Source organism: Oncorhynchus gorbuscha, unplaced genomic scaffold (assembly GCF_021184085.1).
Source record: "Oncorhynchus gorbuscha isolate QuinsamMale2020 ecotype Even-year unplaced genomic scaffold, OgorEven_v1.0 Un_scaffold_2108, whole genome shotgun sequence".
Lineage (NCBI taxonomy): Eukaryota > Metazoa > Chordata > Actinopteri > Salmoniformes > Salmonidae > Oncorhynchus > Oncorhynchus gorbuscha.
In genome coordinates, this window is record NW_025746700.1 from 15748 (window position 1) to 87836 (window position 72089).

Genomic DNA, 72089 nt, shown 5'->3' on the forward strand with positions numbered 1-72089 from the left:
ACAATGCAGTTAACCCACTCTTCCTATGACGTCATTGAAAATAAGAATTTGTTCTTAACTGACTTGCGTAGTTAAATAAAAATAAATAAATATCGATTTGATGCAAGTTAGCAATGCTAAAGTTTAAACATGTAGCTAAAGTTGAAGCTAACTAATGGCTGCAAGCATCAGGGTTAGTTATAACAAGCCTAATGAGGTCTGGGTGCAGTGCTGGGAATACAAATGATGGGCCCACCAAGCCTGTACTCCGGGACTAACATACCACTGTCTAAACTGATGGGCCCACCAAGCCTGTACCCCGGGACTACCGTACCACTGTCTAAACTGATGGGCCCACCAAGTCTGTACCCCGGGACTACCGTACCACTGTCTAAACTGATGGGCCCACCAAGCCTGTAACCCCGGGACTACCGTACCACTGTCTAAACTGATGGGCCCACAAAGCCTGTACCCCGGGACTACCGTACCACTGTCTAAACTGATGGGCCCACCAAGCCTGTACCCCGGGACTACCGTACCACTGTCTAAACTGATGGGCCCACCAAGCCTGTACCCCGGGACTAGGTAGGGGAATTGTAACAACTGACCCGGGAGGTAGGGGAATTGTTACAACTGACCCGGGAGGTAGGGGAATTGTTACAACTGACCCGGGAGGTAGGGGAATTGTTACAACTGACCCGGGAGGTAGGGGAATTGTTACAACTGACCCGGGAGGTATGGGAATTGTTACAACTGACCCGGGAGGTAGGGGAATTGTTACAACTGACCCGGGAGGTAGGGGAATTGTTACAACTGACCCGGGAGGTGGGGGAATTTGGAACATCTCACCCCAATGCCTGTTACAACTGACCCGGGAGGTATGGGAATTGTTACAACTGACCCGGGAGGTAGGGGAATTGTTACAACTGACCCGGGAGGTATGGGAATTGTTACAACTGACCCGGGAGGTAGGGGAATTGTTACAACTGACCCGGGAGGTAGGGGAATTGTTACAACTGACCCGGGAGGTAGGGGAATTGTTACAACTGACCCGGGAGGTAGGGGAATTGTTACAACTGACCCGGGAGGTAGGGGAATTGTTACAACTGACCCGGGAGGTAGGGGAATTGTTACAACTGACCCGGGAGGTGGGGGAATTTGGAACATCTCACCCCAATGCCTGTTACAACTGACCCGGGAGGTAGGGGAATTGTTACAACTGACCCGGGAGGTAGGGGAATTGTTACAACTGACCCGGGAGGTAGGGGAATTGTTACAACTGACCCGGGAGGTAGGGGAATTGTTACAACTGACCCGGGAGGTAGGGGAATTGTTACAACTGACCCGGGAGGTAGGGGAATTGTTACAACTGACCCGGGAGGTAGGGGAATTGTTACAACTGACCCGGGAGGTAGGGGAATTTGGAACATGTCACTCCTTGTGTTTGAGACAGTCACACCTTGTCTGTTTGATTTAGAGAGATAAAACCAATACTACTTTGTAACAGACAGATGTTCCTATTCACATTTTGAATGTACTAGCTCAAAATGATCTGAGATGTAGACAAAAAATGCAACCATCCCCTATATCCTCTACACTAAATCACTCATTTTTATGTAAATCCATTTTTTTATAGAAGGGTCCAGACAGTATGTTTGTGATTTCACATACTTTTGAGAACCTTACCACAACCAGCAAATCGTGCCCTCATCCTTGTTTAGCAGTATGGGCGCGGGGAATAAAACAAGTCTCCAAAACCCCGAAATACGTCCTTTTAGAAACGGCAAAGCTCCCATGATAGTGATGCGGGTCTTTAGATGTTGTACACATGACATTGTGTCGTTCCGAACAACGTTTTAATCAATGTTGTTTTATGACTGGTCGGGGTTTGGGAGAGGAAATCCAATAATTCCTTTAACGTATCTACGCTGACTGACCGCCATTTTGTGAGGAACACTCAGGTCTCTTCTCTTTGTCATCAAACACCACGTGACTGGGGGACTACCGTAAACTACATAATAATGTGACAGAGGCAAATAAGAACGCTGTTCTTTATCTCCTAACGTATTGCACAAGTTAACTGCATGCATTTACTTAAAAAGTATCTACAAATATTTGACTTCGAAGAAAATAGTTTCAACGGTATTGAAAAACCATCCTATGGCTTTCCCCCAAGTATTCTGGTATCTACGGAATTACGCCCAAGCCTAGTAACTACACAGACTCATTTCATAGAATTTCTTCACTGGCAATTTGTCTACTTCACTTCTTTAGTCTACTCTCTGATCACTCCAGATACCCCAGTTGGTTATGGAAAATATATTTCACAGTGGTTTAGATGGTACAATGATTCTCTACACAATGATTGCTTGTTTTGCCACAAACGGAACATTTTGCAACCAGGAAATTGAGGATATGTTTCCATAGTGCATCTTTAAGCAAACCAGACGGCATGATTTTCCAGTTTTTTATTTAATGTATTTTTATTTACGGTTTTCAGGGGCACCTTCCAACACTCAGGCATAATTTACAAATGTAGTATTTGTGTTTAGTGAGCCCGCCAGTTCAGAGGGTTAGTAGAAATTGCAACGTGTTAATTGGGCCACTCTTATTTAGAAACTTCAGCGTTCCTATGCATCCCTATTGAGCAGTGAATGGGATATCAACCAGATTCCTTTTTCTATGGCTTCCCTAAATGTGTCTAGTGTCACAAGACATAGTTTCAGGCTTTTTATTTGGAAAAATGACCCTGAACGACAACATTGCGTCAGCGACAAAGGCGGCCCTTGTGCCTCTTGCTCCTACTGGGAAGCCAACTGCCCGTGTTGATATATTATCGAATAGATATTTGAAAAACACCTTGAGGATTGATTATAAAAAACATTTGCCATGTTTCTGTCGATATTATGGATCTAATTTGGAATATTTTTCGGCTTTGTCCGTGACCGCAGTTTCCGGTGGATTTCTCAACCAAACGTGAAGAACAAAATGACGTATTTCGGCTATAAAAAAACATATTTTATGGGACAAAATGAACATTTGCTGTCTAACTGGGAGTCTTGTGAGTGAAAACATCCGAAGTTCATCAAAGGTAAATTATTTATTTGATTGCTTTTCTGATTTTCGTGACCCAAGTTGCCTGCTGCTAGCTGGACATGCTATGCTAGGCTATCGATAAACTTACACAAATGCTTGTCTAGCTTTGGCTGTAAAGCATAATTTCAAAATCTGAGATGACAGGGTGATTTAACAAAAGGCTAAGATATGTTTCAATATGTCACTTGTGATTTTCTGAATATTTTCTAGTAATATTTTTTTTGTCCGTTGCGTTATGCTAATTAGTGTCAGTTGCTGACAATTCTCCCGGATCTGGGAGGGGTAGTTCTAAGTTAAAGGAGAAGTTTCCTGTTTTACAACAACTCAGTCACACCTTGCCTGTTTGATTTAGAGATCTAATACCAATACTAATTTGTCGCAGACAGTTGTTCCTATCACATTTTGAATGTAGTAGCTCAAACAATCTCTGGTTGGCAGCAGGGTAGCCTAGTGGTTAGAGAGTTGGACTAGTAACCGGAAGGTTGCGAGTTCAAACCCCCGAGCTGATAAGGTACAAATCTGTCGTTCTGCCCCTGAACAGGCAGTTAACCCACTGTTCCTAGGCCGTCATTGAAAATAAGAATTTGTTCTTAACTGACTTGCCTAGTTAAATAAAGGTTAAATAAAAAATATAAATAAAAAAGACATGTAAAACCATGCCCAGTCTGCCTCCCATTAAAGGAGAAATGTCCTATTTCACTATTTTTGATGTAAATGTAATTTTATAAAAGGGTTCAAACACTTTTTGTGATTTTACATGTTTTTGAGAACCTTACCCCAACCAGCGAATCACTTCCTCGTCCTTGCTTAGCAGTATGGGCCCCCCCAAAAGCATGTGAAGTTCCAGACACTTGTTGAATCTCTGCCAAAGCGCATTGAAGCTGTTCTGGTGGCTCGTGGTGGCCCAACACACTATTAGAATAGAATAACACTTTATTGTCCAATTTTTGTTTCACATCACCTTAATAAATAATCGCATACATCATATTTAAACAGTCCATCATGTTGCATACACTATCAATTTAGAGGACATACATTCACTCACGACGACTACTGTTCCAACTGCACTAGATAAATAAGTACATTTATTTTTTATTTATCCAATTTGTAAGTCGCTCTGGATAAGAGCGTCTGCTAAATGACTTAAATGTAAATGTATTTCACCTTTATTTAACCAGGTAGGCAAGTTGAGAACAAGTTCTCATTTACAATATATCGATACAATTTACTTTGCATTTAGCAGTCAGCACAAGTGTAACAGTATTGCTTCTGTCCCTCTCCTTGTCCCTACCTGGGCTCGAACCAGGGATCCTCTGCACACATCTACAACTGCCTCCCACGAAGCATTGCTCCACAAAAGCCGTGGCCCTTGCAGAGCAAGGGAAACAACTACTTCAAGGTCTCAGAGTGAGTGACGTCACCAATTGAAACGCTATTAGCGCGCACCCCGCTGACTAGCTAACCATTTCACATCGGTTACACAAGGAACGAATGAATGTTTGAACACGTTCTTCTTGGTGATGGGTGTTCTTAAGCGTCAAACAGAAGGGAAACCTCTGGAACTGCGGGTGTAGACGGTGGGAGGGGTCGCCAATGACAGCCTGTGCCGCCTTTTTGGTTGCATTGTGGAACAGACTGCTCAAATGTGCCTGTGGTCGACCAATTGCTTTGCTGGCTGTGTTTACTATTCTGGTCAGTTTGCTTTTGCGCCTCACACTCAGATTACCATACCGTACTGTCATATTGAATTTGAGGATGCTCTCTACCAGCTCAGATTACCATACTGTCATATTGAATTTGAGGATGCTCTCTACCAGCTCAGATTACATTTACATTACATTTAAGTCATTTAGCAGACGCTCTTATCTGTCATAAAGAACGTGAGGATGCTCTCTACCAGCTCAGATTACCATACCAGACTGTCATATTGAACGTGAGGATGCTCTCTACCATCTCAGATTACCATACCAGACTGTCATAATGAACGTGAGGATGCTCTCTACCATCTCAAATTACCATACCAGACTGTCATAATGAACGTGAGGATGCTCTCTACCAGCTCAGATTACCATACCAGACTGTCATATTGAACGTGAGGATGCTCTCTACTAGCTCAGATTACCATACCACAATGTCATATTGAACGTGAGGATGCTGTTTTGAAAGCAATGATTATTTACATTTCTCAACGTTAAAACACAGCGTCGGAATTGTAGTTTACACAGAGCCAAATATGGGCAAATGTAACAGCTGAAAACCCTACTTACGGAGACCGGGGTAAAGCCAGTTTCAGGTTGGATATTCAAGCTTTCAAACCACTTGCCACAGACTCCAAATAAGTGTCATGAAGTTGGAATAATTGCGCACAACATTGCACAGGTTTTATTTTCACAATTATTTTCAAAGCTAATAAACGTGGAAATGTGACCCGCATTTTGTATTCCTATAGTTGAATTAGTTAGTCAGCGTAAACAAAGTACAGAATTTTTTTTCATTTGAATTTCAATAGCTCCATGGTCATGTGACCTACTGACTTCAAACAAGTTTCAGAATGTCCACTCAGTGGGCCTACACATTACACATCCTTTTGTTTGTCCATTTTCATCTCACACGATGTTACATTCATTTGCCTGCTCTGCCCCCCTGAAGGACAGTGTCACTCACACACCAATTCACTTGGGCCTTCTCCTTGGGGCCTTCCTGACCTCCAGACAGGCCCACATTGACCTGGTGACCTCTGACTCCTGGCCTCTAGGCCTACACTCCCTGCCTGCCTATCCTCTCCCTGGGCCTAAGAGTGTATAGCTTATTCCTTGGAACTACAGACCTCCAGGCCTCCACACCTACTCTCCTTACCTGGTCAACAACCCTCTCCTTTGGCCTTAGAATATAGCTTACTCCCTGGAAAGACCTCCATCTCTATAGTCCCGCTGTCAGGAACCACGTGCACCTCGTAACCCGAAACAGGCTCTGTGCTCCTGGTGACCCACCTGCTTTTACCTGCTCAGTCCTCACTCCAACTTCCATGGCCTGAGTGCTGCCCCTAGCCCCAGAGTCCGGCCGCCCCTACTTGGACTCGAAGTGCCCCACACCTTGATGGAGGTCTCCGTATGCACCTGGTAACCTGAAACAAGCTCTGTGCACTTGGTGACCCGCCCGCTTTTATCAGCTCAGAGACCAAATCTCCAACCCAACCTCCACGGACTGAGTGCTGCCCCCAGCACCTGAGTCCGGCCACCCCTGCTCGGGCTCTGAGTGCCCCCTGCCTTGGGGAGGCCTCCTCGTGCACCTGGTGACCTTTTGACTTCCACAGTGAGTCCCAACCTGGCTCACAGTCCCACCAGATTGGCGACCACCACCTAGCCCCCTACCTATCCAGAGCCCAGTGTCTTATGCCTTCTGCCCGCCTGCCTGGGCACTCTCACGCTCTGTATCTGGCCCCTGGCCATAAGAGTAGTGGTATTTCAACGGCGGCCGAGGCCTCCCACTTATTCTACACCTCTCATGTCTCTTCACAGTGCGAACCCATTTCATCTCACACAATGTTACATTCATTTGCCTGCTCTGCCCCCCTGAAGGACAGTGTCACTCACACATCAATTCACTTGGGCCTTCTCCTTGGGGCCTTCCTGACCTCCAGACAGGCCCCCATTGACCTGGTGACCTCTGACACCTAGCCTCTAGGCCTTCACAAAGAAAAGAGAACTCTCCCCGGGGCTCCAGCCAGCTTCTCCGGGATCAGTCGCGTTAACGCACTGGATGCCTTCGCGGTGCCTGTCTCGGCCAGTCAGTGGACATTCTGAAAGTAGTTTGAGGCCAGTAGGTCACATTACCAAGGAGCTATTGAAATGATAAACATTGAAAAATTTATGTAAAATCATGTGAGATGAAAATGGAATAACTTAAGGGTTTACTATATAGAAGGGTAGTCAGCGGACATTCTGAACCTTGTTTGAGTTCAGGTCAACAGACGCCTCACATCCTCAACTGGCAGCTTCATTAAATAGTACCCGCAAAACATGAGTCTAAACAGTGAAGAGGCGACTCCGGGATGCTGCCCTTCTAGGCAGAGTTCCTCTGTCCAGTGTCTGTTTTCTTTTGCCCATCTTAATCTTTTATTGGCCAGTCTGAGATATGGCTTTTTCTTTGCAACTCTGCCTAGAAAGCCAGCATACCAGAGTCGCCTCTTCACTGTTGACGTTGAAACTGGTGTTTTGCGGGTACTATTTAATGAAGCTGTCAGTTGAGGACTTGTGAGGCGTCTGTTTCTCAAACTAGACACTAATGTACGTGTCCACTTGCTCAGTTGTGCACCGGGGCCTCCCACTAGTCTTTATTTTCTGGTTAGAGCCAGTGCAACACTGTTCTGTGAAGGGAGTAGTACGAGATCGTTGTATGAGATCTTCAGTTTCTTGGCAATTTCTCACATGGAATAGCCTTCATTTCTCAGAACAAGAATAGAGTGACATGTTTCAGAAGAAAGTTCTTTGTTTCTAGCGATTTTGAGCCTATAATCTAACCCACAAATGCTGATGCTCCAGATACTCAACTGGTCCGAAGGACAATTTTATTGCTTCTTTAATAAGAACAACAGTTTTCAGCTGTGTTAACATAATTGCAAAATGGTTTTCTAATGATCAATTAGCCTTTTAAAATTATAAACCTGGAGTAGCTAACACAACGTGCCGCTGGAACACAGGAGTGATGTTTGCTGATAATGGGCATCTGTAGGCCTATGAAGACATTCTATAAAAAATCTGTCATTTCACTTGATTGACTGTAACGTTGTCAAATGAGCACCAATCGGGCTTGATAGCCAATGAGCTGGGCTTTACACTAGTATGAGGAAACCCTGTATCTGTCGCACAATTTCTGACGCGTTGCGCAGATCTGTGAGTTATGAAATTATGAAAACTGTGTGTTTTGCAAATGTTGAACTTACAATATGGCTACTAATACTGGAAAAGCTCAAAGTCCAAGTATAGAGATTTTGGCCGATATTCTTGCAGAACAATGTAATAGACAACAGCTAAAGGAGAGGATGCTGACGTTACATTAGACTGGTAAGTGAAATACAAGAATTTCTATTTCTATTATTTTATATTGTAAATAAGAAAGCCACAACATAAAGTCAACATACAAAACACGTTGGGCACCCGACTGGCACAGGTCGTCTAACACACTGCAGTACCTGGTTCGATTCCAGGCTGCATCACATCCGGCCGTGATTGGGAGTCCCATAGGGCGGCGCACAATTGTCCCAGCGTCGACCGGGTTTGGCCGGGGTAGGCATCATTGTAAATAATTATTTGTACTGACTTGCCTAATTTAAATAAAAGTTCATTTTAAAAGTAAATAAATTTTATAGGTACACAATGTTCACCACAGTGTTCTCCACTTTGATGTTTTGCTATATAATATATGTTTATAGATGTGCTGTTGTATATTTGATGTTTTGCTAAAATAAAGGTTCAATATAATAAGTAATGAACTCGATTTCTTACAGATTTTGCTTTTAGTGAAAAGACTGACTACAAAGAGACCACATTCAAGTCCTCCATCCCCCACTTAGAGTGACTGCTGCTCTCTCTGGCTCCGCAACAAACCCCCATCCGGCCATCAAGAGGTGTGAATACCCAGCCAGCCTACAAGTAGATAGAAGGGCTTTACAGCAGAAAGAGACTTGGGACCAGCAGCACAATGTTGTGTTTAGGGCGTGTTGTAAGTACAGTCATTGTAAATAATGTGTACATTTTGTTATTTAAATTTTTTAAAAGTCAACTTTGTTTGTGTGTTACCTTATGAAATTAGACCAGTGTTGGCTGCTAACTTGGCCATTAACTTAAATATTTCACCTATGTGTTTGGAGAGGGGCTGGGGGTGAGGAACGAGACTGTCTGTAATGGTACTCTTATCTTTATATTGTGGAATATGGTGCCATTTTGGATTCAACCAAAGTTAATTCTGGTAATATTTATGAGGTGTTCCCATCTCTCTTTGCAGCCATTCGATGAAATGGGCCGTAGAACCAGTGCTATGAAGAGCACCAATCGGGATGCGTCTGTTCTCCACTCTGGAAAATGGGACAGGGTCCGCTCCTGCTGAGGACGTCCTGGATGAAGGAGGGCTTGGAGAACAGCCCCGAGATACTACAGGTGATAACATTTTACCTCTCATTCTGGAAGGAGGGAGAAAAGGAGGTAGTTAGAGAGGTAGGGAGGGAGGTAGAGAGAGAGGGAATGAGGTAGTTAGAGAGGGAATGAGGTAGTTAGAGAGGGAATGAGGTAGTTAGAGAGGGAATGAGGTAGTTAGAGAGGGAATGAGGTAGTTAGAGAGGGAATGAGGTAGTTAGAGAGGGAATGAGGTAGTTAGAGAGGGAATGAGGTAGTTAGAGAGGGAAGGAGGTAGTTAGAGGGAAGGAGGTAGTTAGAGGGAAGGAGGTAGTTAGAGGGAAGGAGGTAGTTAGAGGGAAGGAGGTAGCGAGAGAGAGGGAGGTAGCGAGAGAGAGAGGGAGGTAGCGAGAGAGAGGGAGGTAGCGAGAGAGAGGGAGGTAGAGAGAGGGAGGTAGAGAGAGGGAGGTAGAGAGAGGGAGGTAGAGAGAGAGAGGTAGAGAGAGAGAGGTAGAGAGAGAGGTAGAGAGAGAGGTAGAGAGAGAGAGGTAGAGAGAGAGAGGTAGAGAGAGAGAGGTAGAGAGAGAGAGGTAGAGAGAGAGAGGTACGTAGAGAGAGAGGTAGGTAGAGAGAGAGGTACGTAGAGAGAGAGGTACGTAGAGAGAGAGGTACGTAGAGAGAGAGGTACGTAGAGAGAGAGGTAGAGGGAGAGGTAGAGGGAGAGGTAGAGGGAGAGGTAGAGGGAGAGGTAGAGGGAGAGGTAGAGTGGGAGGTAGAGGGAGGTAGAGAGGGAGGTAGAGGGAGGTAGAGAGAGAGTAGAGGGAGGTAGAGAGAGGTAGAGGGAGGTAGAGAGAGGTAGAGAGAGGGGAGGGAGGTAGAGAGAGGGGGAGGGAGGTAGAGAGAGGGGGGGAGGTAGAGAGAGAGAGGGGAGGTAGGTAGAGAGAGAGAGAGGGAGGTAGGTAGAGAGAGAGAGGGGGAGGTAGGTAGAGAGAGAGAGAGGGAGGTAGGTAGAGAGAGAGAGAGGGAGGTAGGTAGAGAGAGAGGGAGGTAGGTAGAGAGAGAGAGAGGGAGGTAGAGAGAGGGAGGGAGGTAGAGAGAGTGAGGGAGGTAGAGAGAGGGAGGGAGGGAGGTAGAGGTAGAGGGAGAGGGAGGGAGGTGCGAGGTAGAGGGAGAGGGAGTGCGAGAGAGGTAGAGCGAGGTAGAGAGCGAGGTAGAGAGCGAGGTAGAGAGCGAGGGAGAGAGGGAGGTAGAGAGAGGGGAGGTAGAGAGGGAGGTAGAGAGGGAGGGTAGAGAGGGAGGTAGAGAGAGAGGGTAGAGTAGAGAGGTAGAGTGAGGGAGGAGGTAGAGAGTGAGAGAGGGAGGTAGAGAGAGGGGAGGTAGAGAGAGGGGGAGGTAGAGAGAGGGAGGTAGAGAGAGGAGGTAGAGGTAGAGGTAGAGGTAGAGGGGGGTAGAGGTAGAGGGAGGTAGAGGTAGAGGGAGGTAGAGGTAGAGGGAGGTAGAGGTAGAGGGGAGGGAGGTAGAGGAGCGAGGTAGAGGGAGGGAGGTAGAGAGAGAGGTAGAGAGAGGGAGGTAGAGAGAGGGGGAGGGGGAGGGAGGTAGAGAGAGGGAGGGGAGGGAGGGAGGTAGAGAGGGGGAGGGAGGTAGGGGAGGTAGAGAGAGAGGGGAGGTAGAGAGAGAGGGGGAGGTAGAGAGAGAGAGGGAGGTAGAGAGAGAGAGGGAGGTAGAGAGAGGAGGGAGGGAGAGAGAGAGAGGGAGGTAGAGAGAGAGAGGGAGGTAGAGAGAGAGAGAGGGAGGTAGAGAGAGAGAGGGAGGTAGAGAGGGAGGTAGAGAGGGAGGTAGAGAGGGAGGTAGAGGTAGAGAGGGAGGTAGAGGTAGAGAGGGAGGTAGAGAGGGAGGTAGAGGTAGAGGGAGGTAGAGAGGGAGGTAGAGGTAGAGGGAGGTAGAGAGGGAGGTAGAGAGGGAGGTAGAGGTAGAGGGAGGTAGAGAGGTAGGTAGAGGTAGAGGGAGGTAGAGAGGGAGGTAGAGAGGGAGGTAGAGGTAGAGAGGGAGGTAGAGGGAGGTAGAGAGGGAGGTAGAGAGGGAGGTAGAGAGGGAGGGAGGGAGGTAGAGAGAGGGAGGGAGGGAGGTAGAGAGAGAGAGAGGGAGGTAGAGGTAGAGGGGAGGTAGAGGGAGGTAGAGGGGAGGGAGGTAGAGGTAGAGGTAGAGGTAGAGAGTAGAGGTAGAGGTAGAGCGAGGTAGAGGGAGGTAGAGGGAGAGGTAGAGGAGAGGGAGGTAGAGGGAGAGGTAGGAGGGAGAGGTAGAGAGGGAGGTAGAGGGGGAGAAAGGGAGGGGAGGTAGAGAGTAGAGGGAGGTAGAGAGAGAGGTAGAGAGAGGGGGAGGGAGGTAGAGAGAGGGGTAGAGGGAGGGAGGTAGAGAGGGGGGAGGGAGGTAGAGAGAGGGGGAGGGAGGTAGAGAGAGAGGGAGGGAGGTAGGTAGAGAGGGGGAGGTAGAGGGAGGTAGAGAGGGAGGTAGAGAGGGAGGTAGGGAGGTAGAGAGGTAGAGGGGAGGTAGAGCGGGAGGTAGGGAGGTAGAGAGGTAGAGGGAGGTAGAGAGGGAGGGAGTAGAGTGGGAGGGAGGTAGAGAGGGAAGTAGAGTGGGGGGGAGGTAGAGAGAGAGAGAGAGAGAGAGAGGGGAGGTAGAGAGAGGTAGAGAGAGGGGAGGTAGAGAGAGAGAGAGGGAGGTAGAGAGAGAGAGAGGGAGGTAGAGAGAGAGAGAGGGAGGTAGAGAGAGAGAGAGAGAGGGAGGTAGGTAGAGAGAGAGAGAGAGAGGGAGGTAGAGAGAGAGAGAGAGGGAGGTAGAGAGAGAGAGAGAGAGAGAGAGAGGTAGAGAGAGAGAGGTAGAGAGAGAGGTAGAGAGGGAGAGGGAGGTAGAGAGAGAGAGGGAGGTAGAGAGAGAGAGGGAGGTAGAGAGAGAGAGGGAGGTAGAGAGAGAGAGGGAGGTAGAGAGAGAGAGGGAGGTAGAGAGAGAGAGGGAGGTAGAGAGAGAGAGGGAGGTAGAGAGAGAGAGAGGGAGGTAGAGAGAGAGAGGGAGGTAGAGAGGGAGGTAGAGCGGGAGGTAGAGCGGGAGGTAGAGCGGGAGGTAGAGCGAGAGGTAGAGCGAGAGGTAGAGCGAGAGGTAGAGCGAGAGGTAGAGCGAGAGGTAGAGCGAGAGGTAGAGCGAGAGGTAGAGCGAGGTAGAGCGAGGTAGAGGGAGGTAGAGGGAGGTAGAGAGAGGTAGATAGAGAGAGAGGGAGGTAGAGAGAGAGGGAGAGAGAGGGAGGTAGAGAGAGAGAGAGAGGGAGGGAGGTAGAGAGAGAGAGAGGGAGGGGAGGTAGAGAGAGAGGAGGGAGGGAGGTAGAGAGAGAGAGGGGAGGTAGAGAGAGAGGGAGGGGAGGTAGAGAGAGAGAGGGAGGTAGAGAGAGGGAGGGAGGTAGGGAGGGGAGAGAGAGAGAGAGGGAGGTAGAGAGAGAGGGGAGGTAGAGCGAGGGAGAGTAGAGCGAGAGGGAGGTAGAGAGGGGAGGTAGAGGTAGAGAGAGAGAGAGGGAGGTAGAGAGAGAGAGAGAGAGAGGGAGGTAGAGAGAGAGAGAGGGAGAGGGAGGTAGGTAGTTAGAGGTAGAGAACACCTCTGTTTCAAATCAAAATCAAATCACATTTTATTTGTCACATACACATGGTCAGCAGATGTTAGTGCGAGTGTAGCAAAATGCTTGTGCTTCTAGTTCTGACAATGCAGTAATAACCAACAAGTAATCTAGCTAGCAATTCCAAAACTACTACCTTATAGACACAAGTGTAAGGGGATAAAGAATATGTACATAAGATATATGAATGAGTGATGGTACAGAGCGGCATAGGCAAGATACAGTAGATGGAATTGAGTACAGTATATACATATGAGTATGTAAACAAAGTGGCATAGTTAAAGTGGCTAGTGATACATGTATTACATAAGGATGCAGTAGATGATATAGAGTACAGTATATACGTATACATATGAGATGAATAATGTAGGGTAAGTAACATTATATTAGGTAGCATTGTTTAAAGTGGCTAGTGATATATTTTACATTTCCCATCAATTCCTATTATTAAAGTGGCTGGAGTTGAGTCAGTGTGTTGGCAGCAGCCACTCAATGTTAGTGGTGGCTGTTTAACAGTCTGATGGCCTTGAGATAGAAGCTGTTTTTCAGTCTCTCGGTCCCAGCTTTGATGCACCTGTACTGACCTCGCCTTCTGGATGATAGCGGGGTGAACAGGCAGTGGCTCAGGTGGTTGTTGTCCTTGATGATCTTTATGGCCTTCCTGTGACATCTGGTGGTGTGGGTGTCCTGGAGGGCAGGTAGTTTACCCCCGGTGATGTGTTGTGCAGACCTCACTACCAGTTGCCGTACCAGGCGGTGATACAGTTGCCGTACCAGGCGGTGATACAGCCCGACAGGATGCTCTCGATTGTGCATCTGTAGAAGTTTGTGAGTGCTTTTGGTGACAAGCCAAATTTCTTCAGCCTCCTGAGGTTGAAGAGGCGCTGCTGCGCCTTCTTCACGATGCTGTCTGTGTGGGTGGACCAATTCAGTTTGTCTGTGATGTGTACGCCGAGGAACTTAAAACTTACTACCCTCTCCACTACTGTTCCATCGATGTGGATAGGGGGGTGTTCCCTCTGCTGTTTCCTGAAGTCCACAATCATCTCCTTAGTTTTGTTGACGTTGAGGTTATTTTCCTGACACCACACTCCGAGGGCCCTCACCTCCTCCCTGTAGGCCGTCTCGTTGTTGTTGGTAATCAAGCCTACCACTGTTGTGTCGTCCGCAAACTTGATGATTGAGTTGGAGGTGTGCGTGGCCACGCAGTCGTGGGTGAACAGGGAGTACAGGAGAGGGCTCAGAATGCACCCTTGTGGGGCCCCAGTGTTGAGGATCAGCGGGGTGGAGATGTTGTTGCCTACCCTCACCACCTGGGGGCGGCCCGTCAGGAAGTCCAGTACCCAGTTGCACAGGGCGGGGTCGAGACCCAGGGTCTCGAGCTTGATGACGAGCTTTGAGGGCACTATGGGGTTAAATGCCGAGCTGTAGTCAATGAACAGCATTCTCACATAGGTATTCCTCTTGTCCAGATGGGTTAGGGCAGTGTGGTTGAGATTGCATCGTCTGTGGACCTATTTGGGCGGTAAGCAAATTGGAGTGCGTCTAGGGTGTCAGGTAGGGTGGAGGTGATATGGTCCTTGACTAGTCTCTCAAAGCACTTCATGATGACAGAAGTGAGTGCTACGGGGCGATAGTCGTTTAGCTCAGTTCCCTTAGCTTTCTTGGGAACAGGAACAATGGTGGCCCTCTTGAAGCATGTGGGAACAACAGACTGGGATAGGATTGATTGAATATGTCCGTAAACACATCAGCCAGCTGGTCTGCGCATGCTCTGAGGGCGCGGCTGGGGATGCCTTCTGGGCCTGCAGCCTTGCGAGGGTTGACACGTTTAAATGTTTTCCTCACGTCGGCTGCAGTGAAGGAGAGTCCGCATGTTTTAGTTGCGGTCCGTGTCAGTGGCACTGTATTGTCCTCAAAGCGGGAAAAAAAGTTATTTAGTCTGCCTGGGAGCAAGACATCCTGGTCCGTGCCAATATAAGAAATAACACGTAAAAAAAAAAAAAAAAGGGAGAGAGGGAGGTAGAGAGCATAGTTTCCTAGGAGCGCGAGCGAGGCGGCCATCTTTGTCGGCGCTGGAAGACATTTGGAGACATTGGATCAGCATTCTTGTCTGGTCTCCTGTTAGCACATTTTATGTAGGGAAGCAAATGATCCAACATGTTTTGACATTCCTGGGAGTGTGTAAACTTGTATTTTTTTACGGGCATAGCATTTTTGAATGTTTTCAATTAGTTTTATATTCTTGAAAATGTATCAATTTACCAATTCGACCACTTGGAGGCCACTTGGGTACATTTGGGCAAATTGTGAAGGACACCTGGGTGACTTCATAGTAAATTTCATGCAACTTGCTTATTAGTCTTCCAGTTATCAGTCTGAAACTTTGCACATACACTGCTGCCCTCTTGTGGACACCATCTAAATTACAACCAGAGTCGTGACTAGATTTGAGACCTTTCTGTTGCATTTCAAAGATGGTGGTAAAAAAACAATACAAACAGTTGTTTTTTTTCTTTTCTGCTACCAGATCTGTTACATTCTCCTACATTACATTCACATTTCCACAAACTTCAAAGTGTTTCCTTTCAAATGGTATCAAGAATATGGATATCCTTGCTTCAGGGCCTGAGCAACAGGCAGATAGATTTTGGTATGTCATTTTAGGTGAAAATTGGAAAAACGGGGCTATCCCCTTAATGGACTAAATTTGCTTTTTCTTTCAAAAACAATTTCTAAATGACCCCAAACTTTATGTATGTATTGTAATGTATTGTAATGTAGTGTAATGTTATGTATGTATGTATGTATGTATGTATGTATGTATGTATGTATGTATGTATGTATGTATGTATGTATGTATGTATGTATGTATGTATGTATGTATGTATGTATGTATGTATGTATGTATGTATGTATGTATGTATGTATGTATGTATGTATGTATGTCTAACTAAACCGCTGGCAACAAAAGTGAGTACACCCCTAAGTGAAATATCCAAAATAACCAGTGATCCGGGTCAACAGCATCAATGTAACCCACATATGTCAGAGTCAAGGCCCGCGGGCCACATCCGGCCCGCGAGAAGGTTTTTTACGGCCCCTGGGATGATCTTGATTTGTTATTAGAACCGGCCCGCAGACCGCAGCAAGCCGGCAGCCCGCAGATCTTTTACACGCACCAATACTACATTTCCCACAATGCAACGGTGACGCACCGAGCAGTAGGCTGCTTCATTTCAATATTTATTGGCACAGCAGTTGTCAGCATCACAGTAAAATTAACTTTCAGATACCCATCAAAAATGGCAAAACGGAAGGTGGACACTGAGAACCGGGGTTTCAAACAAGGTGGGAGTCGGAGTATTTGTTCACGGAGGTAGCTGGAAAACCTGTGTGTCTTCTGTGTGGAGAAAGTGTGGCGGTACTGAAAGAGTATAATCTGAGACGACATTATGAAACGAAACACGCGGACAAAAACAAGAATAGAGAGAGAGCGAGAGATAGAGAGAGAGCGAGAGATTATGGACATGGAACAAAGGCTACAAAAGGCAGAGGAATTAAAACGAGGCCTCAAATCTCGACAGGCTCTGTTCAAAAAAGCCAAATCACAAGGCCAGGCTGCTGTCAAGGCCAGTTTCATTTTGGCAGAAGAGATCGCTAAATCAGCCCGGCCATTTACGGAGGGGATTTCATCAAAAACTGCATGATTAAAGTTTGTGAACAAAGTTTGCCCAGAAAAAGGCAACTCTTTTTAAATGTGAGTCTGAGCAGAAACACCATTGCCGAGAGAGTAGACCAGTTGTCCATCAATCTAAAAGAGCAGCTTGTGAAAAAGGGAAAGATTTCATTGCATATTCCTTGGCTGTGGATGAGAGCACCGACATTTCTGACATTGCCCAGTTGTCAATTTTCATCAGTCGGAGTGGACTCCAGCCTAAGCGTGACAGAGGAGTTTTTGGCTTTACGTCCTATGCATGGCACAACTACGGGCATGATTTGTATGAAGAGGTGTCAAGATGTGTCCTTGATAAATGAGATGGAGCTGCCTTGGGAAAAACTCGTGGGTTTGACAACCGGCGGAGCACCTGCGATGTGGGACACAGGAGCGGACTGGTGGTGCAGATACGGGAAAAGATGCAAGAGGAAAACGCGACAGGTGAGCTGACAGCTTATCATTGTATCATACACCAGGAAGCGTTGTGCGGTAAAGCCTTGAAAATGGAGCATGTAATGATGAGCATCATCACGCCTCTCCACAGTTAACTTTATCAGAGCCAAAGGTTTGAATCACCGCCAGTTCAAGGCATTTCTGACGGAGTTAGAAACGGAGCATGGTGATTTGCCTTATCACACAGAGGTGCGATGGCTAAGCCAGGAAAAGGTGCTTCAAAGATGTTTCGAGCTTCGTGAGGAGATTTGTCTGTTCTTGGACAGCAAAGGGAAAGACACAACACAACTCCGAGACGAAATGTTTCTGTGTGAAATGGCTTTTCTGTGTGACATTACGAGTCATCTGAATGCAATGAACTTGCAGCTGCAGGGTCGGGATCGTGTCATCTCTGATATGTACAGTACAGTGAAGGCATTTAAAACCAAACTGACTCTGTGGGAGACGCAGATGCGGAAAGAAAATTTGAGCCACTTTCCCAGCTGCCAGACCATGAAAGAGAAGCTCTCTACCAGTGCGTTCCCGTAGCGCACAGTTGGCTGATAAAATAGGTATGCTTGCCGCTGACTTTCGACGACCGATTTGCTGACTTTGAAGCACAAAAAAGCAGGTTGGAACTGCTCAGTAACCCATTTGCTGTTGACGTGGAAAGCTCACCACCAAACCTCCAAATGGAGTTGATTGACCTCCAATGCAATGATGCACTGAGGGCAAAATATGCGGCAGTGGGTGCTGCGGAGTTCGCCCGTTTCCTCCCCGACACAATGCCCCAGCTGCGCATCCAGGCTGCTCAAACGTTGTCTATGTTTGGCAGCACATACCTGTGTGAACAACTGTTTTCTTTGATGAACTTGAACAAAACATCACACAGAAGTCGACTTACTGCTGAACACCTCCACTCAATTCTGAGGATTTCCTCAGCTCAGAGCCTTACCCCGAACATTGATGAACTTGTGGAAAAATGATGGGACACCACCAAGTATCACCCTCAACCTCAAACAAGTGAACATTACTGTGCAATCACATATTTAGAGTTTTTACTCAGTTCAAGTTTAAAAGTTAAAGTTTAATATTTGTTTTCACTGCATGTTACTTCTCCTTAAACAAAGTGTTGTTTTTGATTAATAGATTTTTGCACTTTATTTTATTGTATTTCAATCCAATTATATTTAAAAAATATTTCAGTTGAGTGGATGATAGAAAATTGCTATTATTGTTTTTTTCTTTGAAGTAAATTTAGCCCACTTTTGCTAAAATAGAAAATATAGGCTACTGATGGTGCCTTGAATACCGGTTTCTTTCATTTAATGTTCATGTTATGGGGATTTTTATATAAAGGAAATTTGTCTTTTGTGTCTGTTGAAAATGTAAGATTACTGACAGAGCCATAAGGAAATATTGCTTTATTTATCTGATCATATTGGAATATATTTGTTAGGTTTTCAGTAGGTTCAATTAGGTTCACTAGACTATATGCGTCATTTAAAAATTTTTCAATGAACATTCGAACAGTCCGGCCCTCGGCTTGTAGCTAAAATTTTTATTTGGCCCTCCGTCCATTTGACTTTGACACCCCTGATGTAACCGTATAACTTTGATCCGTACCCTCGCCCCTACCCAGGCGTGAACCAGGGACCCTCTGCACACATCAAAAACAGTCACCCACGAAGCATCGTTACCCATCGCTCCACAAAAGCAGAGCAAGGGGAACTACTACTTCAAGGTCTCAGAGCAAGTGACGTCACTGATTGAAACGCGAACACCGGTAACTAGCTAGCCGTTTCACATCCGTTACACTCGGGGGTCTGAAAGGACAACGACTGTAATACCTGTGCATTCCATGGCATTGAAGGAGAGACCGTTCTGGTCAAACACAGAGCCAGGAGACAGCAGTCACACACAGCATCAAGTAATGTTACAGAATAAGCAGCCCATTCATTCCAGTAGGCCCCATGAAGTCCTTCTGTAGCTCAGTTGGTAGAGCATGGCGCTTGTAACGCCAGGGTAGTGGGTTCGATTCCCGGGACCACCCATACGTAGAATGTATGCACACATGACTGTAAGTCGCTTTGGATAAAAGCGTCTGCTAAATGGCATATATTAAGTCAGAACAATACAAAAAGCACAACCATTTCATTTCCAAAATGGAATTTTACGACCATGATATGGCATTTTTTGTAGTGACTGAGTACGCCTAAATGTAAAAGTAAGCCTCAAAACTGCCACCTTTATTATGAGGATTATTAGGTAGCCAGGACCATAGGCCAGGACCGCTCTGGCCTAGCTCTCACTGCAGTCCAGTGCCATGGATCTTTGAAGTTTGTCCTCTAGTAATTTAGGAGGGCAACTTTATGAAGGCCTCCTCACAATGACCTTAACATACAACGCTCAACAGAAAAAAAATACATAGGCTATTTTTATTGTTCACATTTCTTGCGTTGATGATGTATTGAAGTCATGCAGTTTTATGTACCACAAAAGCAACGGTCGGTGGAACTCTGGCGCCATCAAGTGGACAATTGCTTCAGTTCCGTTGTGGCAGAAACGCTACCAGAGATATTTGATACAAGATCTAATTTTGTGTCTATATTATCTCCAAATTGTTTCCCTTCACCCCCACCCGTGATATATTATTATTCAAATTTAGCTGATAATATGGTTTTAATTTAACAACGCATTCTCTCATTTCTGATTGGAGGGCGGATGACCACATGACTTTAGGACCTTCAACTGTGTTACTTTGTAACAGTCAAACCTGGTGATTCCTGACGTTGATCAACTCGCAATCCATGCCGCCATTTTTTAAAAGCATAATCTTTTTTTTATGGGGGAAAATAGTATACAGAGCTCATTTTGGTGTAACCATCGTCAAATTTGACGTGTCGGAGAACGGCTACTTCCTCCCGAAACCATTGTGGGTATCGCTTCTCGGCCTTTTGGCTAAGATCAAGCTTGATAAAGACTCACCCCGCTCCTGTACAAGGGACTGAAGACAGCTTTTTAACGAAGTGGCTTTTTAACATGTTTTTCATGCCTTAAAAATGTTTTACCTTTGTTAGATCATCAGCACACATTTTAAATGGCTTTTACAGATTTGATGTTTTTTTACAAAGAAAGTACTTTTATTCATGGTTGTTTTCATTGATTTTAACAACACGTACTTTTTAACAAATTTAAATGTAACTTTCAATTGCTGTGTTTTATGCTTTGTTGCCGTTTTTATGTGTGTAAATGATGTAAAAAATGTATGAGCTGTTTTTAAAGGAATTGTGTCAATAAAACATTGTAAAAAAAAGTATGTTCTTATCAGTTTAATAGCTGATACGTCCCTATCTGGGGACCATATATTAAATTGATTTTTGGAATAGGGAGATGGAATAGGGGCTTGCTCCGTCCACTCCACGCATCGACCTGGTATTGCAGTACCTCCAGGAACGGTGCACCCCCTGTCGTTGTAAATATAAATCAAGCATGGTTTCGTTTTAGTCTATATTGTATTGTCACATTGTCACACACACAGTTCATCTTAGTGTCAGTGGTGGCAAGACAGTGCTGGTCAAGTCGGTCACCGTTATATTGAGCTGATGTGAATGGTGCGTTAATCTTTAAAAAACGTTTTCGTCACGTAGACAGGGTGTAAACGGTACAGTGAAATGCTTACTTGCAAGCTCTCCTCAACAGCGCAATACACACGATCAAACATATACACAAAGTAGTCAAAAACACTTATGATTTGGATATATATATTGGATATATTGGATATATATATACACAAGAAGACTATACAGTATAAACTATGAAATGTGTTAAAGTCATGTTCTGGTAACATGGACTGCCTCACAAACCGGTAACGTTATCTGATGTATTTGTCTGAAGTTAATATTTGATAGGCCTGCTATTTTCACAAGACTCAAATATGTCGTTGTGGTCCTTCTGTAGCTCAGTTGGTAGAGCATGGCGCTTGTAACGCCAGGGTAGTGGGTTCGATCCCCGGGACCACCCATACGTAGAATGTATGCACACATGACTGTAAGTCGCTTTGGATAAAAGCGTCTGCTAAATGGCATATATTAAATGTATACAAGGTTTGTAACTCATCTGCCTTTGTTAAAGTAACTATGTCTGTTTATCCCATTATTTATATTTCTATGATCTCACACTGCACTTTTTCAAGTGACAAAAACTTGATATAGTGTAGCAAGAGTTATTCCTTCGCTTACGGCATTATTACAGATCATATCTGTAATCATATATACACAATACAGTCCCTTGGCTTACGACCATATCAGTCTCAATACGCCTGGTCTCGGAAGCTAAGCAGGGTCGGGCCTGGTTAGTTCTTGTATGGTACGCTGCCTGGGAATACCAGGTGCAGTAAGCTCGTTTGTCCAGCAGGGTGTACTATTTAATCAGGGAGCAATCGTCTTTATGTATTACAGTTTCTCATAATCGCCTACAATTATTTTTTGGAACACAAAACATAACTTTTGCAAAACAGTAAATGCTTTTTGAAAATGTACTTGTCTTTTTAAAAAACAAACATTCATAAAAAATATAATACCATCAAAATTGCAAATCCGTTCATCAAAAGAGCACGACTGCCAGCAAAAAGATTGACACAACTATACTTATTTATTGAATGCAAGCCGACAAAACAGAAAGTTAGTCTGTCTTTTAAAAATCCCAGTAGATCATAAATGTTCTTTTCAGTTGTAGTATCTGGGATCTACATCTGTTTATATTAGTTACTATGCAGTTACTAAGCAGTAATGTATTACGGCAGTGTTACTACTCTACTACTTTTGACTAAACGAAAACTAATTGTGCTCCCGTCTCCTGCCTGGTCATTTCTCCACAACACAAATATTACAGCAGTCCCTAAATCACGATGATCAAAACTGGAAGTACAAGGATACAAAGGTGCAGAATTATGGGTAATTACTCTCCTTTTATGCATATTTCACCAAACAACTTCATACACATCACATTTAATTACTGATAAATGAAACATACTAATATTTGCACATTGTGTGTAAGATTCAATCATCGGTATCATCACAATCCAATTCCATGTATTCAATACATAGGCTGGTTTGCTCATAGTTTTATAGACTTTCCATTGGCCGTACAGAAACACAATCCACAATAGAAATAAGGAAAACTGAATTACAACAGGGGAACACAACTGATATGAATGTATAGGCCTCAATCCACACCAAAGCAAAGCTCTAGAATAGGTCACATGTTGGAGATGATGACAGGAGTCAGCCAAAGTTACTTAGAAGTAACCCCACTTCATGCTCTGCATCTCTGAATATCTGCAATATAGTAAAACATGTTACAAATTAGACAGTCCCTGTTAAGTAAGATCTTTAAACAGGTCAACATTAACAAGGCTGCAGGGCCAGACAGATTACCTGGATGTGTACTCACAGCATGTCCTGACCAACTGGCAGGTGTCTTCACTGACATTTTCAACCTGTCCCCGACTGAGTCTGTAATACCTACATGTTTTTTAAATTTATTTTTATTTCACCTTTATTTAACCAGGTAGGCAAGTTGAGAACAAGTTCTCATTTACAAATGCGACCTGGCCAAGATAAAGCAAAGCAGTTCGACACACAACGACACAGAGTTACACATGGAGTAAAACAAACATACAGTCAATAATACAGTATAAACAAGTCTATATACGATGTGAGCAAATGAGGTGAGATAAGGGAGGTAAAGGCAAAAAAAGGCCATGGTGGCAAAGTAAATACAATATAGCAAGTAAAACACTGGAATGGTAGATTTGCAATGGAAGAATGTGCAAAGTAGAAAGGGTGGGAAGAGACGCCTGCACACCCAGCAGACCTCCAGGAGCAGGATTGGCCTGCTACAGTTGTAATACCCCCAAGCCATAAGACTCATGAACAGGTAACCAAATGGTTACCCGGACTATTTGCATTGTGTGCCCCCCCAACCCCTCTTTTACACTGCTGCTACTCTCTGTTTATCTTATATGCATAGTCACTTTAACTATACATTCATGTGCATACTCCCTCAATTGGCCCGACCAAGCAGTGCTCCCACACATTGGCTAACAGGGATATCTGTATTGTGTCCCACCATCCGCCAACCCCTCTTTTTACGCTACTGCTACACTCTGTTCATCATATATACATAGTCACTTTAACCACCCCTACATGTACATACTACCTCAATAAGCCTGACTAACAGGTGTCTGTATATAGCCTTGCTACTCTTATTTTCAAATGTCTTTTTACTGTTGTTTTATTTCTTTACTTACCTACACACACACACACACGTCCTTTTTTCCGCACTATTGGTTAGAGCCTGTAAGTAAGCATTTCACTGTAAGGTCCTGTTGTATTCGGCGCACGTGACAAATAAACTTTTGATTTGATTTAATACGTTTGTAGCCTACATTGTGTGTGAATTTGTACTGTATTGTTGAGTACAACATGTGCTAACATAAGTACACACAAATCCTATGGCATACAAGAATGTGGCTGCAGTCTCTTGGGACCTTCACTGGGACCTCTCCATCTGCAGACAGTCTCTTGGGACCTCTTCATCTTCACCGGGACCTCTTCATCTGTAGACAGGCTTTCACAGCTCTCCATATCTGAGGACAGACATCGCAAAGAAACAAGCTTCATTATATTCCAATTAGACAGCCCTGACTTCTCTGTCTGTCTTCATAGTTGTCCTTTTCTGACAGCTGGAGCAGAAAATCCTTTCACCCTCTTCCATTGCTGATATCTACAAACACATCTGGGTAATGAGTTTTTAATTTACAATGATAAATAGGTGAACATTAAGATAACAAGCTAATATGGCGTTAGCCAGCTGATATTTAACTTAACTCTAGTATGTAAAATTGCTAGCTAGCAGCTCATCAGCCAACACACAGTGGCCTGACTTACTTGAATAGGTTCTGCTTCTGGTCAAAACCTACTGTGAGTCGAACCAAAAGTCCACACCGCACACCTCTTCTCAGTCTGCGGCGCCCTGGAGCAGCACCTGGGAGCGGCACCTGGGAGCGGCACCTGGGAGCGGCACCTGGGAGCAGCACCTGGGAGCGGCACCCGGGAGCGGAGCCCGGGATCAGCACCTGGGAGCGGCACCTGGGAGCGGCGCCCGGGATCAGCACCTGGGAGCGGCGCCCGGGATCAGCACCTGGGAGCGGCGCCCGGGATCAGCACCTGGGAGCGGCGCCCGGGATCAGCACCTGGGAGTGGCGCCCGGGATCAGCACCTGGGAGCGGCGCCCGGGATCAGCACCAGGGAGCAGTTGAATTGCCTCATGGGGTACAAACCAAGGATCCAATTCAGGAAAGTTGTATTTCAGGTAGGAATGCTGGTGAGTGACTGCCGATCCAATAACCAAAAGTTACTTTCAGCTGTAGGTAATGGTCACGTTCTGACCTTAGTTCCTCTGTTATGTCTTTGTTTTAGTATGGTCAAGGGTGTGAGTTGGGTGGGTTGTCTATGTTAGTTTTTCTATGATTTTCTATTTCTGTATTTGTTCTGGTATGGTTCTCAATCAGAGGCAGCTGTCATTCATTGTCCCTGATTGAGAACCATATATAGGAAGCCGGTTTTCTATTGTGTTGCGTGGGTGATTGTTTTGTGTCTACACCAGACAGGACTGTTTCGTTCATTCTCCTTTGTTATTTTGTTTAGTGTTCTCATGATAATAAATTATCAATATGGACACTTGCCACGCTGCACCTTGGTCCTCTTCTTCCACCACCAATGGCCGTTACAGAATCACCCACCACCAAAGGACCAAGCAGTGTGGTAACAGGCAGCAGCAGCAGCAGCAGCAGCGGCGGAAATCGCAAGACTCCTGGACATGGGAGGAGATTTTGGACGGCAAGGGACCCTGGTCACAGGCTGGGGAATATTGCCGTCTCAAGGCAGAGCTGGAGGCAGCTAAAGCTGAGTGGCGGTGGTATGAGGAGGCAGCGCGGTTGGAAGCCCGAGAGGCAGCCCAAAAAATGTATTGTGGCGAAGTCCGGTAGGAGACCTGCGCCAACTCCCTGTGCTTACCGTGGAGAGAGAAGGACCGGGCAGGCACCGTGTTATGCCGTGAGGTGCACGGTGTCCCCGGTGCACAGGCATAGCCCGGTGCGATACATAGCAGCGCCTCGTATCGGCCGGGCTAGAGTGGGCATCGAGCCAGGTGCTATGAAGCCGGCTCAGCGCATCCGGTCTCCAGGGCGTCACCTCGGGCCGGGGTGCATGGCACCAGCCTTACGCATGGTGTCCCCGGTTCGCCAGCACAGCCCAGTGCGGGCTATTCCACCTCGCCGCACTGGCCTGGCTATGGGGAGCATTCAACCAGGTAAGGTTGGGCAGGCTTGGTGCTCGAGAGCTCCAGTGTGCCTTCACGGTCCGGTCTATCCGGTGCCGCCTCCACGCACCAGCCCTCCGGTGGCAGCCCCCCGCACCAGGCTGTCTCTCCGTCTCCTCCCTACAGGTGCTTCCGCCTGTCCAACGCTGCCAGAGTCTCCCTCCCGTCCGCCCTCAGCTGCCGGAGTCTCCCTCCCGTCCGCCCTCAGCTGCCGGAGTCTCCCTCCCGTCCGTCCACAGCTGCCGGAGTCTCCCTCCCGTCCGTCCTCAGCTGCCGGAGTCTCCCTCCCGTCCGTCCTCAGCTGCCGGAGTCTCCCTCCCGTCCGCCCTCAGCTGCCGGAGTCTCCCTCCCGTCCGCCCTCAGCTGCCGGAGTCTCCCTCCCGTCCGCCCTCAGCTGCCGGAGTCTCCCTCCCGTCCGCCCTCAGCTGCCGGAGTCTCCCTCCCGTCCGCCCTCAGCTGCCGGAGTCTCCCTCCCGTCCGCCCACAGCTGCCGGAGTCTCCCTCCCGTCCGTCCTCAGCTGCCGGAGTCTCCCTCCCGTCCTTCCTCAGCTGCCAGAGTCTCCCTCCCGTCCGTCCTCAGCTGCCGGAGTCTCCCTCCCGTCCGCCCTCAGCTGCCGGAGTCTCCCGTTCATTCGGGACCCGGGGTTAGGGTCCCCAGTCAGAGGTCAGCGGCGAGGGTCACCGTTCTTAAGAGGCCACGGAGGCGGATAAAGAGGCGGAGAAAAACTACGGTAGAGCGGGGTCCACCGCGGACGCCCACCTAGACCCTCCCCTATAGGTTCAGGTTTGGCGGCCGTAGTCCGCACCTTTGGGGGGGTACTGTCACGTTCTAACCTTAGTTCCTTTGTTTTGTTTTAGTTTGGTCAGGGCATGAGTTGGGTGGGTTGTCTATGCTAGTTTTTCTATGATTTGCTATTTCTGTGTTTGGCCTGGTATGGCTCTCAATCAGAGGCAGTTGTCAATCGTTGTCCCTGATTGAGAACCATATTTAGGGAGACGTTTTTTTATTGTGTTGCATGGGTGATTGTTTTATGTCTACACCAGACAGGACCAATTCATTCATTCTCCTTTGTTATTTTGTTTCGTGTTCTCGTGATTTTTAACAGCAGCATAATGCCCCATGCCACAAGGCTGGGATTGTCCAGGAATGGTTACATGAACATTAGTGAATTCAGCAACTACCAGCCAAATTGACACAAGTGTGGGAAGCATTGGAGTCAATAAGGACCAGCATCCCTGTAGAACACTTTGGACACCTTGTAGAGTACATGCCCCGATAAATTGAGGCTGTTCTGAGGGTAAAGGGGGTCCAACTCAGTATTGAGGTGTTTCTAATGTTTTGTACACTCAGTGTCTATTGAGACACATTACAGAAAGTAGCCTACAAGTAGCAAAACAGAACTCACTTGATTCCATAGGCCACTGTTTACACACAATATTGCCAAAAGTATGTGGACACACCTTCAAATGAGTGGATTCGGCTATTTTCTCACGCGCTCTCGAAATTTCTCACGCGCTCTCGTTCAGGACCTGCTCATTCAATGTGATGGATTCCTGACATTGGAAGATGAGACTGACTGATTGAAGTAAATGGATAGTCCAGGATCTGCTGTTTGTATGTGGCTGCTTTGAAAGTGAAATATGTTTGTGTGCGATCAGGGGTGTATTTATTCCACCGATTCTGTTGAAAAACTTTCCTTAAATGGAACCAAACGAAAGAAAGATAAACATACCGGAATTTGTCCAATAGAAACTCTTGTTTGCAACTGTTGGACTAATGATTACACCCCAGATCAGATAGATACAGGCAAGAGTGTGCAAGACGGTGCTGGTGAATGGCATATGAATGATAGTTATCCAATATGCTGTTATAGAAATAAGGCCATGCTCATTCAAAAAGAACTATCCTCCTTTATCTTAAACGGCACAGACCGTCACGGGCATTTACTAATTGGCTCCTGAAACCGGAACTAGCAAGATGTCAGCCTCCTTGAATAGGCTTATCTGACCGTGAGTAGATTATGTTCAAAACAACGGTCGGCCATCTTGGAGGCTGTCTCTCGTTCTTATTATAACTCACTGCATTGCTGGCTTCCACCATTTTAATGTAGTCAACTGGGTGGTACTTCCAACTTCATTGGCTGATCCCTCCTGACTCTGTTGGAGTCATCTCCAGCTGGCTCGTCAGTAGGGATTATGCTGAGCCAAGGGGCACAGGTCTATGGCCCGTGATGTAAACGGTGAACAGGCAAATGTGGCAAGGGATTAGTGCCCTTCTCAAATAGCAACAGTAATCTGCGGCTTTCGGTCATTTTGTCAACAAGGCAGCATGGTGCATCATCCAGAAAGATCTATTTTCCATAAAATATTTGTTCTAATTTTTAAAACCAGGTTAAATTGGGAAGGCAGATAAAGCTTTTTATCAAAATCAATAACTTTTTCATGTGAAAACACAGAATCCTACTCATTACTCCAAGTTCTTAATTACATCACTTTTGTTTGGAGCCTGACTTCCCTGTGGGCTTTGAATGTGGCACCTGTCCAAAACCAAAACGAATCCGTGCAAAACACGCCTATCCGGGGGCCCAGGCCAGATTAATCGAATCCCCTCAGCGCCGCTGCGCATTTTATCACAGACGCTAAAACGACACAGATACAAAGATGAGTCCTCTATCTATCTCTATGGCCGCACACCATTTTTCAGAATCTGTGCTGTGAAGACGGTGCTTTTTGTCTCCGTCTCTAGTTATTACTACAGGTAGGTAATAGTTTAAACGTGCTATCTAAAATCGAAAGAACATGTCATAACATGATAGGTTACAAATCCGTCAAGGGATTGCCAGGTTTCTTATGTTAAAAAACGATTTTACAAGTCATATAGTTTGAGATTTTGGGTTTGTCTGACTTAATGTACACCATTTCGTCAAGGTAATTTAAAAAAAATGCAATTTATTTGATTTCTGAGTTCGTTTAATATATTATTGGTTTTGTGTGTCAAACAAAAATCTCACGAGCTGGTAAAATGGCGGCGCCCGCTGTCTGCGTTTTACTGTCCAAATAGAAGACAATGGACCCGATCATATATTTATGTTGTTGGTGCAGTATATTAACTAATATACATGGGTTCTATCTTGAACCATTATTAATTCGTTTACAATTGTACAGGTTATACTCTCCGCATATATAAACCACTAACACAAAATCGTAATTTTGATGACACATGGGGAGCTTACTGTACATAGAAAATTGGTGAGAACCAAATTGTAGTTCACATTTTGGTGTGGAAAACGGCTGATAGGATTTTTCTTCAATATTCATTTACATTTACGTCATTTAGCAGACGCTCTTATCCAGAGCGACTTACAAATTGGTGCATTCACCTTATGACAGCCAGTGGAACAGCCACTTTACAATAGTGCATCTAAATCTTTTAAGGGGGGGGTGAGAAGGATTACTTATCCTATCCTAGGTATTCCTTAAAGAGGTGGGGTTTCAGGTGTCTCCGGAAGGTGGTGATTGACTCCGCTGTCCTGAGTGAGGGAGTTTGTTCCACCATTGGGGGGCCAGAGCAGCGAACAGTTTTGACTGGGCTGAGTGGGAACTGTACTTCCTCAGTGGTAGGGAGGCGAGCAGGCCAGAGGTGGATGAACGCAGTGCCCTTGTTTGGGTGTAGGGCCTGATCAGAGCCTGGAGGTACTGAGGTGCCGTTCCCCTCACAGCTCCGTAGGCAAGCACCATGGTCTTGTAGCGGATGCGAGCTTCAACTGGAAGCCAGTGGAGAGAACGGAGGAGCGGGGTGACGTGAGAGAACTTGGGAAGGTTGAACACCAGACGGGCTGCGGCGTTCTGGATGAGTTGTAGGGGTTTAATGGCACAGGCAGGGAGCCCAGCCAACAGCGAGTTGCAGTAATCCAGACGGGAGATGACAAGTGCCTGGATTAGGACCTGCGCCGCTTCCTGTGTGAGGCAGGGTCGTACTCTGCGGATGTTGTAGAGCATGAACCTACAGGAATATTCATCAAAAATTAACACAATTACAATCTTTAGAGAATACAAATCTTATTTAATCAATTACATGTGAAAAAACGTTAAGCCAGCAGCAGATGAAACAGAACCTGAATGATCTCCCCCTGGTTTTAGCTTGCTGCCATCACGGTCGAGGTTTAGGATATTTAGCAGTGACAGCATACCAGTGACAAACAAACGATGTTATCGACGTAGGACCAAACAAAGTCTAGCTCACTTATTTTGCCAGCGAGAAAGAAACGGACACAAATTTATTCAGAATCGGAGCAAGTTGCCCACCCAGCAAACAGTCTTTAAAAAGATGTTGAAAAGACGACTATGCTTGTTAGGTTTTGGTTGAAAGTTGAAAATAAGTATTTTTCAGGTTGTTGTTTTAAGGACTCAGAGCAAGTGACGTCACCGATTGAAACGCTATTTAGCGCGAACACCGCTGACTAAACTATCCGTTTCACATCCGTTACACACAAGAGGATCCTGACAGACAAGTTGATTGCAAATAAAAGTGACATTTTACTTGGAATAATACATATTGTTCAACATTCTAATGGATCGACGTTCAACTTTAATTAACACAAGTTTAAATTTTGTAGTACATTTTGAGTCATTCCCCAAAATAGGTGCCTTTTTTGAATTAGTGCATAATCTATACATAAAATATCAGAGGGAATAAAAATACACACATTTTGTGGAACAATCCACTTCCTGGCATAATTCATGGGAAACGGCTCTGGTCTTGATCAGTTGTGGATGTATTATTATAATCTTCACTCTTTTTCATTTTCTGAAAAAAGTTTATGAAGGTAAATAGTAAACAAACTGTAGTAATGAATACACTGAGAGCAAGTTTGAACTACATTTTGACAGGCTTCTTAGCTAGTTAATTTTGGTCACTGCATTTTACACTCATTCTCCTCTTATTTGTAACATATTAATGCCCTCTCTCTCCTGTGAGCTAACGTTATTAGCTAGCTAGATAGCTCACCCATACTACAGTTAGTTAGCAAACCAACCAGCTTCACAGTAGGTACCCAGAGAGTAAAGTTGATTTTGGACTCTAGCTAGTTAATAAAAATAAAGTTCTGTCAAAAAACAATTACTCCACACCCGTTACCAGAAAACATAGCTAACCGTAGTTAGCTAGACCGATACAGTAAACTAGCTGACAGTACAACTATCAAATATGTTGGCCCTGCTTTCCCGCCTTACTATCTAATTAGCTAGCAACTGAGTTAGTGTTAACTAGCATGCAAGTATCTAAGCAGACTTGCTAACTTTAGCCTAGAGAAAATAATAGTTTGGGACAGAAACTGCTAATTAATATAACTTTATCAAATTCCAAATGTTTTCAGAAATGTTGTTGCTTGATATTATCCGTGTGTCGTTGTGTTACCGTCCTGAGGAACACATGTCGGGTGAATGACATGCTCTTTCTGCTTCTCCCAGTTTGGAGACATGACGGTTATAAATTGTAATAAATTCCGTTGTGATATTGTAAATATTGTAAACTAATGATTTTAAATTACAGGTCATTTTCAGTCATTCTGTCTATCAGAACATCTAACAAGCTATTCAATTAGATTTTTAAAAATTTAAATCAATATATTTCATGATATTGTGTATATCAAAAAATAATCAAACTTATACTATATGCAATATTGTATACTTGTATTCGTGTATATAATGCATTTCAATGACTAGAGGCTGACCTTCGGCTATAATTGGATCAAAACAGACATTTTTGGGCAAAATTAAGTCCATGATGGATAGACCTGATAGAGCCGAAAATTCGCTGTCCGTGGACGTCGCCACTGATGCCATGGCAAAGCCACTGTGAAATTCCCCTTTAATCTGTAATTGTTGGCTTTTTGCAATGCAGGATTCAACAGGAGTTAGTCCGTAGCGGGGTGTGTCTGGTTTTGTGGAGGGATATAAGGCGAAGCGGATGTGCTGTTCGAGTCTGTTGGCTCCAAGTTGAGTAAAGTTGGTCAGAATGAATGGAAGACGGAGACAACGAAAAATGGAGCAAACAGACAAAGTTGTAAACGAACACCAAAACAAATAGATTTATAAAGCCCTTCTTACATCAGCTGATATCTCAAAGTGCTGTACAGAACCCCAGCCTAAAAATCCAAACAGCAAGAAATGCAGGTGTAGAGGCACGGTGGCTAGGAAAAACTCCATAGAAAGGCCAGAACCTAGGAAGAAACCGAGAGAGGAACCAGGCTATGTTCATGTTTTCATAAATTACCAGCATGGTCGAATAATAATAAGGCAGAACAGTTGAAACTAGAGCAGCAGCAGTCAGGTGGACTGGGGACAGCAAGGAGTCATCATGGAACCAGGTTATGAGGGGTGACCAGTCCTCTTCTGGCTGTGCCGGGTGGAGATTATAACTGAACATGGCCAAGATGTTCAAAGTTCATAGATGACCAGCAGGGTCAAATAATAATAATCACAGTGGTTGTCGAGGGTGCAACATGTCAGCACCTCAGGAGTAAATGTCAGTTGGCTTTTTATAGCCGATCATTCAGAGTATCTGTACCGCTCATACTGTCTCTAGAGAGTTGAAAACAGCAGGTCTGGGACAGGTAGCACGTCCGGTGAACAGGTCAGGATTCTATAGCAGAACAGTTGAAACTGGAGCAGCAGCATGGCCAGTTGGACTGGGGACAGCAAGGAGTCATAAGGCCAGGTAGTCCTGAGGCATCGGTTTCTTTTGGAGTGCGATTCATCAACAATTAAGTATTTTTGGGAGATCATTTGAGGTCAGGGAGATGGTAAAGGAGGCATTAGGAAAGGTAGAGCCAGTCAGTGACCAGTAATGGTTTTGTTTTGATTTCTTGCGTCTCAGAACAGCAGAAGGAGAGAGCATTGTTTTTCGTAGCAGGGCAACAATTAACGGGTGTTATCTCTGGCAGTGGCGTGCCTGGGGGCTGGGCCTTCAGTGAGGTCCTACACAGTCCCACCCGAATTAATCCACCTCTTATTACCATCATTATGATGCCATGGCTCTGGACACTATACATTTAGACAAACGCAGTATAAAACCAGGCGTTAAGTCACATTGAAATGGACATTTTTATTCATAGAATTGCAAGGGAAGAGTACAATACCTTTTCATTGTGCAGCTCCCGTTGCCCTGCGCGCGCTTGTTCGTTGAGCTGTAGATCCACTCGGGTGTCCCCAAAAGTTTTCAAAAGCACCATTGCTTGTAAGTGCCCAGCCATGTCTCATTGCTGCCTTGGTTAGACAACTCAAGCTTGCAAAGCCAGTGTGGCTCCAAACACCAAATCTATCACTTGCAAATAATAGGCATTCCCAGCAGTACAGTTTGCAGTGCTTCTCGGAGCCTGTGAGCAATTGATAGCGCTCGTAGTTGGAACTTTGAAAGTGGCGAACGAACCCCTTTCCCGCCTGTGACAGGCTTTGTAGCGTCGGCGTCGGGCGACCTCTCCTGACAATGTCTAACTTTTCTTGAAAAGTTTGTCTTGAGAATGGCGTTATAATTATATCCTCGACCAAATCGATATCTTTTCCTCCTTCCGCCATTGTGGGCTAAAAAAACAGCTTAGTAGTACGCAAATTAATTAGTTTATCAAATTCACTTTCCTAGTTCTGAGGTTTGAATAGACCTGCCCACATAGGACCTGCCTCTCGATATTGGTAATCCAATCAAAAGACGTGCACGTGTAACAGTATAATTTTAAACCGTCCCCTCGCCCATACCCGGGCGCGAACCAGGGACCTTCTGCACACAACGACAACAGTCACCCTCGAAGCATCGTTACTCATCGCTCCACAAAAGCCACGGCCCTTGCAGAGCAAGGGGAACTACTACTTCAAGGTCTCAGAACAAGTGACGTAACCGATTGAAACGCTATTTAGCGCACACAGCTAACTAAGCTAGCCGTTTCACATCCGTTACACACGCACTACGTCTGCTAGCTGGCTCCTGTGTAACACTGGAGCCAGCCAGCAAGGCGTACAATAGCCAACTCTAAAGCTGATTGGTTGACACTACATTTTCATTTCCATTCACTTTAAGCTACAAGCGCCCGCACTGTTGATTCTGAAGGCCCGAGGGCAGATTTTAGACCCCTGGCAACACATGATGGCTGAATATGATTGGATAAAAGATCTAACATAAAGACCAGCCCTCCAAATCTCAACCTGGGGCTGGAAGCAGTGCAACCAAGAGGAAAGCTATGAAATGAAGAGTATAACTCTTACTCTGGGGAATAATTTAATACATATTTGTGGGAAAATATATTTAATAAAAATGTATGTATTGCGATGATGTTTAGGCCAGCAGAGAAGGCCTTGCTGGCCCTGACGGCCCACCACTGATCTCTGGAGTTTCGTTGGAAGAGTGACTACCTACTCATGTGATTCTGCAATATGTAAGACACGCAGTGAGAGCTATTGCAGTTATGAAATGTCCCGACGGAATCTTTTGTGTATTTATTAGGATCCCCATTAGCCGCTGCAAAAGTATCAGAATTGTTCACTTCTCTCATTGACTTGTCAAACCCCGGCTTGGACTGCTTCGCAAGCGTTCTCTGAAGTCTCGCGTTGTTACGTCTCTGGGTTTAGAAACTGGTCGTGGGGGAACAGGAAGTCCCGCGCAGGCGCGCATCATTCTTCAGAATAAAGGATACGCCAGAATAGTGCAGTCGAGACCACTTCGGTGTCCGTTTCAAATGTATTACTACTGGTATGTAATAGCACGTTATAATATCGAAATAACATGTCATAACATGCTAGGTAACAAATACGTCAAGCTATTATCACGTTTGTTAAAGGGTTTATCTGCTATTTTTGTGTCAAACCGGGTGATTGAATGTGATCACATTTTTTTTTTACATATCACATAGAGACGTTGGGTTAGTCTGAGTGGATGTATGTCATTTCGTCAAGGTAATTTCATAAAGGATACATTTATCTGAGATTTCTGGGTTCGTTTTACATGTCATTTTTGGTTTTGTGTAAAATTCGGGAGATGGTAAAATGGCGGATCCCCCTCGGTCTGCATCAACGCACTTCAGTGCAGGTAGTGAGAGTGCAGCAGAGAGACAATTTTACGGTTGCACTACTGTTTTGGAGCTAATTTTTTAATGATTATCAGTTTTCTACATGTGTACTAATATTCAGAGACATTCAGTTGTTTCTGTCTATAAATGTTACTCTGGTGTGAACGGAAAAACGATTGTTTTTTTGATTGGAATAATACAGTGAAGAAAAGGTTATTCAGGAAAATAGTACATAGTGCTGCCTGAAACATACTGCAACCTTGTACTAACTGGTTTTTGAGTCATTTAAGCGAATTCAGGAAATCTACTATAGATTAAGTGCATTTAAGTTGTGTAATTAAAAAAATTAATGAATTAATTAATGTTTTGTCAGTGCTTAGCTACCAGATCTATTGAAATGAGATCGGTTCTTGACTTGGACAGGAGCTCACTGGAGCTGAGTACCAGCACCTCAAATTTCTACTGTTTGAGCTCATGTTCCTCTTATAGAATATTAGCTCAACAGTATTGTGGAGCTCCTGCACCTAAATATAATCAATATTTTTTTAGAGAATTAATAAAGTCTTGACAGTTCTGGCACTAACTTTTGTGTCTGCTTCTCTTTTATTACTACAGATTAAGTCTGAGGCCGGTAACATCAACAGTGAGGACAAACCCAGCCTGCCTCTCTCCTTCCACACTGAGTCCAAACCTACAGTCACTGGGTCCTGATTGTGTCAGTAGAGCCCAGTTTTTACAGCAGGATCCAGAGATGGCATCAGTGAAGCTGGAAGACTGCAGTCAAACACTGGAGCTGAATGTCAACATTAAAGAGGAAGAAGAGGAGGAGAAGATTGGGAGGTCTGTTTCTCATGGTAAGAGCAGGTTCTATCTAACTAAGTTTGTGTTTAATTCCAACTTCCCACTGTGCATGAAGAGTTGCTGTAGAACTGTTTTATTTATTTTATTTCACCTTTATTTAACCAGGTGGGCCAGTTGAGAATAAGTTCTTATTTACAACTTCGACCTGGCCAAGATAAAGCAAAGCAGTGCGACAAAAACAACAACTCAGTTACCCATGGGTTAAACAAATGTAAAGTCAATAACACAATAGAAAAATCTATATGCAGTGTGTGCAAATGTAGTAAGATTAGGGAGGTAAGACAATAAATAGGCCATAGTGGTGAAATAATTACCATTTAGCTTTAACACTGGAGTGGTAGATGTGCAAGTAGAGATACTGGGGTGCAAAAGAGCAAAAATAAATAACAATATGGGGATGAGGTAGTTGGGTCGGCTATTTACAGATGGGCTGTGTACAGATGCAGTGATCGGTAAGCTGCTCTGACAGCTGATGCTTAATGTTAGTGAGGAGATATGTCTCCAGGTTCATTGATTTTTGCAATTCGGTCCAGTCATTGGCAGCAGAGAACTGGAAGGACAGGTGGCCAAAGGAGGAGTTGGCTTTGGGGATGACCAGGGACATTTCCCATTTGGAGCGTGTGCTACGGGTGGGTGTTGCTATGGTGACCAGTGAGCTGAGATAAATTGGGCTTTACCTAGCAAAGACCTATAGATGACCTGGAGCCAGTGGGTTTGACGACGAATATGAAGTGAGGGCCAGCCTGACTGGACCATTTTTTAAATCTGACACGTTGGCTGGATTCACAACAAGTGTTGCTTTAATTTGGTATATTGAATGTGTGATTTCATCAAAGTTATATTTTTGTAGTAATTTATTTGAATTTGGTGCTCTGCATTTTCACTGGATGTTTGCCAGTTGGGACGCTACCGTCCCACATATTCCAGATAGGTTAATGTGACCTTGGAAGGAGAGTTTACAGTCTAAACAGACACCTAGGTATTTGTAGTTGTCCACATATTCTAAATCAGAACCGTCCAGAGTAGCGATGCTAGTCGGGCGGGCGGGTGCGGGCAGCGATTGGTTGAAGAGCATGCATTTAGTTTTACTAGCATTTAAGAGGAGTTGGAGGCCACGGAAGGAGTGTTTTATGGCATTTAAGCTCATCTGGAAGTTTGTTAACACACTGTCCAAAGAAGGGCCAGATGTATACAAAATGGTGTCGTCTGCGTAGAGGTGGATCAGAGAATCAAGAGCAACATCATTGATATATATATACAGAAAACAGAGTTGGCCTGAGAATTGAGCCCTTTGGCACCCCCATAGACTGCCAGAGGTCTGGACAACAGGCCCTCTGATTTGACACACAGAACTCTGAGAAGTAGTTGGTGAACCAGGCGTGGCAGTCATTTGAGAAACCAAGGCTGTTGAGTCTGCCTATAAGAATGCAGTGATTGACAGAGTCGAATGCCTTGGCCATGTCGATGAAGACTGCTGCACAGTACTGTCTTTTATTGATGGCGGTTATATCGTTTAGGATCTTCAGCGTGGCTGAGATGCACCCATGACCAGTTCGGAAACCAGATTGCATAGTGGAGAAGGTACGGTGGGATTCGAAATGATCGGTTATCTGTTTGTTCACCTTGCTTTTGAAGACTTTAGAAAGGTAGGGCAGGATTTCATGATGAACTGTTTCAATGAGAAGGTAGATGTTATTTCATGCTACTGACACTTGCATGGTTTGACACCAGTATTGTCAGCATTTGTTTTATTCACTGGGCTGTCTGGAGTGTTCAGAGTGTAGACTAAAGAAGTGAAGTCGACAAACTCCCAGTGTTTTAAAGTTCTATGAAGTGAGTATGTGTAGTTTCTAACGCTTGTGATTAGAGGTCGACCGATTATGATTTTTCACTACCGATTATTGGAGGACCAAAAAAGCCGATACCGATTAATCGGCTGGTTTGAAAAAATATTTAAAAAATGTCATTTGTAATACTGGCAATTACAACAATACTGAATGAACACTTATTTTAACTTAATATAATACATCAATAAAATCAATTTCGGCTCAAATAAATAAACATGTTTCATCATGTTCAATTTGGTTTAAATATTGCATAAACAAAGTATTGGAGAAGAAAGTAAAAGTGCAATATGGGCCATATAAAAAAGCTAACGTTTAAGTTCCTTGCTCAGAACATGAGAACATATGAAAGCTGGTGGTTCCTTTTAACATGAGTCTTCAATATTCCCAGGTAAGAAGTTTTAGGTTGTAGTTATTATCGGAATTATAGGACTATTTCTCTCTATACCATTTGTATTTCATTAAGCTTTGACTATTGTATGTTCTTATAGGAACTTTAGTATTTCCAGTGTAACAGTATAGCTTCCGTCCCTCTCCTCGCTCCTGCCTGGGTTCGAACCAGGAACACATCGACAACAGCCACCCTCGAAGCAGCGGTACCCATGCAGAGCCAGGGGAATAACTACTCCAAGTCTCAGAGCGGGTGATGTTTGAAACGCTATTAGCGCACACCCCGCTAACTAGCTAGCCATTTCACGTCAGTTACACCAAGCCTATCAACACCGGAGATTAGGCTGAAGTCATAAACAGCGCAACGTTTGGAGCACAACGAAGAGCTGCTGGCAAAACGCACTAAAGTGCTGTTTGAATGAATGCTTGCGAGCCTGCTGCTGCCTACTACTGCTCAGTCAGACTGCTCTATCTAATCGTGGACTTAGTTATAACATAATAACACACAGAAATACGAGCCTTAGTTCATTAACCTCTTGCTCCTACCTGACACGCAGGCGTCCCATCTAGACATCTGGAAATGCAAATGCACTACGCTAAATGCTAATAGTACTAGTTAAAACTCAAACGTTCATTAAAATACACATGCAGGGTATTGAATTAAAGCTACACTCGTTGTGAATCCAGGCAACAAGTCAGATTTTTTAAATGCTTTTCGGCGAAAGCATGAGAAGCTATTATCTGATAGCATGTAACACCCCAAAAGACCCGCAGGGGACGTAAACTAAATAATTAGCATAGTCGGCGCTACACAAACCGCACAAATAAAATATAAAACATTCATTACCTTTGACCATCTTCTTTGTTGGCTCTCCTAGATGTCCCATAATCACTATTGGGTCTTTTTTTCGATTAAATCGGTCCATATATAGCCTCGATATCGATCTAAGAAGACTGTGTGATAAACGAAAAAAATAGCGTCTTATAATGTAACGTCATTTTTTTTAAATTAAAAAAGTAGACGATAAACTTTCACAAAACACTTCAAAATACTTTTGTAATGCAACTTTAGGTATTAGTAAACGTTAATAAGCGATCTAATTGATCACGAGGCGATGTGTATTCTATAGGGGTACGTACGTCTGGAAATAATGTCCGGGTAAATCTCAACCAAAATATCCGGTCCGAGACCTGAAGAAATCGGCTGTCTCTTCTTTGTTTGACAAAGAAAAAAAAAGCTTAGGCTAATGACAAGACTGTTGACATCGTGTGGAAGCTGTAGGAATTGCAATCTCGGCTCCAGGTAATTTGCTTTCCCATAGACAATACATGCAAGTGGCGCATTGATATATTTTCCCATTTTCAGTGATCAGATTTTCCTGCGCTTTTTGATGAAATGCACGTTCTGTTATAGTCACAGCCGTGATTTAACCAGTTTTATAAACGTCTGAGTGTTATCTATCCACACATACTAATCATATACTATATTCCTGGCATGAGCAGCAGGGCGCTGAAATGTTGCGCGATTTTTAACAGAATGTTCAAAAAAGTAGGGGGTAGGAGTAACAGGTTAACTTGGGGATGACGCAGAATGTAGTTCCAGTGCAGGAACATCAATCAGCGGAAATTTCAGAGCGCCACCTATAGTTTTCGATAAAACTCAAACTTTCATTAAAACACACATGCAAGGTACTGAATTAAAGCTACACTCGTTGTGAATCTAGCCACCAAGTCAGATTTGTAAAATGCTTTTCGGCGAAAGCATGAGAAGCTATTATCTGATAGCATGCACCCCCCAAAATACCAGAACGTCACCTAAACAACAGATTTTGCGGTAGCCGGCGCTACGCTACACAAAACGCAGAAATAAAATATAAAACATTCATTACCTTTGACGAGCTTCTCTGTTGGCACTCCTATATGTCCCATAAACATCTCAATTGGGTCTTTTTCCCGATTTAAATCCTTGTATACCCAAAATGTCATTTCATGAAGGCCAGTCTGATCCAGGAAAATTCCCCTTTACAAGACGCAACGTCACTTTTTAAAATTACAAAAGTTGCCTATAAACTTTTACAAATCACTTCAAACTACTTTTCTAAACCAACTTTAGGTATTAATAGACGTTAATAATCTATCAAATTGATCACGGGGCGATCTGTATTCGATAGCAGCAAGTCTTGAAATCATCCTCCATGTTTACACTTTCATAACATCCTGCGGTGCGCCTCAAGACAGGAAGTGCCTATACGTCATCTAACCAAGGATAAAGCAGCCATAAAATGCCAGTACTGGCGACATCGTGTGGAAGCTGTAGGCATTGTAATGGAATCCTTGTTTTTTTTCTGTCGCCTTAGACAATACATTGACTGGCGGATGAATATTTTTTTTGTGTTTTTGGTGAACAGTTTTCCCTGGGATTTTTACTCCTAAACACGTTCTGTTATAGCCACCGACACGATTTAACCAGTTGTAGAGACTTCAGAGTGTTTTCTATACACACATACTTATCATATGCATATACTATATTCCTGGCATGAGTAGCAGGATGTTGAAATGTTGCACGATTTTTTTTTACAAAAAGCTGCGAAAATTCGCATCATCCCTAACAGGTTTTAATAGTTTGAGTCATTTATGCATTTATCTACTACAGGTTAAGTTTTAGCTGAAAAGTATTGTGGAGCTTCTGCACCTAAATATAAACAGTACCGGCACCCAAAATGAGTATCGACAACTATTTCAGTCCAAGTCAAGCACTGAATTAGATAATTGAACAAGAAAAAATATAATATATTTAATAGAGAATAAAGACCTTGCCAGAACTTTCAAGAAAATAACTTTTGTCTTTCTCTTGTACTACTTGCCGACTCAGGTATGAGGCCGGTAACATCAACAGTGAGGACAAATCCAGCCTGCCCCTCTCCTTCCACACTGAGTAGAAACCTACAGTCACTGGGTCCTGATTGTGACAGTGGAGCCCAGTTTGCACTGCAGGATCCAGAGATGGCATCAGTGAAGCTGGAAGACTGCAGTCAAACACTGGAGCTGAATGTCAACATTAAAGATGAAGAAGAGGAGGAGAAGATTGGGAAATCTGTTTCTCATGGTAAGAGCAGGTTCTATCTAATTTGGTTGTTTATTCCAACTTCCCAATGTGTATGAAAGGTTGCTGTTGAACTGTTTCATGATGAACTGTTTCAATGAGAAGGTAGATGTTACTTCATGCTACTGACACTTGCATGGTTTGACACCAGTATTGTCAGCATTTGTTTTATTCACTGGGATATCTAGAGTGTTCAGGGAGTAGAATAAAGAAATTAAGTTGACAAACTGCCAGTGTTTTATAATTCTATGAACTGAGTCAGTATAGTTACTAACCCTTGTGATAGTGAGTGGAGGATGATATAGGTCATAATTTTCATGACTTATGAGATTATTTTAGAATAGTTGTATTATCCTTTTTGTATTGCGCAGCCTACTGATATGAATACGTACAGGTATCCTAGTGGTTGGAGAGTTGGGCATGTAATCGAAAGGTTGCTGGATCAAATCCCTGAGCTGACGAGGTAAAGCATAAATGCATCAAAAAAAGAAACGTCCTCTCACTGTCAACTGTGTTTTTATTCAACAGACTTAACAGGTGTAAATATTTGTATGAACATAACAAGATTCAACAACTGAGACAACTGGTCCTTCTGTAGCTCAGTTGGTAGAGCATGGCGCTTGTAACGCCAGGGTAGTGGGTTCAATCCCCGGGACCACCCATACGTAGAATGTATGCACACATGACTGTAAGTCGCTTTGGATAAAAGCGTCTGATAAATGGCATTTATTATTATTATTATTATATTACATAAGCTGAACAAGTTCCACAGACATGTGACTAACAGAAATTGAATCATTTGTCCTGAACAAAGGGGGGGGGGGTCAAAATCAAAAGTAACAGTCAGTATCTGATGTGGCCACCAGCTGCACCAGATTTGCCAGTTCTTGCTGTGAGATTTTACCCCACTCTTCCACCAAGGCACCTGCAAGTCATTAAAAGTCATTAAAACTTGTTTTTCAACCACTCCACAAATTTCTTGTTAACAAACTATAGTTTTGGCAAGTTGGTTAGGGCATCTACTTTGTGCATGACACAATTCATTTTTCCAACAATTGTTTACAGACAGATTTCACTTATCATTCACTATATCACAATTCCAGTGGGTCAGAAGTTTACATACACTAAGTTGACTTTGCCTTTTAAACAGCTTGGAAAATTCTAGAAAATGATGTCATGGCTTTAGAAGCTTCTGATAGGCTAATTGACATCATTTTAGTCAATTGGAGGTGTACCTGTGGATTTATTTCAAGGCCCACCTTCAAACTCAGTGCCTCTTTGCTTGACATCATGAAAAAAATCAAAAGAAATCAGCCAAGACCTCAGAAAAAAATGGTATTCCTCTGGTTCATCCTTGGGAGCAATTTCCAAATGCCTGAGGGTACCACCTTCATCTGTACAAACAATAGTACGCAAGTATTAACAACATGGGACTACGCAGTCGTCATAATGCTCAGGAAGGAGACTGGTTCTGTCTCCTAGAGATGAACGTACTTTGGTGTGAAAAGTGCAAATCATTCCCAGAACAACAGTGAAGAGGCTTGAGGAAACGGGTACAAAATTGTCAATATCGACAGTAAATCGAGTCCTATATCAACATAACCTGAAAGGCTGCTCGGCAAGGAAGGAACCACTGCTCCAAAACTGCCATACAAGCCAGATTACGGTTTACAATTGCATCTGGAGACAAAGATCGTACTTTTTGGAGAAATGTCCTCTGGTCTGGAAAAAAATAAAAATAAAATATATATATATAACTGTTTGGCCGTAATGACCATCGTTATGTTTGTTATGTTTGGAGGAAAAAGGGGGAGGCTTGCAAGCCGAAGAACACCATCCCAACTGTGAAGCACGGGGATGGCAGCATCATGTTGTGGGGGTGCTTTGTTGCAGGAGGGACTGGTGCACTTCAAAAATATATGGCATCACGAGGGATGAAAATTATGTGGATTTCTTTGAAGCAACATCTCAAGACATCAGTCAGGAAGTTAAAGCTTGGTCGCAAATGGGTCTTCCAAATGGACAATGACCCAAAGCATACTTCCAAAGTTGTGGCAAAATTGCTTATTAAGGACAAAAAAGTAAAGGTATAGGAGTGGCCATCACAAAGCCCTGACCTCAATCCTATAGAAAATGTGTGGGCAGAACTGAAAAATCGTGTGCGAGCAAGGAGGCCTACAAACCTGACTCGGTTACACCAGCTCTGTCAGGAGGAATTGGCCAAAATTCACCCGCCCTATTGTGGGAAGCTTGTGGAAGGCACCCGAAACGTTTGACCCAAGTTAAACAATTTAAAAGCAATGCTACCAAATATGAATTGAGTGAATGTAAACTTCTGACCCACAGGAAATGTGATGAAAGAAATAAAAGTTGAAATAAATAATTCTCTACTTTTATTCTGACATTTCACATTCTTAAAATGAAGTGGTGATCCTAACTGACCTAAGACAGGGAATTTTTACCAGGATTAAATGTCAGGAATTGTGAAAAACCGAGTTTAATTTTTTTTGGTTAAGGTGTATGTAAACCTCTGACTTCAACTGTATTTACACATGTTAAGTTTGCTGAAAATAACCACAGTTGACAGTGAAAAGTGAAAAAGAGATACCATTGAATATGTGCTACATTACCCAAAGGCCCTTTGCACATGGTGTTAGGCTTGCATTTGAGTGTCAATCATTTTAGTCCAATGATATGATCAAAAATCCTCCAAGAGCCTTGGTCTGTGAGATGACCAAGAACCCAATGGTCACTGTGACAGAGATCCAGAGTTCCTCTGTGGTGATGGGAGAACCTTCCAGAAGGACAACAATCTCTGCAGAACTCTACCAATCAGGCCTATATGGTAGAGTGGCCAGATGGAAGCCTCTTCTCAGTAAAGGGCATATGACAGCCAGTTTGGAGTTTGCCAAAAGGCTCCTAAAGGACTCTCAGAACATGAGCAACAAGATTGGTGAAGGTAACTCGGAGTGGACTCATAATGATTTATTGTTTCTCTTATATCCAGAGGGAGCGGGCGCTCCGGATTTCACGATTTGGGGACAAGAATTGTGACTCAAATTGCTCTCCGGAACAGGGCGGCATTGAAAGGAGTGATAATGGGTTTAGGTTTAAGTGTTAAGGAGGACCAGTTGAAATGGAAGATTCCAGGTGTCTGTGCTGCCCGCAATTAGGTGAGGCATGGATCTTGTGCAGAGCATTGGGAAACAGAGAATACATTGTCTGTGATGTAGAGTTTTGATGCAGAGTCTCTGCCAGATAAGGTCAAGGTAGGAAGTGTCAGTTATCCTGTGGGCGCTTTTGTTCTGTAAATACTACAGTGCTTTAGGTGTCAGGTTAATGGGCCTGTTACAGCAGAATGTAGGCATGAGATGCCCTAGATGTGAGAAGTGTGCAGGAGGGCATGAGATGCCCTAGATGTGAGAAGCGTGCAGGAGGGCATGAGATGCCCTAGATGTGAGAAGCGTGCAGGAGGGCATGAGATGCCCTAGATGTGAGAAGCGTGCAGGAGGGCATGAGATGCCCTAGATGTGAGAAGTGTGCAGGAGGGCATGAGATGCCCTAGATGTGAGAAGTGTGCAGGAGGGCATGAGACGCCCTAGATGTGAGAAGCGTGCAGGAGGGCATGAGATGCCCTAGATGTGAGAAGCGTGCAGGAGGGCATGAGATGCCCTAGATGTGAGAAGCGTGCAGGAGGGCATGAGATGCCCTAGATGTGAGAAGCGTGCAGGAGGGCATGAGATGCCCTAGATGTGAGAAGCGTGCAGGAGGGCATGAGATGCCCTAGATGTGAGAAGCGTGCAGGAGGGCATGAGATGCCCTAGATGTGAGAAGCGTGCAGGAGGGCATGAGATGCCCTAGATGTGAGAAGCGTGCAGGAGGGCATGAGATGCCCTAGATGTGAGAAGCGTGCAGGAGGGCATGAGATGCCCTAGATGTGAGAAGCGTGCAGGAGGGCATGAGATGCCCTAGATGTGAGAAGCGTGCAGGAGGGCATGAGATGCCCTAGATGTGAGAAGCGTGCAGGAGGGCATGAGATGCCCTAGATGTGAGAAGCGTGCAGGAGGGCATGAAATGCCCTAGATGTGAGAAGCGTGCAGGAGGGCATGAGATGCCCTAGATGTGAGTAGCGTGCAGGAGGGCATGAGATGCCCTAGATGTGAGAAGCGTGCAGGAGGGCATGAGATGCCCTAGATGTGAGAAGCGTGCAGGAGGGCATGAGATGCCCTAGATGTGAGAAGCGTGCAGGAGGGCATGAGATGCCCTAGATGTGAGAAGCGTGCAGGAGGGCATGAGATGCCCTAGATGTGAGAAGCGTGCAGGAGGGCATGAGATGCCCTAGATGTGAGAAGCGTGCAGGAGGGCATGAGATGCCCTAGATGTGAGAAGCGTGCAGGAGGGCATGAGATGCCCTAGATGTGAGAAGCGTGCAGGAGGGCATGAGATGCCCTAGATGTGAGAAGCGTGCAGGAGGGCATGAGATGCCCTAGATGTGAGAAGTGTGCAGGAGGGCATGAGATGAAGGAATGTGTTGTAGTACAGAAAGTATAGTATGGCGAAGCAGTGAAGAGTGGTAGAGGAAGATGGGAACAGGGTGAGGGATCTTGAGAGGATTCCTGTGAGGAGGCAGAGACCAAGAGAGAGTAATGGTAATAATATGTGCTTCCGCAAGGTAGGCTTTTTAGTATTTATAGTCATGTTTGTCAATTGTACTGCGGAAATGGATAGAAAGTCGCATAAAATAGAGATTGTGGGATTGCGAGGATTTACTGCAGAGGGTGTTTAGTGGTCTGGTGTAGGACTAGATAGGGTTAAATAGTGGAATGGGGTGGTGGGTTTTTATTGTGGAAAATCACCACAAAGGGACTTAGTCAAACTTAAATGAATCATTCTTTATTATTAGCAAGCTGGAGAGATTCCAACAAACCTAAAGCACCATAGTACATGTCGGTCGGGAGCTCTGCCGGGGCAGTCCCGTTAGTTCTCCTGTATACTGCTTAGACAAACATGTTATATTTGCATGATTTAGCTTATTCCTTATTCATCATTAACGTTTGGTTCCTGCATGTGACAGACCAGTACCTCACGAGGCTTCTTCTTCTCCAAGCTGAGACCTTGAAACCGAGATATCCCTTTTGGTAACCAGAACGATGTTCAGGGTCTACTGCCAATTGGCCCGAGGAGATGAGTCACCTGCACGTACCAGGAACATTTTCCCCAATTTTTAGAGGGCTAATATTTGGCAGGGCAATTCTGTATTAATTACTGTATCAATGAATTGAATGTATGTAGGCTGTGGAATCCCTCACACCAGTACAGTAGGTGGAGGTGTATGCAGCTAAAAATTGGATGCGATCCTCCAACCAAATCCCAAAGAAGGACCCAAATACTTGACCCGTATGGAGAATGTAAAAAAGGAGCATTGTTAATCTATATTATTGATGTTTGATGAAGAGTATCTACCACCCTATGTAAAGCTGGGATATATAAGAGAGTTGGTGTAAAACCCGATGCACGTAAGAAATGTTAAGGGTTTGGCCACATGTCAAGTGTTTGCAGACAGACATGTTTTATTGAAGAGTAAAATGTTGCAACTGTGGAGGGAGTCATGTTCCTGAATTCCCAGAGTTCCCTGTTAGGGTGACTGTACAGCAAATCTCCTATGTGGAGGTGGTGAATAGAGTTATAGGTGCAAGAGGCCACAGTTCTATAGAAGATATGGAGGTGGATGCACCTCAACCAGTTGTAAATGTTGTCCGTCAATCAAGTGATCTGGATACACTTATTGTGAAGGTGGATGTTCTTAGTATTTATAACCACAGTTATTCATTGTGCTGCACAAGAAGTCCAAGAAGTTGGACATCATTATATCTTCAGCTGAGAAGTTTCTGGGCCTCCAAGACTACAAGGACCACTGTCACCAGATAATGTTCTGCTCTTACAGGATCCTTCTCAGCCTGTGTAGGGACCTGGTTAGAACAGAATAGCATGCTGATTTTATTTAAATGTTGTTATTGATAGTTTGTATGATTTTTACAAAAAAATACTGTGTACACTTAACAAACAACCGCAACATGTAAAGTGTTGGTCCCATGTTTAATGAGGTGAAATAAAATATCCCAGAAATGTTCCCGACAGACAAACTTATTTCTCACAAATGTTGTGCACAAATTTGTTTACATCCCTGTTAGTGAGCCTCTCCTTTGCTAAGATAATCCATCCACCTGACAAGTGAGACATCAAGAAGCTGATTAAATGACTGTCCCACTGGATGTCATAAGGTGAATGCACCAATTTGTAAGTCGCTCTGGATAAGAGCGTCTGCTAAATGACTTAAATGTAAATGTAAATGTAAATAGCATGATCATCATTACACAGGTGCACCTTGTGCTGGGGAAAAGAGTAGCTTAGTAGGTACCTTGGCAGCAGCTAATGGGGATCCCTGATGTCAACATTGTGAACAGAGTGCCCCATGGTGGGGTTATGGTCTGGGCAGGCATAAGCTACAGACAACAAACACAACTGCATTTTATCAATGGCAATTTGAATGCACAGAGATACATGACACGATCCTGAGGCCCATTGTCCTGCCATTCATTCGCCGCCATCACCTCATGTTTCATCATGACAATGCGCAGCCCCACATCGCAAGACTCTGTACACAATTGAAAATGTCCCAATTCCATGGCCTGCATACTCACCAGACATGTCACCCTTTGAGCATGTTCGTGCTGTTCCGGATGTTCCGGGGGGGGTGACCTGGGGGTCTCTGAGGTACCAGAATACATTTAAATAAAATACCTTTACAATAAACCATTGCATATTATATTTATTTTATTTAATCTTTATTTAACAAGTCAGTTAAGAACTTATTTACAATTATGGCCTAGCCGTACCGAACCCGGACAATGCTGGGACAATTGTGCGCCGCCCTATGGGCAGACTGCAGAGTCCTGCAGCACCCCAACACACTTCCCACAGCTATTATTCTATCAGGAAATAAATGAAGTGAAATGCTGGAGAGATGAGTTGTCGGCTCATGTCTATAACAGCACAGAGAGGGAGAGAGATCATAGAAAGTGAATCTCATTTTAGTTCTGTGAGAGGTAAAGGCCTGCTTCTCTCTCACCACAGCAATGGCCACACCTTGGTCTAAATAGGCTACAATGTTGCACAAACCATTAACCTGGATCGGCCCAACATTAATACATTCTTAGAACATCACGTTTTCACTTTATGTTTTTTAGGGGGCACGATAATTACAGAGGAATCCAAAATGTAATTAGGATTTTTACATTGCAAACAGTAGAAATAATTTTTCATGCCAGAAGAGGTAGGCTACCTGATGAGAGGTACCGGAGGATCTGCCTCAAATGAAGCACCGCCCTTCTCATATTATGGGGTAGGGCCATCCCAAGGATCCCTGAATGCACGGACGGTTGCAACAAATATATTTTTTATAACTAAACCAAGATGGACTACAACTAGTCGTTTCTGATGGGGAACAGATGAGTCATACTGGGCAGTGCCAAGCACGAGCTACCGAGATCCTATTGGTGCGTATTTCTTTATATTTCTGTTAGTCAATGCCGCCTCTGAAACGCTGCGTGTGCTATAACTCAATTCGCCTTTACATTCCTTCTAAACAAAGACATTTAAAAAAAACTTTTGCAAAGGGAAAAGTCTACAAAACTTAGTCCACTCTGTTCATAACAGATTTTGAACAGAACTCTATTAAGATCAGATGTTTCATCGATTAGAACATTTGCAGAATGTCGGCCAAAATCCATCTCGTTCAATCTTCTCCCACTGCCTGTCAGTGAGCTTCCTCTCACCACCATATTTGGTAGTGAGTGGAAATGCTAAGCGGACCCTTCACATTTATACATCTGGTGAAATATCTGTCTCGTTGTTCTAACTGTGGCTGCACTGTGGTAGTGGGGGAACAGGAAGTTCGGGGCAGACACACAACATTCTTCAGAATAAATATAAATATTTATCTCCAGAACTGTCATGTTAAGTAGATAACCCTTGTGTATTACTACAGGTATGTAGTAGCAGGTTTAAACTTCCTAATATCAAAACATGTCATACCATGCTAGGTAACAAGGTATTATCACATTTGGTAAACGTTTCATGTGTTATTTTTGTGTCAAACCAAGTGAAGAACATGATAACTATTTTACAAGCTACATAGCTAGAGAGTTTGGGATTGTCTGAGAGTATGTACATCATTTTCTCAAGGTAATTTCATAATCTATTTTAGATTTCTAGGTTCGTTTTGCGTGTTATTGGTTTTGTGTAAAATTCACAAGCTGGGAAAACCACCGCGCCGCGCCCACTCTGTCTGCGTCAAAGAGAGACAATTTTATGTAGTCATATTCAGACACATTCAGTTTCTTTGTCTATAAATGTTAATATGGTGTGAACGGAAATACTATTGGTTTTGAATTGAAATAATACAACGAAGAAAAGGTTATTCAGGAAGATAGTACATAGTGCTGCCTGCAACATACTGCAGCCTTGTACTTAATGGTTTTTGAGCCATTTATTCATGTAAATCCAAGAAATCTACTATAGGTTAAGTTTAGTTACTTTGTGTAGCGTGTACTTTGTCTAATTTTGAAATAATTCATGTTTTGTTGTCAATGCTTACTTAACTGATCTATTGAAATGAGATGGACAAGAGGTCACTGGAGCTGAGGACCAGAACCTCAATGTTCTACTGCTTGAGCTCATGTTCCTCTTATAGAATATTACCTCAACAGTATTGTGGAGCTCCTGCATCTAAATATAAACAGTACTGGCACCTATTTCAGTCCAAGTTAAGCACTGAATTAGATAAGTGGGCCAGAAGAGAGAAACTCTTTCCACAGTCCGAGCAGGAGTAAGGCTTCTCTCCTGTATGTTTTTGTTCGTGTGTTTTTAAGTTGCCCAGTCGAGATAATTGAAAAAGAAAAAATATAATATATTTTAATAGAGAATAAAGAACATGCCAGAAATGTCAACACAATAACTTTGTTTCTGTTTCTCATTGTTACTACAGGACGACTAGAATTAAGTCTGAGGCCGTTAACATCAACAGTGACGACAAACCCAGCCTGCCTCTCTCCTTCCACACTGAGTCCAAACCTACAATCACTGGGTCCTGATAATGACAGTGGAGCCCAGTTTACACTGCAGGATCCAGAGATGGCATCAGTGAAGCTGGAAGACTGCAGTCAAGCACTGGAGCTGAATGTCATCATTAAAGATGAAGAAGAAGAAGAGGAGGAGAAGATTGGGACATCTGTTTCTCATGGTAAGAGCAGGTTCTATCTAACTATGTTTGTTGTTCATTCCAACTTTTCACTGTGTATGAAAAGTTGCAGTAGAACTGTATCATATTGAACTGTTTCAATGAGAAGGTAGATGATATTTCATGCTACTGAGACTTGCATGGTTTGACACCAGTATCGTCATCATTTGTTTTATTCACTGGGTTATCTGGAGTGATCAGAGAGAAGACTGAAGAAGTGAAGTAGACAAACTGCCAGTGTTTTAAAGTTCCATGAAATGAGTCTTTTTTAAATTTAAATTACTTAACCTTTATTTAACTAGGCAAGTCAATTAAGAACAAATTATTATTTACATTGACGGCCTACCTCCCGGGCCAAACCCGGACGATGCTGGTCCAATTGATCGCCACCCTATGGGACTCCTAATCACGGTCGGATGTGATACAGCCTGGTTACTAACCCTTGTGATGATGAGGGGAGGAGAATTTTCACGACTTTTACCCACTTTTAGAATAGTTTTATTCCCCTTTTGTATTGTACAGCCTACTGGTATGAATACATATGTCACCTGGTACAGCCAGAAGAGGACTGGCCACCCCTTTGGTCCTGGTTCCTCTCTACGTTTCTTCCTTGGTTCCTTCTTGCTGGGGAGTTTTTTCGTAGCCACTTTGCTTCTACATCTGCATTGCTTGCTCTTTGGGGATTGAGGCTGGGTTTCTGTAAAGCACTTTGTGACAACTTCTGATGTAATAAGGGCTACATAAAATACATGTGATTGACATGTATATCACATCAACTGACTGGTTCTTCTGATGTTGTTCATACAGGAGACCATGTTGAGACATTCTCTACATCCAGAGAGCAACAGCAGGAAGATCACAGAGTGAAGAGGTCTCACCACTGCCCACATTGTGAGAAGATTTTCCCATTTCTATCAAAGCTAAAAATACATCTAAAAACACACACTGGAGAGAATCGGTATTCCTATACTGACGGTGGGAAGAATTTTACAACATCCAAGGCTCTGACAGTTCATCAAAGAGTGCACACAAGAGAGAAGACATACTCCTGCTCTGACTGTGTAAAATGCTTCACAACATCAACTTGGCTAAAAGTTCATCAGAGAACACACACAGGAGAGAAGCCCTACTCCTGCTCTGATTGTATAAAATGCTTCACAACATCAGCTAAGCTAAAAGTTCATAAGAGAACACACACAGGAGAGAAGCCTTACTTCTGCTCTGCCTGTTCGGCGAGTTTCTCTCATATGTGCAACTTAAAACGACATGAACGTATACACAAAGAGAAGATTTACTCCTGCTCTAACTGTGCGGCGAGTTTCTCTCTACTGTGCAAATTAAAACGACATGAATGTATACACACAGGAGAGAAGCCTTACTCCTGCTCTGACTGTGGAAAGAGTTTCTCTCGACTGGGCCACTTAAAAACACATGAACAAAAACATACAGGAGAGAAGCCTTACTCCTGCTCTGACTGTGGAAAGAGTTTCTCTCTACTGGCCCACTTAAAAATTCACCAATACATACATACGGGAGAGAAGCCTTACTCCTGCTCTGACTGTGGAAAGAGTTTCTCTCGACCGGGCCACTTAAAAACACACGAACAAAAACATACAGGAGAGAAGCCTTTCTCCTGTTCTGACTGTGTAAAATGCTTCACAACATCAACTGAGCTAAAGGTTCATCAAAGAACACACACAGGAGAGAAGCCGTACTCCTGCTCTGACTGTGTAAAATGCTTCCCAACATCAACTAGGTTAAAATTTCATCAGAGAACACACACAGGAGAGAAGCCTTTCATCTGCTCTGACTGTGCAGCGAGTTTCTCTTTACTGTGCAACTTAAAGCGACATGAAAGTATACACACAGGGGAGAAGCCTTACTCCTGCTCTGACTGTGCAGCGAGTTTCTCTTTACTGTGCAACTTAAAGCGACATGAACGTATACACACAGGAGAGAAGCCTTATCACTGCACTGACTGCGAGAAGAGATTCTACAGATTGGGCCATTTAAAAAGACACCAATGTGTACATAAAGGAGAGAAGCCTCATCAGTTCTCTCAATCCAGCTGAGATTGGACTTCATTCTCATGTCATTAAATAATTGGCAAGGATGAATTGGATCAAATGAAAAAGCGTAGAACACTCTTTTGTAATCCTATAGTTTCTCACTGTGAGAGAACTGTGCAGAAGAAAGGGAGAGTAATATAATTTTAGCCTCTCTTTACTTTACTGATCAGTGTGCACCTTGTCAGTTTTGGTGAGTTTTGTTAGTTTCTACTGTAAAGATATTGAGATTAATTTACGGTTGAATATTTTCTGTGAGATGTCTCACAATGGATTCTGATGGTTGACTGGGTGGTACTGCTTCCCTCTGCAGTTTTCTGTGGGAATGAGCTAGTAGACACAACATACTCTTGAGTGTACCAAACATTAACGACACCTGCTCTTTTCATGACATAAACTGACCAGGGGAATGATGATCGCTATGATCGTTAATAAGGTAGTTTTTGTGGATTTATTATGGATCTCCATTTAGCTTTCAGCAAAAAACAAGATACTGCAGTTGCAGTGGGCCAAGTAATGAAAACACTGGAGAATTTTAAAAACATTGCCTGGTCTGATGAATCCCTGTTCCTGCTGTTTCATGCTGATGGGAGGACTGGGGGAGGAAACCACGAGGACATACATCCAGTGGTGGAAAAAGTACCTAACTGTCAGACTGAGTGAAAGTTATGAAACCTTAATAGAAAATGACTCAAGTAAAATGAGTCACCCATTAAAATACTACTTGAGTAAAAGTATTTGGTTGTAAATATACTTAAGTATCAAAAGTAAAATTATGAATAATTTCACATTTCTGAAATTAAGCAACCCAGATGGCACATTTGTATTGTTTTTTATATTATGGATAGCCAGGGGCACACTCCAACACTCAGACATCATTTACTAACAAAGCATTTGTGTTTAGTGAGTCTTCCAGATCAGAGGTAGTGGGGAGGACCAGGGATGTTATCTTGATAAGTGTGTGAATTGAACCATTTTCTGTCCTGCTAATCATAAAAAATGTAACAAGTACTTTTGGGTGTCAGGGAAAATGTGTGTAGTAAAAAGTACATGATTTTCTTTAGGAATGTAGTGAAATAAAAGTTGCCAACAATATAAGGGGCGGCAGCGTAGCCTAGTGGTTAGAGCGTTGGACTAGTAACCGGAAGGTTGCAAGTTCAAACCCCCGAGCTGACAAGGTACAAATCTGTCGTTCTGCCCCTGAACAGGCAGTTAACCCACTGTTCCCAGGCCGTCATTGAAAATAAGAATTTGTTCTTAACTGACTTGCCTAGTAAAATAAAGGTTAAATAAAAATAAAAAAATAAAATAAATAGTAAAGTACAGGTGCCACCAAAAACTACTAAAGTAGTCCTTTAAATAATTTATTCTTAAGTACTTTACACCACTGCATGCATCCATGCCGTGTGTCAGCATTGCAGGCTGGTGGTGTGATGGTTGGGGTGTGTTTTCAGGCCACACATTGGGCCCCTTGATAAAAGATGTGGAATGTTTGAATGACACAGGATCTCTAAAGAATCCTTACCAATCAGGTGCATCCTTCATTGCAGTAGATTTCTTCAGCAGGATTACGCCACAAGGCTTGTCCAGGAATGGTTCCAAGAACATGACAATGAATTCAGTTTACTGCAGTGGCCTGACGAGTCACCAGATCTCAATCCAATTGTTCATCAGTGAGATGAGATTGAACGAGCTGATGATGATCAGTTTTCAGCATTCAGTTTTGGTGGATTATTTTATATTACTATATAACTTTTTGTTTAATGATAAACAGGCTATGAATCGACTACTTGTATTTATTAAATTGTCTTTTAATACTAGATTCATTATTTTAGTCATTGATGATGAATGTATTTGAATAACTGTATTGAAGTTGATTAATCTGGCGGCAGGTAGCCTAGCGGTTAAGAGTATTGGGCCAGTGTTAAGAGAATTTTGTTCTCAATGTTCATAAACTGAACTTCTATTCAAATACAAATTATTGGTAACAGACAGAGTAAGGTTCTTATTGAAACGAAACGGACAGAGGCCAGTCTACAATAGTCAGCAAAGTTTATTTACAAGAGCTCTGCCCATCATTTTATGTACATTGGTTTATATTCCCCTCATTTCGTCATAAATGTCCCTCCTCCTCTCAGACAACGACAATGCTGTTTTACAAGTCTTCTCCTATGCATACGAGGCTTACCATATGCTACAACATGTTACACAGTCTACTGCAAGCCCAACGGTTTCTCCCCTCCCTGGCTGGGGACCAGACATCTTTCCTGTTGTTAGTTTCACAGTGGTCACAAGTTGTCTGTTAACACTTCCTCTTTGCCTTTGTACAAACATTCTTCATCAGACAGGGTAGAATTCGGTTCGTTACAGTCCTATCATTACTTTTAAATGTAAACATCATTTAGTCATTATACGTAAAATTCCTAACAGCCAGTAACTGAAAGGTTGCTGGTTTGAATCCCGAGCAGACTAGGTGAAAAATGTCATTGTGCCCTTAAGCAAGGCAATTAACTCTTATTTGTCCCGTAAGTCGCTCTTATCCAGAGATCTGCTAAATGACACAAATGTAATGAAAAATGTTTGTACGTGAATTTCTGCTGGGCAACTTGTGTATAATTAAATGAAATAAACTGTTTGATGTGAAATACTGTATATACACAACATTACCACTTTGTTGACCGTGTCCCTCTGGCCAGGGTCATAGTCAGCTAGACTTTGCAGCTGCTGTTGTTAGTAGCCTACAGTTTCCATGCAATACAGCATGTCTGATCACTAATGATTAGATGTACAGGCTGCTACATTTTTGTAAGAGTTTTTGCTTGTGTCCCTTAACTTTTCCTTGTGGTAAAAATTATGTGGGTAAATCAAAGTGTGAATAAAAAGTGTGAATCTCGGAGCATCGTAGCACCATTAAGTGCAGGAAATCCACTTACCCAGTTGCGGCCCACTTTTTGGAAGCGAACCACTTGATTTCGTCCCTACGTTATATCGGCATCGAACATGTCACCCCACCCTCCCTATGAGAGGAGGTGACCTCGACAATTTATTAAAACGAGAGGCTACCTGGATCTTTCATTTAAAGACCCTTGCTCTCTTCGGTCTCAGCGTAGACTTTGATCTGAAGCCATTGTTGTGATGTTGCTATTCATTGTAAATGTTTGTTGTAAGAACATTGTATCTATGATCGTATGCTCTCATTCATGTTTTTGATATGTTATTTTCATCTGAGAATTAACCAATGATATCAGGGCACACCCGGCCATGATTACAGACACCTGTGTGTCCTTTAACACTATATAAACTAGTGACCCACAGTGTTTCTCATTATACCCTGATGAAGAACGCTTGTCTGTCGAAACGTTGGATATTAGGTTATTAAATTATTGCGTCTGAGCTTCTAAAGGGTCTCTCATTTCCTTTTTCAAGTGTTCTACTCCGCTAGACAGCACCTCAACTCAACAGGTGTTCTACTCCGCTAGCCAGCACCTCAACTCATCAGGTGTTCTACTCCGCTAGCCAGCACCTCAACTCAACAGGTGTTCTACTCCGCTAGCCAGCACCTCAACTCATCAGGTGTTCTACTCCGCTAGCCAGCACCTCAACTCAACAGGTGTTCTACTCCGCTAGCCAGCACCTCAACTCATCAGGTGTTCTTTTCTGCTAGCCAGCACCTCAACTCATCAGGTGTTCTACTCCGCTAGCCAGCACCTCAACTCAACAGGTGTTCTACTCCGCTAGCCAGCACCTCAACAGGTGTTCTACTCCGCTAGCCAGCACCTCAACAGGTGTTCTACTCCGCTAGCCAGCACCTCAACTCATCAGGTGTTCTACTCCGCTAGCCAGCACCTCAACTCATCAGGTGTTCTACTCCGCTAGCCAGCACCTCAACTCAACAGGTGTTCTACTCCGCTAGCCAGCACCTCAACTCATCAGGTGTTCTACTCCGCTAGCCAGCACCTCAACTCATCAGGTGTTCTACTCCGCTAGCCAGCACCTCAACTCAACAGGTGTTCTACTCCGCTAGCCAGCACCTCAACAGGTGTTCTACTCCGCTAGCCAGCACCTCAACTCATCAGGTGTTCTACTCCGCTAGCCAGCACCTCAACTCAACAGGTGTTCTACTCCGCTAGCCAGCACCTCAACTCAACAGGTGTTCTACTCCGCTAGCCAGCACCTCAACTCAACAGGTGTTCTACTCCGCTAGCCAGCACCTCAACTCATCAGGTGTTCTACTCCGCTAGCCAGCACCTCAACTCAACAGGTGTTCTACTCCCCCAGCCAGCACCTCAACTCAACAGGTGTTCTACTCCGCTAGCCAGCACCTCAACTCAACAGGTGTTCTACTCCGCTAGCCAGCACCTCAACTCAACAGGTGTTCTACTCCGCTAGCCAGCACCTCAACTCAACAGGTGTTCTACTCCGCTAGCCAGCACCTCAACTCAACAGGTGTTCTACTCCGCTAGCCAGCACCTCAACTCAACAGGTGTTCTACTCCGCTAGCCAGCACCTCAACTCAACAGGTGTTCTACTCCGCTAGCCAGCACCTCAACTAAACAGGAGTGCGCTTCTTTCACGTCCAGGTCTCTGTTTGTAAGTCAGCCACTCAATGTTAGTGATGGCTGTTTAACAGTCTGATGGCCTTGAGATAGAAGCTGTTTTTCAGTCTCTGTCCCCGCTTTGATGCACCTTTACTGACCTCGCCTTCTGGATGACAGCAGGGTGAACAGGCAGTGGCTTGGGTGATTGTTGTCCTTGATTATCTTTTTGGCCTTTCTGTGACATCAGGTGGCGTAGGTGTCCTGGAGGGCAGGTAGTTTGCCCCCGGTGATGCGTTGTGCAGACCTCACTACCCTCTGGAGAGCCTTACGGTTGTGGGCTGAGCAGTTGCCGTACCAGGCGGTGATACAGCCCGACAGGATGCTCTCGATTGTGCATCTGTAAAAATTTGTGAATGTTTTTGGTTACAAGCCAAATTTCTTCCGCCTCCTGAGGTTGAAGAGGCGCTGCTGTGCCTCAAACACCACACTGTCTGTGTGGGTGGACCATTTCAGTTTGTCCGTGATGTGCTATCTCTCTCTGAATGACCTTCTTGATCCAAATCAGTCAGGTTTCAAGACTAGTCATTCAACTGAGACTGCTCTCCTCTGTATCACGGAGGCGCTCCGCACTGCTAAAGCTAACTCTCTCTCCTCTGCTCTCATCCTTCTAGATCTATCGGCTGCCTTCGATACTGTGAACCATCAGATCCTCCTCTCCACCCTCTCCGAGTTGGGCATCTCCGGCGCGGCCCACGCTTGGATTGCGTCCTACCTGACAGGTCGCTCCTACCAGGTGGCGTGGCGAGAATCTGTCTCCTCACCACGCGCTCTCACCACTGGTGTCCCCCAGGGCTCTGTTCTAGGCCCTCTCCTATTCTCGCTATACACCAAGTCACTTGGCTCTGTCATAACCTCACATGGTCTCTCCTATCATTGCTATGCAGACGACACACAACTAATCTTCTCCTTTCCCCCTTCTGGTGACCAGGTGGCGAATCGCATCTCTGCAAGTCTGGCAGACATATCAGTGTGGATGACGGATCACCACCTCAAGCTGAACCTCGGCAAGACGGAGCTGCTCTTCCTCCCGGGGAAGGACTGCCCGTTCCATGATCTCGCCATCACGGTTGACAACTCCATTGTGTCCTCCTCCCAGAGCGCTAAGAACCTTGGTGTGATCCTGGACAACACCCTGTAGTTCTCAACCAACATCAAGGCGGTGGCCCGTTCCTGTAGGTTCATGCTCTACAACATCCGCAGAGTACGACCCTGCCTCACACAGGAAGCGGCGCAGGTCCTAATCCAGGCACTTGTCATCTCCCGTCTGGATTACTGCAACTCGCTGTTGGCTGGGCTCCCTGCCTGTGCCATTAAACCCCTTCAACTCATCCAGAACGCCGCAGCCCGTCTGGTGTTCAACCTTCCCAAGTTCTCTCACGTCACCCCGCTCCTCCGTTCTCTCCACTGGCTTCCAGTTGAAGCTCGCATCCGCTACAAGACCATGGTGCTTGCCTACGGAGCTGTGAGGGGAACGGCACCTCAGTACCTCCAGGCTCTGATCAGGCCCTACACCCAAACAAGGGCACTGCGTTCATCCACCTCTGGCCTGCTCGCCTCCCTACCACTGAGGAAATACAGCTCCCGCTCAGCCCAGTCAAAACTGTTCGCTGCTCTGGCCCCCAATGGTGGAACAAACTCCCTCACGACGCCAGGACAGCGGAGTCAATCATCACCTTCCGGAGACACCTGAAACCCCACCTCTTTAAGGAATACCTAGGATAGGATAAGTATTCCCCCCTTTAAGATTTAGATGCACTATTGTAAAGTGACTGTTCCACTGAATGTCATAAGGTGAATGCACCAATTTGTAAGTCGCTCTGGATAAGAGCGTCTGCTAAATGACTTAAATGTAAATGTAAATGTGTACGCCGAGGAACTTAAAACTTTCCACCTTCTCCACTACTGTCCGGTCGACGTGAATAGGGGGCTGCTCCCTCTGCTGTTTCCTGAAGTCCACGATCATCTCCTTTGTTTTGTTGACATTGAGTGTGAGGTTATTTTCCTGACACCACACTCTGAGGGCCTTCACCTCCTCCCTGTAGGCCGTCTCGTCGTTGTTGGTAATCAAGCCTACCACTGTAGTGTCGTCTGCAAACTTGATGATTGAGTTGGAGGCGTGCATGGCCACGCAGTCATGGGTGAGCAGGGAGTACAGGAAAGGGTTGAGAACGCATCCTTGTGGGGCCCCAGTGTTGAAGATCAGCAGGGGTGGAGATGTTGTTACCTACCCTCATCGCCTGGGGGCGGCCTGTCAGGAAGTCCAGGACCCAGTTGTGTAACAGGATCATTTTAAACCGTCCCCTCGCCCATACCCGGGCGCGAACCAGGGACCTTCTGCACACATCAACAACAGTCACCCTCGAAGCGTCGTTACCCATCGCTCCACAAAAGCCGCGGCCCTTGCAGAGCAAGGTGAAACACTACTTCAAGGTCTCAGAGCAAGTGACGTAACCGATTGAAACGCTATTTAGCGCACACCGCTAACTAAGCTAGCCGTTTCACATCCGTTACAGTTGCACAGGGTGGGGTTGAGACCCAGGGTCTCGAGCTTAATGACGAGTTTGGAGGGTACTATGGTGTTAAATTCTGCGCTGTAGTTGATGAGCAGCATTCTTACATAGGTATTCCTCTTGTCCAGCGTGGTTAGGGCAGTGTGATTGCGATTGCATCGTCTGTGGACCTATCGGGGCTGTATGCAAATTGTAGTGGGTCTAGGGTGTCAGGTATGGTGGAGGTGAAATGGTCCTTGACTAGTCTCTCAAAGCACTTCATGATGACAGAAGTGAGTGCAATGGGGCGATAGTCATTTTTTTCTTGGAACAGAAACGATGGTGGCCCTCTTGAAGCATGTGGGAACAGCAGACTGGGATAAGGATTGATTGAATATGTCCGTAAACACACCAGCTAGCTGGTCTGCGCATGCTCTGAGGATGCGGCTGATGCCATCTGGGCCAGCAGCCTTGTGAGGGTTAACACGTTTAAATGTTTTACTCATGTTGGCTGCAGTGAAGGAGAGCCCGCAGGTTTTGGTAGCGGGCCGTGTCAGTGGCACTGTATTGTCCTCAAAGCGAGCAAAGAAGTTGTTTAGTTTGTCTGGGAGCAAGACGTTGTGGTCCGCGACGGGGCTGGTTTTCCTTTTGTAGTCCGTGATTGACTGTAGACTCTGCCACATACCTCTCATGTCTGAGCCGTTGAATTGCGACTACTTTGTCTCTGTATTGACACTTAGCTTGTTTGATTGCCTTGCGGAGGGAATAGCTACACTGTTTGTATTCGGTAATGTTTCCGGTCACCTTGCCCTGATTAAAAGCAGTGGTTCACGCTTTCAGTTTTGCGCGAATGCTGCCATCATCCACGGTTTCTGGTTGGGGAATGTTTTAATAGACGCTGTGGGTACAACATCACCGATGCACTTGCTAATAAACTCACTCACCGAATCAGCGTATTCATCAATGTTATTTTCCGACGATATGTGGAACATATCCCAGTCCACGTGATCGACACAGTGATCGACGCAATCTTGAAGTGTGGAATCCGATTGGTCGGACCAGCGTTGAACAGACCTGAGCACAGGCGCTTCCTGTTTTAGTTGCTGTCTGTAGACTGGGAGCAACAAAATGGAGTCGTGGTCAAATTTGCCGAAAGGATGGCGGGGGAGGGCTTTATATGGGTCGTGGAAGTTAGAATAACAATGATCCAGGGTTTTGCCAGCCCGGGTCGCGCATTCGATATACTGATAGAATTTAGGGAGCCTTGTTTTCAGATTAGCCTGGTTAAAATCCCCAGCTACAATAAATTCAGCCTCAGGATATGTGGTTTCCAGTTTACATAGAGTCAAATTAAGTTATTTTAGGGCCGTCAATGTGTCTGCTTGTGGGGGAATATACACGACTGATTATGATCGAAGAGAATTCTCTTGGTAGATAATACGGTCGACATTTGATTGTAAGGAATTCTAGGTCAGGTGAACAAAAGGACTTGAATTCCTGTACTTTGTTATGATCACACCCCGTCTCGTTAATCATAAGGCATACACCCCGCCCTTGTTCTTACCAGAGAGATGTTTGTTTCTGTCGGCGCGATGCGTGAAGAAGCCAGGTGGCTGTACCGACTCTGATGACGTATCCAGAGTGAGCCATGTTTCCGTGAAACAAAGAATGTTACAATCTCTGATGTCTCTCTGGAAGGCAACCCTTGCTCGGATGTTGTCTACCTTGTTGTCATGAGACTGGATATTAGCGAGTAGTATGTTTGGGATCGGTGCGTGACCAGAAGACCGCTCCGCCTGCCCCTTCTATACTGTACTACTGGGACTATACTGAGGGACTATACTCACACACTGGATTCAACTAATCAACTCAAGCCTTTGAACTGAATAAGGTATGTGAGTGTGAGGGCAAAAACATACATGTACACCCTTTGGGACCAGGATTGGGGAACACTGCTGTACTGAAAGTCCTCCATCTTCAGAACTTCACTGCTGAAGTGCACATTATTTGGATTGTATACAGGGTGAAGAAACCAAGGTGGACATTTGTAATTTGATTGAACTATTCTTTAAATTACAGTTCCTTTGGAGTTACATTTTTTTACTTAAGTTCTTTAGTTTACACCACTGAGGAGGCGGCGGCATTAGTAGTAGCATCTACCGCCTTCTTGTGGCATGGGATAGGGCCATCCCAAGGATCCCGGAATGCACGGAAGGTTGCACTGTGGTAGTGGGGAACAGGAAGTTCCCGGCACGCGGGCACCATTCTTCAGAATAACGAAAGCCCCAGAACGATGCAGTCAAGAAGATAACCTTTATATGTGTCCGTTTCAATTTACTACTACAGGTATGTAATAGCGCGTTTAAACTTTACAATGTCGAAAGAACATGTCATTCCATGCTAGGTAACAAATCCATTAAGGTATTGTCACGTTTGATGTGTAATTTTTGTCAAACCGAGTGAAGAATGTGGTTAACTATTTTACAAGTTACATAGCTAGAGACTTTGGGTTTGTCTGAGTGGATGTACATTTTTCTCAAGGTAATTTCATAAAGAATCCATTTATTTGAGATTTTTTGTTGATGCATGTTATTGGTTTTGTGTAAAATTAACGAGCTGGTAAAATGGCGGCCCCCTCTCGGTCTGTTACTGTAGTGTAAACCGGTAATACAATTGTCTTTTGATTTAAATAATACAATGAAGACGTGGTTGTTCAGGAAAATAGTAACAGTGCTGCCTAAAACAAACAGTGACCTTGCAATGTACTACATGGTTTTGGAGTCATTTTATGTCAATTTATGAAATCTACTATAAAGTGCTCTTACGTTGTGTGTCTAATGTGAATGAATTAATGTTTTCAAATCACATTTTGTCACATGAGCCGAATACAACAGGTGTAGACCTTAAAGTGAAATGCTTACTTACAAGCCCTTAACCAACAATGCATTTTTAAGAAAATACCTTAGAAAAAGTAAGAGAAGAATAATTAAAGAGCAGCATTAAATAACAATAGCAGAGCAATATACAGGGGGTACAGTCAATGTGTGGGGGGGCACCGGTGTCGAGGTACTTATGTACATGTAGGTAGAGTTATTAAAGTGGCTATGCATAGATAAGAGAGTAGCAGCAGCGTGGGTGGGCGCAAATGAAAATAGTCTCAGTAGCCATTTGATTAGCTGTTCAGGAGTCTTGTGGCTTGGGGTTAGAAGGTGTTTAGAAGCCTCTTGGTCCTAAACTTGGTGCTCTGGTACCACTTGCTGTCCGGTAGCAGAGAGAACAGTCTATGACTTAGGGTGGCTGGAGTCTTGGACAATTTTAGGGCCTTCCTCCAACACCGCCTGGTTTTGAGGTCCTGGATGGCAGGAAGCTTGGCCCCGGTGATGTACTGGGCTGTACATACTACCCTCTGTAGTGCCTTGCAGTCAGAGGCCAAGCAGTTGCCATACCAAGCAGTGATGCAACCAGACAGGATGCTCTCGATGGTGCAGCTGTAGAACCTTTTGAGGATCTGAGAACCCATGCCAAATAGTTCCAGTCTCCTGAGAGGGAATAGGATTTGTCGTGCCCTCTTCACAATTGTCTTGGCGTGCTTGGGTGGCAGGGTAGCCTAGTGGTTAGAGCGTTACAAGTTTAAATCCCCGAGCTGACAAGGTACAAATCTGTCGTTCTGCCCCTGAACAGGCAGTTAACCCACTGTTCCTAGGCCGTCATTGAAAATAAGAATTTTTTCTTAACTGACTTGCCTAGTTAAATAAAGGTAAAATTAAATTTAAAAAAAAAATGTTAGTTTGTTGGTGATGTGGACTCCACGGAACTTCAACCTGCTCCACTACAGCCCCAGTGTAGTACATTTCGATCTTAGTCCTAATGTTAGTCCTGTATTTGTTGTCAATGTTTAGCTACCTGAAATGAGATCCGTGCTTAATTTGGACAGGAGCTCACCGGAGCAGAATACTTACATTTCTACTGCTTGAGATCATGTTCTAAGTCGCTCTGGATAAGAGCGTCTGCTAAATGACTTAAATGTAAATGTAATGTTCCTCTTATAGAATATTAGCTCAAAAGTCATGTGTAGCTCCTGCTCCTAAATATAAACATTACCGGCACCCAAAATGAGCATGGGCACCTATTTCAGTCCAAGTCAAGCACTGAATTAGATAATTTAACAAGAAGAAATATAATATATATTTTAGGGAATAAAGTGCCAGAACTGTCAAGAAAATAACTCTTGTGTCTGTTTGTCTTTATTACTACAGACCGACTCAGATTAAGTCTGAGGCCGTTAACGTCAACAGTGAGGACAAACCCAGCCTGCCACTCTCCTTCCACACTGAGTACAAACCCAGCCTGCCACTCTCCTTCCACACTGAGTACAAACCCAGCCTGCCACTCTCCTTCCACACTGAGTACAAACCCAGCCTGCCACTCTCCTTCCACACTGAGTACAAACCTACAGTCACTGAGTCCTGATTGTGACAGTGGAGCCCAGTTTGCACTGCAGGATCCAGAGATGGCATCAGTGAAGCTGGAAGACTGCAGTCAAACACTGGAGCTGAATGTCAACATTAAAGATGAAGAAGAGGTTTCTCATGGTAAGAAGTTTGTTGTTCATTCCAACTTCCCACTGTGCATTAAAAGTTGCAGTAGAACTGTTTCATGATGAACTGTTTCAATGAGAAGGTAGATGCTATTTCATGCTACTGAGACCTGCATGGTTTGACACCAGTATTGTCAGCATTTGTTTTATTCACAGGGACATCTGGAGTGCTCAGAGTATTACATTTCTTCAATGTAACCTTTTATTTAACCAGGTAGGCCAGTTGAAAACATGTTCTCATTTACAACTGCGATCTGGCCAAGATAAAACAAAGCAGTGCGACACAAACAACAACACAGAGTTACACATGGAATAAACAAACGTACAGTCAATAACACAATAGAAAAATCTATATGCAGTGTGTGCAAATGAGGTAAGTTAACAAATAGGCCATAGTGGCGAAGTAATTACAATTTAGCAATTAAACACTGGAGTGGTGTGAAGTGGAGCAAAACATAAATAACAGTCTGGGGATGTGGTAGTTGGATGGGCTTTTTACAGATGGGCTATGTACAGGTGCAGTGATCTGTGAGCTGCTCTGACAGCTGGTGCTTAAAGTTAGTGAGGGAAATATGAGTCTCCAGCTTCATTGATTTTTGCAATTCGTTCCAGTCATTGGTCGCCTTTCCTTCCAGTTCTCTGCTGCCGAAGGAGGAATTGGCTTTGAGGGTGACCAGTGAAATATACCTGCTGGAGCTCGTGCTGCTATGGTGACCCGTGAGCTGAGATAAGTTGGGCTTTACCTAACAAAGACTTATAGACGACCTGGAGCAAGTAGGTTTGGCGACAAATATGAAGCTAGGGCCAGCCAACGAGAGCATACAGGTCGCCGTGGTGGGTAGTATATGGGGCTTTGGTGTCAAAATGGATGGCACTGTGATAGTGCTGGAGGCTATTTTGTCAATTATATTGCGGAAGTCAAAAATCGGTAGGATAGTCAGTGTTATGAGGGTATGTTTGGCAGCATGAGTGAAGGAGGCTTTGTTGTGAAATAGGAAGCTGATTCTAGATTTAGTTTTAGATTGGAGATGCTTAATGTGAGTCTAGAAGGACGGTTTATAGTCTAACCAGACACCTAGGTATTTGTAATGGTCCACATTACAATGGTCCACTAAGTCAGAACCATCCAGAGTAGTGATGCTGGACAGGCGGGCAGGTGAGGGCAGTGATCGGCTGAAGAGCATGCATTTAGTTTTACTTGCATTTAAGAGCAGTTGGGAGGCCACAGAAGGAGAGTTGTATGGCATTGAAGCTCGTCTGGAGGTTAGGTAACACAGTGTCCAAAGAAGGGCCAGAAGTATACAGAATGGTTTCGTTTGCGTAGAGGTGGATCAGAGAATCACCAGCAGCAAGAGAGACATCATTGATGTATACAGAGAAGAGAGTCAGCCTGAGTATTGAACCATGTGGCACCCCCATAGAAACTGCCAGAGGTCCGGACAACAGGCCCTCCGATTTGACATACTGAATTCTATCAGAGAAGTAGTTTGTGAACCAGGCGAGGCAGTCATTTGAGAAACCAAGGCTGTTGAGTCTGCCCATAAGAATGTGGTGATTGACAGTCGAAAGCCTTGGCCAGGTCGATGAATACGGATGCACAGTATTGTCTCTTATCGATGGCGGTGATATCTTTTAGGACCTTGAGCGTGGCTGAGGTGCACTCATGACCAGCTCGGAAACCAGATTGCATAGCGGAGAAGGTACGGTGGGATTTGAAATAGTCTGTGATCTGTTTTTTAACTTGCTTTTCAAAGACCGTAGAAAGGCAGGGCAGGATAGATGTAGGTCTGTAACCGTTGGATCTAGAGTGTCTCCCCTTTGAAGAGGGGATGACCTTGGCAGCTTTCCAACCTTTGGAGATCTCAGACGATACGAAAGAGAGATTGAACAGGCTAGTAATAGGGGTTGCAACAATTGCGGTGGATCATTTTAGAAAGAGAGGGTCCAGATTGTCAAGCCCAGCTGATTTGTAGGGGTACAGATTTTGCAGCTCTTTTAGAACATCAGCTATCTGGATTTGGGGGAAGGAGAAATGGGGGAGGCTTGATCAAGTTGCTGTGGGTGGTGCAGGGCTGTTGACTGGGGTAGGGGTAGCCAAGTGGTAGTAAATTTAAAGAAGTGAAGTAGACAAACTGCCAGTGTTTTAAAAGTTCTACATTACATTACATTTAAGTCATTTAGCAGACGCTCTTATCCAGAGCGACTAGCAGCCAACAAGTGCTCAGCATATGTGGGAACTCCTTCAAGACGGTTGGAAAGGAATTCCTCATGAAGCTGGTTGAGAGAATGAAAAGCTGTCATGAAGGCAAAGGGTGACTATTTGAAGAATCTCAAATATAAAATATACTTTGACTTAACTTTTTTTATTTTATTTACTACATGATTCCAAATGTGTAATTTCATAGTTGTGATGTATTCACTATTGTTCTATAATGAAGAAAATAGTAAAAATAAAGAAAAACCCTTGAATGAGTAGGTGTTCTAAAACGTTTGACCAGTAGTGTAAGAATTCAGACCCTTTGCTATGAGACTTGACGTTGAGCTCAGGTGCATCCTGTTTCCATTGATCATCCTAGAGACTCTTCTACAACTTAATTAGAGTCCACCGGTTATAAATGAAATTGATTGAACATGATTTGGAAAGGCACACACCTGTCTATATAAGATCCCGCGTGTCAGAGCAAAATCCAAGCCATGAGGTTGAAGGAATTGCCTGTAGAGCTCCATGAAAAGGGTTGTGTCGAGGCACAGATCTGGGGAAGGGAACCAATACATTTATGCAGCGTTGAAGGTCCCCAAGAACACAGTGGCCTCCATCGTTCTTATTTATATATATATATTTTACACATTCATTAGTTCCAAATAGAGCAATCAACAATCACAACCCCCCCCCCCACACACACACCCCAACCCAAAGAAACATAACCAAACGCTAACAACAAAAGTCCTCACATTACCAATATTAAATAATAAAACCAAAGTACGGAGTAAAGGGTCTGAATTCTTATGTAAGTGTGATATTTCCATTTTTGTTTATCATATGGTTCAAATTGTTCATTTAAGTTACTTTTAGAAGCACTTAACATAAGGGCTGTGTTTGTCGTGGAAAATCGGTTCAAATATGACGCTTACAAGAACTGGTGAATTCAACAATAGACTTTTTAATACAACGTATTTTCAAGCCGGAGTGGTCCGCGGAACACACACCTTTTTCAGAGCACCCGCTCTGATTTATACACATACAACATATATGAGTCCATCCCACATGTAAATGAAGTTACATCCCAATCCGTGCATCCTGCTTGTTCGGCCCAATAACGCTCATATCTGCTTTCCGTCAGATTATAATGATGACAAGACCCTTGCTTTGTCCCTGCACTCAGCTTAATGCGTTCTTCTGTATGTGTGTTATCTAGGGTCAGCAGACTATGTGTCTCCTCTGTTTTTAGCGTGCTCAGCTATACTAAAAATACTATACATTCCTCTATTTTCTAGGCTTGCTTTGTCCCTGCACTTAGCTCAATGTGTGTCTTTATCTTGGATCAGCATACTGTGTCTCCCCTGTCATTCCTTCAGCATCTCCATGTCCTAAGAATATGTGAGTTATGTCTATAATCCATCAGTTGGTCATTTGGCTGACCCCCTCCTTTGTATATCCCTCTGACCTTGTGTATGGCGCCTAGGATAGCTGGACTATGTGTCGCCTTCTCTTCATGTGGTTGTCTAAGATCAGCAGACTATACATCTATGGCCTCCTCTGTTCTCCTCTCCTATACAATAGACAATGCATTTTACCAGAATGGCAAATGCACTCTATATGTGTATCTCTCTCTTGTGTTACAGTATTTATGTTCCTCCATATATGTACATAATTTCTACCATATGTTTCGTGTAGGCTTACCCTGGCGTGATGTTTTGATAACTGTGTACATTTCTCTTGGACAAGGTGACTTATCAATATATTAGACTGTATTTCTTCTCTGATTTGAAAACGGTGATTAGTGTCAAAGTAGACGTCATGCTAAACTACAAATCCCTGCAAGCTCCTGCACATCATCTCTAGCTGACACCTTTGCTAACAGGTATTGTGTCAATTTAAAACTTGCACAAGACAGTTCAGAGAATTGTCAATTTAAATACATTTAGCCTATTTATTCATTACTAAATTTGGTTAACATTATTTAATCCAGAGATCCTTACCTTTTTGTCTCGATTTGGCAGTCTTGTCTAGACCATCAGAATTTTGTAGTTGTTTATTATAGCCACATTAGCAGCTAATTACATGTAATTTTTGTGGGGGTAAATACAGGCAAATATATTGATGATTTTGTCCTAGAGAGATTTACATGGTTATCAAAACACCAGGGTAGGCCTACATGAAACACAGCCCTTGTTTAAGTGTTTCTAAAATCCCCTATGAGAGAAATTATTGGAACCATTTTCCTATTTGACTGCTATGTGTTTTGCGAATTAGGATTTATACTGTGGTACTCGATTGGTATACAGCTACCCGAAGCTAGTGAGGTGTGGATGAGCTGAGGCACGTGGTAAAATGCTTCATTAAGGTGGGCTTTTTATCATTTATAGCCACGGTTGTCAATTGCACTGCAGAAATGGATCATTATTGCTCTCAAATTTTGTACACAAATTTGTGTACATCCTTTTTAGCGAGATTTTCTCCTTTGCCAAGATAATCCTTCCACCTGACAGGTGTGGCATATCAAGAAGCTGATTAAATGGCATGATCATCATTACACAGATGCACCTTGTGCTGGGGACAAGAGTAGCTGAGTAGGGGCTGCCTTGGCAGCAGCTAATGGGGATCCCTAATAAATACAAAAATGCCACTCATATAATGGGAAAGGCCATCTCAAGGATCTCTGAATGCACGGACGATTGCACCGAAGATTTTTTTTTTGCTTAGGGTAAAGTCTACAAAACTTAGTCCACTCTTGTTTATAACAGATTTTAGTTCTGGGAACAGAAAACTGTATCGGATGTTTCATTGACCAGAACATTTGCTGAATGTCGGCCAAAGACCTTCTCGTGCCATCTTCTCACACTGCCGGCCAGTGGGCTTCCTCTCACTACCATAGTTGGTATACTCATTACCATAGTTGGTATACTCATTACCATAGTTGGTATACTCATTACCATAGTTGGTGTACTCACTACCATAGTTGGTGTACTCACTACCATAGTTGGTGTACTCACTACCATAGTTGGTGTACTCACTACCATAGTTGGTGTACTCACTACCATAGTTGGTGTACTCACTACCATAGTTGGTGTACTCACTACCATAGTTGGTGTACTCACTACCATAGTTGGTGTACTCACTACCATAGTTGGTGTACTCACTACCATAGTTGGGGTACTCACTACCATAGTTGGGGTACTCACTACCATAGTTGGGGTACTCACTACCATAGTTGGTAGTGAGTGGAAAGTTCTGGGCAGGCACGCAACCTTCTTCAGAATAAAGATATGGGCAGAACTGTGATGTTAAGAAGACAATATTTGTGTCTCTATTTTTTACTACTGGTATGTAATAACATGTTTATACTGTCTAATATCAAAAGAACATGTAATACCATGCTAGGTAACAAATCCATTCAGGTAATAACACGTTTGGTATTTTTTTTTTTTACTATTGATTTTTGATACAATAATACAGTGAAGACACGGTTATTCAGGAAAATAGTACATAGTTCTGCCCAATACATACTGCAACCTTGTACTAAATGGTAATTTATGCATTTATGTGAATTGAGGAAATCTACTATAGATTAAGTACACTTAAGTTGTGTAGCCTGATTTTAGAGTGTATACTTTGTCTAATGTGAAGGAATCCATGTTTTGTTGTCAATGCTTAGCTACCAGATCTATTGAAATGGGATCAGTGCTTGACTTGGACAGTTCACCTCAAATGTCTACTGTTTGAGCTCATGTTCCTCTTCTAGAATATTACCTCAACAGTATTGTGGAGCTGCTGCACCTAAATATAAACAGTACCGGTATCTATTTCAGTCCAAGTTAAGCACTGAATTAGATCAATTAACAATAACTAATATAATATGTTTTTAGAGAATAAAGAAAGTGCCAGAACTGTCTTAGAAAATAACTTTTTGTCTGTTGTTCATTGTTACTACAGGACTAGAATTAAGTCTGAGGCCGGTAACATCAACAGTGAGGACAAACCCAGCCTGCCTCTCTCCTTCCACACTGAGTCCAAACCCACAGTCACTGGGTCCTGATTGTTACAGTGGAGCCCAGTTTGCACTGCAGGATCCAGAGATGGCATCAGTGAAGCTGGAAGACTGCAGTCAAACACTGGAGCTGAATGTCAACATTAAAGATGAAGAAGAGGAGGAGAAGATTGGAACATGTGTTTCTCGTGGTAAGAGCAGGTTCTAACTAAGTTTATTCATTCCAACTTCCCACTGTGTATGAAAAGTTGCAGTAGAACTGTTTCATGATGAACTGTTTCAATGAGAAGGTAATGTTATTTCATGCTACTGACACTTTCATGGTTTGACACCAGTATTGTCAGCATTTGTTTTATTCACTGGGATATCAGAGTGTCGACTAAAGAAGTGAAGTAGTGAAGTGGCTCATAATGTCCACAACCATTACCATAGTTTTAGCTTTAAACTTTTACCCACTTGTAGAATAGTTTTATTCCCCTTTGATTGTACAACCTACTCATATGAATACATATTTCACCTGATACAGCAAGAAGAAGACTGGCCACCCTCTGAGCCTGGTTCCTCTCTACGTTACTTCCTAGGTTTCTGCTTTCTAGGGAGTTCTTTTCGGCCCACTGCTTTAACATATGCATTACTTGCTCTTTAGGATTTTAGGCTGGGTTTCTGTTAAGCTGTTTGACAACTTTGGATGTAATAGGGCTTCATAAAATACATTTGATTGACATGTACAGTGGGGAGAACAAGTATTTGACACACTGCCGATTTTGCAGGTTTTCCTACTTACAAAGCATGTAGAGGTCTGTAATTTTTATCATAGGTACACTTCAACTGTGAGAGACTTAATCTGTGAGACTTAATCTTAAAACAAAAATCCAGAAAATCACATTGTATGATTTTTTTTTTTTTAAGTAAATCATTTGCATTTTATTGCATGACATAAGTATTTGATACACCAGAAAAGCAGAACTTAATATTTGGTACATAACTTTTGTTTGCAATTACAGAGATCATACGTTTCCTGTAGTTCTTGATCAGGTTTGCACACACTGCAGCAGGGATTTTGGCCCACTCCTCCATACAGACCTTCTCCAGATCCTTCAGGTTTCGGGGCTGTCGCTGGGCAATACAGACTTTCAGCTCCCTCCAAAGATGTTCTATCGGGTTCATGTCTGGAGACTGGCTAGGCCACTCCAGGACCTTGAGATGCTTCTTACGGAGCCACTCCTTAGTTGCCCTGGCTGTGTGTTTTGGGTCGTTGTCATGCTGGAAGACCCATCCACGACCCATCTTCAATGCTCTTACTGAGGGAAGGAGGTTGTTGGCCAAGATCTTGCGATACATGGTCCCATCCATCCTCCCCTCAATACGGTGGTCGTCCTGTCCCCTTTGCAGAAAAGCATCCCCAAAGAATTATGTTTCCACCTCCATGCTTCACAGTTGGGATGGTGTTCTTGGGGTTGTACTCATCCTTCCTCTTCCTCCAATCACGGCGAGTGGAGTTTAGACCAAAAGCTCTATTTTTGTCTCATCAGACCACATGACCTTCTCCCATTCCTCCTCTGGATCATCCAGATGGTCATTGGCAAACTTCAGACGGGCCTGGACATGCGCTAGCTTGAGCAGGGGGACCTTGCGTGCGCTGCAGGATTTTAATCCATGACGGCGTAGTGTGTTACTAATGTTTTTTTTGAGACTGTGGTCCCAGCTCTCTTCAGGTCATTGACCAGGTCCTGCCGTGTAGTTCTGGGCTGATCCCTCACCTTCCTTAATGATCATTGATGCCCGGCAAGGTGAGATCTTGCATTTAGCCCCAGACCGAGGGTGATTGACCATCTTGAAATTCTTCCATTTTCCAATATTTGCGCCAACAGTTGTTGCCTTCTCACCAAGCTGCTTGCCTATTGTCTTGTAGCCCATCCTAGCCTTGTGCAGGTCTACAATTTCATCCCTGATGTCCTTACACAGCTCTCTGGTCTTGGCCATTGTGGAGAGGTTGGAGCCTGTTTGATTGAGTGTGTGGATAGGTGTCTTTTATACAGGTAACGAGTTCAAACCGGTGCAGTTAATACAGGTAATGAGTGGAGAACAGGAGGGCTTCTTAAAGAAAAACTAACAGGTCTGTGAGAGCCGGAATTCTTACTGGTTGGTAGGTGATCAAATACTAATGCAAATCAATTACTTAAAAATCATGTGATTTAAT

At 44.0% G+C, this 72089-nt stretch overlaps 2 protein-coding genes, 1 long non-coding RNA gene and 1 pseudogene across 4 annotated transcripts in view; 3 read left to right on the forward strand and 1 right to left on the reverse strand.

Moving 5' to 3' along the window:
- The window catches only part of LOC124024989 (gastrula zinc finger protein XlCGF17.1-like), a 7453-nt gene extending 5749 nt beyond the window's left edge, over nt 1–1704 (reverse strand). The window contains exon 1 of one of the 2 annotated variants that reach the window (XM_046338695.1): nt 1651–1704. The gene's annotated coding sequence lies outside the window, so the exon portion shown is untranslated. The remainder of the gene's footprint in view (nt 1–1650) is intronic. The other variant, XM_046338696.1, reaches the window with a different exon arrangement.
- An 18587-nt stretch (nt 1705–20291) lies between these two features.
- LOC124024991 lies at nt 20292–20462 on the forward strand (annotated as a pseudogene).
- Nucleotides 20463–40574: 20112 nt separating this feature from the next.
- Nucleotides 40575–52960, forward strand: LOC124024990 (zinc finger protein 501-like). The gene is made up of 3 exons (XM_046338697.1): nt 40575–40635; nt 49679–49933; nt 50738–52960. Exons 2-3 carry the CDS (start codon nt 49825–49827, stop codon nt 52000–52002), a joined length of 1374 nt encoding a protein of 457 aa, XP_046194653.1. The 5' UTR covers nt 40575–40635; nt 49679–49824; the 3' UTR covers nt 52003–52960.
- A 10650-nt stretch (nt 52961–63610) lies between these two features.
- The window catches only part of LOC124024988, an 8797-nt gene continuing 318 nt past the window's right edge, over nt 63611–72089 (forward strand). The window contains exons 1-2 of the long non-coding RNA XR_006837122.1: nt 63611–63675; nt 69835–70080. This is a non-coding gene — a long non-coding RNA (uncharacterized LOC124024988). The remainder of the gene's footprint in view (nt 63676–69834; nt 70081–72089) is intronic.

Bases quoted from the DNA above. Each gene is read 5' to 3' on its own strand.
- LOC124024990 (XM_046338697.1), top strand. From the start codon at position 49,825: ATGGCATCAGTGAAGCTGGAAGACTGCAGTCAAGCACTGGAGCTGAAT. The intron at 49,934-50,737 runs GTAAGAGCAGGT...TTGTTCATACAG, and splicing joins TGGGACATCTGTTTCTCATG to GAGACCATGTTGAGACATTC.